The sequence below is a fragment of the Orbicella faveolata genome, unplaced genomic scaffold (genome assembly GCF_042242905.1).
Source record: "Orbicella faveolata isolate gen_17 unplaced genomic scaffold, um_ofav_v1 contig_13, whole genome shotgun sequence".
Classification (NCBI taxonomy): Eukaryota; Metazoa; Cnidaria; class Anthozoa; order Scleractinia; family Merulinidae; genus Orbicella; species Orbicella faveolata.
Window position 1 is genome coordinate 8,909,000 of NW_028301540.1, and position 71,580 is coordinate 8,980,579.

Genomic DNA, 71,580 nt, shown 5'->3' on the forward strand with positions numbered 1-71,580 from the left:
CTATGGATTGACGGAAGACGTCTCTGTAACCAACGCGTAGGCATTAATTCCTGAAAACTATCATTTAAGAATGCTTCCCTGCGCGAGTTATTTAAAACGCCCCCAGAATATAGAAAACTGAAAATGAAACACACCCGGATTTCTTACTGAAGTTATTGTTCAGTTATATGGCATAATTTATACCCACCCATGAGCAAGATTTCAGATTTTCTTCAAATAGCTTCTTGCTGTTCCTTCACCTGATAATCATCTAAATAAGAGAACAATTAAGAAATAAAATCAGCGCACTTTGGAGCCATATTGAACATTCAAGCACTGTATATTTTCAAGCGACGTAAATATTCCGCGACGCATACAAGTGTTAATTTTTAATTGAGAAGAAAGTGTAACCGGTTAGGCACCGCTGGATCTTCTTCATTGTTATAGGAAGGCCAAAATCCTGCTGTTAAATCATAAATACTACATATTTTGCACTTTTGAAACACGTCTCGTGTCTCGTCTTTCAAATTTTATAACCCAGATTCTGTTTGAAACCTTGCAAATATCTATCAAACTACGTTGCTCTGGAAAATTAACAGGGTCACTGAAAACGAGCGCCGTTAATTCACGCGTGAAATTATCACAGGGCTTTTAAGCAGCGTGGCGCCGAAAAATAACCCAGATTAAACTCCTGAAACGATGGGCGAAACTGTTGTCAAAATGAGTTTCAAGTAGCTATGTTCGGCGATTTTTTTAATCCACAACATTCAATGTAGAGCGTTTTCATAGGGTCCTGGGTGCTGTTCCGTAACAACAAGAAATGTTTACCACAAAGAAAGAACTCATTTCCCAAAGGAGAGAAACAATATGGCTGCCGTGCCATCGAAGAAGGCTCGACTCTTCAATTTTAATTCAACGGTGTTTTGAAATGACCATTGACATAAGTTTTGTAAAATGAGTTAACCAATGTCATTTAGATATCGTGGTATGAAATATTTCCATCATCGCACGGTTCACAGACAAGTTATATTACATATTGATGCGACTCACGATAACAATGTCGCCCGAATGCCGGAAGACCATTCCGGTGTTCGGCTATAAACCGGAGTATTGAAACCTTTTCCCACGCAGGAGTGTGTGCAAAAGCATGCAAAGCATTGTGTTATCACAACAGAATTACGTGTTACCTTGAAAGTCGAGAATATAGCAACAAGAAAGAGTTTTTTCGCAGATCTTTCGTGTCGGTCTGTACCAACGTTTCAGCTGCGTTCTGAGAATCGAGTCAAATTTCCGAGAAACTCCTTCGTCACGCTCTGTTACATCATTTGCCCATGGAAAATGTGCTTGGCAACGATATTCGATATGATTTAGCCCTGGCCTTTTAGCTCTTAAGCTTAAAAATTTATTTGTTCAACCAATAAATAGTAAAAGTGCTGTTTGAACCTTTTTTGATAGCATATATCTCACTTGTCGAGCATGACATGTCGTTGATCGCCGAAAGTCCTTTGAAGTTTGCCGGGCTTCATAAGTATTCCTTTCTAAACTATACATCATGCGAAATCTTAAAAGGCGAAGATCTAACTCTTTACAAAAATAACAATGTCGTACACGCATGTACGCTGCCTTTCTTGGAGTTTACAAGTTTACTTTTCTGTCAAACTACATGCAAAAGTTTCGCATGGGATATTGTAATTAGACAACACGTTTATGTCTGCTCCCCGTTTTGTTTGGAAGGTTTAAAAAATGTTTTTGTTACACTCTGTGACCCACTACGAAAGATCTCCTACCGTATTCCACTTTCAGATGCTCGTAACTATAGCTCCCGCTTTTTTGCAACTAGGAAAACGGCCCCTTCAACCTGCACGGGCCGTGTTTACATGGCTACGAAAATATCATCGAAGATTCTTGAAGTGTTTTATTATCCCTTTCCTAGAAAAAAAATTCATTTGCATGACAGCAGCAATTTGAATATGAAATGTGACAGTCGTATGAAATAACAAACCCTTAAACATCAGGCCCTTGCAGACACTGGAATTAATTTTACGATTCGTCATAACTATACTGACAAAATTCTCGAATCTGATTGGTTACCAGCACGCTCTAATTCAGGAGCGCGACCAGATGAGGAGTCCAATAACAAAGTATTCAATAACAAGCGCTGTTTATTTAGTTCCTCCCGGTGACTCAGTACTCCTCTATATTGAAAAAAAACGTTCAGATAAATCGTAAACAGTCTAAACAGTCTTTGCTTTGTCGGAATATTTCTCTTGATTTTGTTTGAAGTTGTGATCGATCAATTGTTAACAGGAATTCGTGTCGTCCAATTCTGTCTGTAATCCTACTTGTGATTATTAAAACAAATCAGACTGTCTCCCGCTTTTTGTTAGTCACTCGTATGATTACAGTCCGAATTGGACTTCACTCCGGTTCATATCACCATAACGAACTGTTTCCACTTCTCGATAAAGAGATTTCAGTTTCTGAATTTCATTGTTTGAGATATAAGGCATCTATCATTCTGACCAACATTTAACTGAGTAATATTTATCTCTTCCATTATACGCTCGAGATTTCTACGAAGTAATAGTTCAGTGATGAGATGGATTTGGTAGAATTTAAGAAAGTGCCTTCCAAGTAATCATTTTTAATTCTTCCTCGGAATCGGTATTGTTAAACATCACCCTTTAGCAGAAACGCTTGCTTATAGCAAGTGGCTTGAATTGAGAATCTTTTGTAATGTTGATCTGATCCAAGATTCTACTGCTGCTATAAACTCACAAGGGCAAAAATCACCTTCAAAAATACAACTGCAGTAAACAATAATTACTTTTGCCATTGAGAATTTACTGAGTAAACAGTATTTCGCAGTTTCTCGATCACCGCCGCGTTCGAAGACTTAACAGGCTTATACACAATCAAAATGAAGGTTTAAAGCTGACGACATCTTTTCTCCACTACTCCGGCCGTATTTCATTTGAATTGCTTCTTAATGAAGGGTATATTAAGACAGAATGTGAAGCTTGCAAAAAATGTCAGTAAGGGAAGCTTGTTCTAGTAGATATATCCTGTATTTTGAATTGAGTTTATTCCTAAAGGTTGACTTTATTCCTTCGTTAAATTAGATATTTTGAAATGTTCATATAGTCACGAACTACATTTCAATGTAGAAGACTTCAGGTCACCTGGCGAAGACATTTCTACCTTTTACATACAAAACGTATTTGTAAGATGGCCCGCATTTAGAACGTGGCAAATAACAGTAAGGTATAAAACTTTTTGAATTCCTTTGTTTCACCATTCACCAGTTTGCATTGTAATTTTAAGACTCGGTTAATACGTCGAGGCTTATAAATTGTACTGTAAAACTGTTCGCTAATTTCTCGGAGTGAAAATTGTATTCACCTCGTCCTAAACAGAATTCACTACACTCTTTTATTCAATGGCACACTGAGCTGTAGCTAGTAGTTCAATACTTGGTGTTTCTTGACCATTAAAACAGAACACGAATTCTAACTTTTCAAAGACAAATCATCTTAACAAATCATTACCTGGCAAAAAATATGACCGCGGTATTTCAAATTATTACATGTCATTTCTTTAGTTCTATAGTTTTTTCAAAAGAAGAAAATACTAGGCTTCTGGCAAAATGGTAGTTTTCTTTAACTTTCGAGGTCAGAGAAACAGCGAGACCCTTAGAGCTGTCTCAGCAGCAAAACACTGATTTATAATTTCTCTTTTGGCTGTTTGTGCTTGTCTTGCCTTGAAAGTTCGAAGGGTACATAAAATTCTAGCCGGGAATAAAAATGAGGCTCGGCGTGATCACTCAAGAGCGTTTCAGAAAACATTTTAGCGATCATTCACCGCCACTAAAAGCTGTGCTTTTTAGTCGATCTTTAGCAATGGCTCCCTCCCTTTGAAACTTTCACCAACTCTTTGAACTAAGAGCTTGCTAAATATGACTGCGATCGGCCGATCGAGCTACTTGTTCAAATGCACTTCTTTGGTTAAAAAGTTATAGTTTCTTAGGCTCAGTTACTGAATGGCTGGTATACAGAAATATTTTCCTGTCTTCAATTGACTCTGCCACGTTCGTCCATGGCAAATTAGGAGAAGATAACTGCGTCCATTTTGCAGAACTTGTCGTTGTTACAGTCTATCAATCGTTTCGATCACTGTCGAACGTGTATAAATTTATAACGAGTACCATGACTGTTCTTGTAAAACTGTTATTCGGTATGAGGAAGCTGAGAAGGGTGAGGGAATGACTTGATGAATGAATTGTGAATGGCTTCATAAATTGACCTAAGTAACGCATTATTTTAAAGGCTTGTTTATCTACAGTTTTAATATATCGTGTACCTACTCGGTCGTGCCAAACCCTAATCATTATAAGACGTAACTGCATGATACTAAATGACTCTGAAACTAGTGTCATCCTTCGGCGATATCATGTTTAAATTTCATTCGGAATACTGTTAATTTTAGACGCTTTATCACGGTGCCAACGAAAATTCCTGTTTAAAATAATATTACGACTCAATTCAAATAATTTAGCTAAGAAAGCGTTTAATAGGGATTAGATGATCGAATAAAACTAATTAGTGACCGTCAGATTACCCGGCTTGGCAATAGGAGGGTTGTGATATTATAGTTCGCACTTTGTGATCGAATTTAATTTGCTCTCGCGTTCAGAGTAAATCGTTACACCGACACTGAGAACTGAGCGAATGCCAATATTGAAAAGCTACTTTGCTTTTTCCCTTGCTGAAACAATCATACAAACCGATAGAACATAACAATATAACATTCTGAAGATTTTCTTACCTTGTACTCAGTTTCAAACCGCTTCTGAGTAAGTATTCTCTTTTCACCAAACAGTGCGAAGTGACAGCACAAATAGGAATCAGCAGATCCCTTTCCAAGAATTGCCAATGATTCAAGGAATTGCTTTTGTAGTTTCCAAAAATATCTTTCCGAGAAAACAAGATTCTTATCACATGATAACGATGCGTGACGTAAGTATTTGTTTTTGTCTTTTTGACCATATCCCGTATCTACGATGGCGAGTAGAGCCGCTTATCATCCGGGATAAAGTGGCGCGTCGTTTAAAAAAAAGCGGCTGCGGTCTCACGAATTGAAGATAATTTTGCTTGTGTATTTGGTTTGGCGGGGGCGGAGGGGTAATAGGTTTGTACAGCGGATTTGGGCAAAAAGGTTTTCATGACAACTAATTTTACTATTAGTCATAACCATACTGACAAAATTCTCGAATCTGAATGGTTACCAGAACGCTCTATTTTCAACAAAATTCAGGAGCTTGACCAGATAAGGAGTCCAATAACAAGGTATCCAATAACAAGCGCTGTTTATTTAGTTCCTCCCGGTGACGCAGTACTCCTATTTATTGAAAAAAACCGTTCAGATAAATCGTAAACAGTTTAAACAGCTTTCGCTCTGTCGGAATATTTCTCTTGATTTTGTTTGAAGTTGTGATTGATGAATTGATAACAGGAATTCGTGTCGTCCAATTCTGTCTGTAATCCTACTTGTGATTAAACAAATCAGACTTCCGCTTTTTGTTAATCATTCGTATGATTATAGTTTACAGTCCGAATTGGAGTTCACTCCGATTCATATCACCATACGAAATTGTTTCCACTTCGCAATAAAGAGATTTCTGAACTTCATTGTTTGATAAAGGCTTTTGTTCTTGGGCCAGCGTAGTTTAACGAGGAATAAAACACAAATAGCGGTGATAAACATATTAAACTTACGCATTTTAATAACTTGACGTTTCGTATGCTACGCAACATACATTTTCAAAAGTGGAATAAAGACCGTTACAATTTTTGAAAACTATATATGAAATGTAAATAAGGGGTCTGGAAACGAGATTAAGAAACATCTGTTTCTTAACAGTAAAACAATAAAAGCCTCAGCGTACTGTTGCGTACTGATACGAAACGTCAAGTTATTAAAATGCGTAAGTTTAATATGTTTATCACCGCTATTTGTGTTTTATTCATTGTTTGAGTTACAAGAAATCTATCATTCTGAACAACATCCAACTGAGTAATATTTATTTCTTTCAGTATTCGCTCGAGATTTCTACGAAGTAATAGTTCAGTGATGAGATGGTTTTAGTAGAATTTAAGAAAGTGTCTTTCAAGTAATCATTTTTTATTCTTCCTCTACATTTCGGTATTGTTAAACATCACCCTTTAGCAGAAACGCTTGCTCATAGCAAGTGGCTTGAATTGGGATTCTTTTCTAATGTTGATCTGATCCAAGATTCTACTGCTGTTATAAACTGCCAAGGGCAAAATCACCTTCAAAAATACAATTACAGTAAACGATACTTACTTTTGCCTTTGAGCATTTACTGAGTAAACAGTATTTCGAAGTTTCTCGATCACCGCCGTGTTCGAAGACATAACATGCTTATACACAATGAAAATGAAGGTTCAAAGCTGAAGACATCTTTTCTCCACAACTTCGGCCGTTTTTCATTTGGAAAACTTCTTAACGAAGGGTATATTTAAGACATAATGTGAAACTTGCCGGAAAATGTTAGTAAGGGAAGCTTTTTCTAGTAGCTATATCCTCTATTGTGTAAAAAGTTTATTCCTAAAGGCTGATTTTATTCCTTCGTTAAATTCGATATTTCGAAATTAATGTTCATATAATCACGAATTACATTTCAATGCAGAAGACTCCAGGTCACCTGGCGAAGAAGAACTACTTCGAGACATTTCTACCTTTTACATACAAAACATATTTGTAAGATGACCTACATTTAGAACATGGCAAATGGCAGTGAAGTATACCGAAAACTTTTCGAATTCCATTGTTTTACCATTCACCTCTTTGCTAGTTCGTTTCCAGCGCGTTCGGTTAATAGTTTGACGCTTATAAATTGGAATGTAAAGCTGTTCGCTAATTTCTCGGAGTGAAAATTGTATTCACCTCGTCCTAAACAGAATTCACTGCACTCTTTTATTCAATGGCACACTGAGCTGTAGCTAGTAGTTCAATACTTGGTGTTTCTTAACCATTAAAACAGAACACGAATTCTAACTTTTCAAAGACAAATCAACGAATGATAACCTGGCAAAAAATATGACCGCGGTATTTCAAATTATTACATGTCATTTCTTTAGTTCTATAATTTTTTCAAAAGGAGAAAATACTAGGCTTCTGGCAAAATGGTAATTTTCTTTAACTTTCGAGGTCAGAGAAACAGCGAGACCCTTAGAGCTGTCTCAGCAAAACACTGATTTATAATTTCTCTTTTGGCTGTTTGTGCTTGTCTTGCCTTGAAAGTTCGAAGGGTACATAAAATTCTAGCCGGGAATAAAAGTGAGGCTCGGCGTGATCACTCAAGAGCGTTTCAGAAAACATTTTAGCGATCATTCACCGCCACTAAAAGCTGTGCTTTTTAGTCGATCTTTAGCAATGGCTCCCTCCCTTTGAAACTTTCACCAACCCTTTGAACTAAGAGCTTGCTGAAACTGACTGCGATCGGCCGATCGAGCTACTTGTTCAAATGCACTTCTTCGGTTAAAAAGTTATAGTTTCTTAGGCTCAGTTACTGAATGGTTGGTATACAGAAATATTTCCTGCCATCAGTTGACTCTGCCACGTTCGTCCATGGCAAATTAGGAGAAGATAACTACGTCCACTTTGCAGAACTTGTCGTTGTTACAGTCTATCAGTCGTTCCGATCACTAGCTAACATACATAAATTTATCACGAGCACCATGACTGTTCTTGTAAAACTGTTATTCGGTGAGAAGAAGCCGAGAAGGGTGAGCGAATGACTTGATGAATGACTTTGTAAACGGCTTCATAAATTGACCTAACTAAGGCATTATTTTAAAGGCTTGTTTATCTACAGTTTTAATATATCGTGTACCTACTCGGTCGTGCCAAACCCTAATCATTATAAGACCTATCTGCATGATACTAAATGACTCTGAAACTAGTGTCATCCTTCGGCGATATCATGTTTAAATTTCATTCGGAATACTATTAATTTTACACGCTTTATCACGGTGCCAACGAAAATTCCTGTTCTCGCGTTCTGGGTAAATCGTTACACAGACACTGAGAACTGAGCGAATGCCGATATTAAAAAAGCTACTTTGCTTTTTCCCTTGCCCAAACAATCATAAAATCGATAGAACATAATAATATAACATTCTGAAGATTTTCTTACCTTGTACTCAGTTTCAAACCGCTTCTGAGTAAGTATTCTCTTTTCACCAAACAGTGCGAAGTGACAGCACAAATAGGAATCAACAGATCCCTTTCCAAGAATTGCCAATGATTCAAGGAATTGCTTTTGTAGTTTCCAAAAATATCTTTCCGAGAAAACAAGATTCTTATCACATGATAACGATGCGTGACGTAAATATTTGTTTTTCCTTGTTTTGACCATATCCCGTATGTTACGCCACAAAATGTAATAACTGACACAAAATGTAATAGTAACGCAAAATGTAATAACTTTTGTCACAAAATGTAATAGTAACGCAAAATGTAATAACTTTCGACGCAAAATGTAATAACGTCGGTAACGCAAAATGTAACAACTTTTGACGCAAAATGTAATACATAAAAGTAACGCAAAATGTAATAGCACAAAATGTAATAATGTTTTGGTTGGTATATGTTTGTTGGAAATATTCATTTATTTATTTTTTAATTATTATTTTTTATTTATTAAGATCGTAATAGGCACCCATCAGAGACTTGCTCTAGGCAAGAGTTTCAATATCAAGGCACAATTGATAGCAAAATCTTCCCACTTAAAATGATTGAATTCCCATGCACATCTTTAAATTAAGCTGTACACTAAGATCTTAAAAAGCCTGATTTTATACATAAATGATAACTCGGAAAATAATTGGAAGTAAGGGATGGCTTGTGCAAGAATATAAAAGAATATGCCATTTTATCAATGTAGGGTAAGGGATATAAATATATCTAAAATATATCTGCTTAAGACAATGTTAGAGCAACATTGCCATTTTGTTAATGTTAATTGTTTTTTGTGGCAGGAAACGCAACTTTCCATCCATGTATGACAAACTTGGCAAAAATATATTTTTTTCACGAAAAGTTTGTAGAGGTCAGTAAGGGGTCAGTTGACCGACCGCAGGCCACTGTTTATCAGTAGTAATCTGAAACCAAAGTAACACATTCCTCTGTCGTTTCGATAAGACTTAGTATACCAATGCTGGTCACGTCTTCGTTCTAGTCGACCATGAACACCATATTGTGGTATTGGTTTTTATTCATAACCATTGCCAGTAACGTGCAACAAATTTCCGCAATTTCATCACTCGACGATGAGACGTATGAGACATTTCTCGAGTTGCTCAAAGGAAAATTTAACGTCCCATTGAAGCAAAGAACCACCAAGCAGAAATCCGCTCTTGTATGGTTTTGGTGAAATCGCGACCATGTATCTCTGAAAGGGGGTAAGGTATGCTACGATGGTAAGCCAATAATGAAAAAATCAGCTGTATCGAGCATTGTAGCGAAAGCATTCAAGGCAACAAAAGGTGCGGGTGTGAGGAAAATCTATCACCATCTAAAAGATGTCTGTAGTGGCGTGGGAGAAAGAGACGTCAGAAGTGTGCTTGGAAAGTCGCGCCTACATCAACGACTGAATGTTCGATTCCAAAACAAAGCTGCTTTAAAGCCAGTACGCGCTAAAGCTGTACAAATCCGCCATCAGGTGGACTTAGTAAGCATGGAAAGTATACCAGTCAAGTGAAAAGGAAAAGTATTCAAGTATGTCTTGTCCGATTTAGATGTATTTAGCCGGTACCATTGGCTTTTTCCACTGGAGGGGAAGAAAAGCAGCTCGATCGCGGCGGCGCTTTCAAACGTTTACAAAGAGCATGGGCCTCCTCGCGTCATACAGCACGACCAGGGGCGAGAATTCGACGGTGCTGTCAATAGACTGTGCAAGAAGCTTGGTATTAAAGTAATTAAAGGGCGTCCATACCACCCGCAGTCACAGGGAAAAGTAGAACGGGCCCACAGAACATTTAAGAAAAAGATTATGTACGATTTATTGACTATGCGGAAAACAGGAGTGAACTGGGCAAAATGTTTACCAGAATACGCAAGAGCATTAAATCAAGAAGTTAAGGAGGAGCTATCTTGGAAGCATGACGACCCGCGAGCCCTAGATACTTGACGCTCGGTCATTTCAAGTGACCGAACTTTGATCCCGACAAAAGATAAGACAATAGAAGCTGGTGACAGATCTCACAGTAAGAATCGGGTAAATGCTCTGCTGAATGAACGCGTAATATCACTCACACGTCAACGCTTTGCGAATCTATGAAACCCGAACTCGGCGATTAAACCCAGCGATTTGTGCAATGTAAATCACACGTCAACTTAAAAGAACTCCCAACCCAAAGGAAGGGCGATTTCCGAGACAAAATTCCTAGAAAATGTCTTTGTACGGTCGGACTTTCACTAAACCTGGTTAGTCCTGTTCTTAAAGAGTTTACTTTCCCAATTAGCCTTTGTTCTATCTTTTTGTTTTTCATCTCTTTTGGTTGGCGGCTGGTACGCGTTAGATCGAGTAATTTTCTACCAGGCTAGTGTGGTTTACACATCTCCTTTGATTGTTCTGCTCGATATTACGAGTGGAACTTGTAGCAGAGTTAAAATGTCGAGGATGTTAATCATTTAAACAGACTGTCATGAAAGACTGACAGTACTCTTCCCAGTGTAGGAGGCCATAATGTCCAGCCTGATTTTGGTAGAAAATGGTATTGGAAATACAGCATTTCCGGTCACTTAATGCTGACGTAATCGGCTAAACGAAACCCGCGGAAATATATGAAACAGCTGGTATATCAGGGTTTCAAGGCTACTCGCTTTTCACAATGTCCGTTTACACGGTGGATTGCTCGTCCTGTAAAAAAGTGTTCAAGACGCTCTACTCGTTGACTAAACACGCGAGGGAACGCCATGAAAACGAAAATGAATTGTTACCCGTGTTTAAAGACCAGGAAGGAAAAATGGCGAGCGTTCCGAAACCACGAGACCGACTGCCCCCGCAAATGTTGCAAGGATACAAGATATGGATTGCCGGCCTAGTGGAAAGGATAAACTCCACATTTCATCCTCGTCTTCCAGGTAAATATTTTACATACTGTAATTACCTTGTACATGAAAACTAGTGCCAATATCTTGCATGAATTGCTGCATTGTTTTGATGAAAAAAGAATAGGTCATTTTTCTAATACTAGACTTCAACAGCAGACTATTCCTTCTGTGAGGGGAACCGAAATGTGGGTTTTCGACCGGCTTGCGTAAAACAGCAGATTTGCGATTTGTCAAGCGTCCTTCAGGTTTTGGTAGCGCAAGATTGTTGGGAATTGCGGAAACCGCCTCCAGCTTTTTATTACCTACAACTCGTGTGATGAAGTTTTAAATAGTTCAGAAACTACCGCCCCCCCTCCCCCACCCCTTACCCCCCAAACCGTGAAAACGAGTCAGCATAGTCCAAAAAGACAAAACTTTATTTCAAATGGTGGAGTCATTTTCGAGGATGTTATCCAGTGGTGCACTGATGGCTTGTCTGAGACACGGTTGCAAACACAGTAGCTCCCATAAGACTTGTTTATGGACACGGCATTGTCTTCTTATGTACATGGCATGGTACTACTATGGAAAGAACAAAATAATTGATAGTCCGTGTGAGAGGGGTGAGAGGGTAGGGATTTGACATATTCAATGAAATTCTTTGTCATATGCACTACTAAATTGCCAACCGCGAGTTAAGAAACCAAAACAATTAACCCTATCTGGGAACAGCGAGATCACAAGTACCAAGACAACCACTGACTGCTAAACCCCCCCATCCATGGGCAGTTATGCCAACCTCCCTCTTATTTCCTATCATTAAAGACTTTTTCCTGTTTTCTAGGGAGATGGATTAAAATTGACTGCCATCAAGTACCAAAGGCATACTTTGAGTACCTTATTGGGAGGATAAATGTTCAATTGAACTCTGTGCGAGAGGTGTGTCACAAAGCACAGCCCTGTTATCAAGCCTCTACAATGAAGCTTTCGTATAAAATCTGGTATCTGGAAAAATTTTTAGATGCAATAGAGGAACAAGACTTGGCATCCCTAAACACAGAAGTGCTATTCTCAGGAAATGAGATGTGCGAAGAAGAAGAAGAAGAAGAAGAAGAAGGCCTGTCTGCAGAGGAAGAAATTAAGAGGGCAAAACAAAGGGTTTATGTTCCCGGACAAAAAAGGAAAAGGCCCTCATCAAAGTCTTCATTAATTGTTGGGTATGGAGAGAAAAGAGCCACAAGAGAAGTTGAACTTATATGGTGGCCACACTTGTACAATCTAACTGAGCATGGCCAAATGGTCCTGAGACTATATATAGAAAAATGCAATTTTTAATAACATTATGAAATGTGCAGTTCCCAAAAATATCTATACCCACATGAAGGAAGGTCATTGAAAATTCTGAGAGGGAGAGGGTGGGGAGGGGGTTTAAAAGGTAAAAATTGTAACTGAATGTACCAAGCTCAACTCAAAATTTCTGGAGGGTGTGGGCTCAAACCAAAAAACCTTCTGCGTGGATATTATGGATATTTTCTGGAATCACACAATGATATAAATATAATTTAGGTACACCCAATACACTGACCTCTACTTTTTCCATTGAACAATAAGAGCCATTAAATCTTTCCTCAGACTGGCCATGTTCTTAAATGTCCACTGAAATGACGGAAGGCAGTTTCTGCTTTTTATGATATCTCTCACCAAGAAAATCACACCAACACCACAGCTCGCAGATCCCTCTCCGGTTTTAGTTTGATGCGGCATGTTGAGGCGTGGTAAAGGGAGATCCAATTTGGGTTTGTTCCAATTTTCCTCTTGAAAACAGTCATTGTGGGAGAGAAGCTGAAAGCCAGTTAGCATGTTCTTAACAACTACTAGAATGTCTCTTGGTTGGTCAATCTTGAGTCCGTCATCAAAATGGACAGTTCTGCTTGCTACATCGAAGCACAGCAATCCCCAGTGTTGTGGTGAATCAAAATGAAAAGGTGACAAAATGTATGTGGCATCTTGCACAGCACAGTGGCCAAAGAAGGGCATCACCATTTGGCTGAAGTACCGTGGTCCTTGTTTTGCCCAGGTTTGGCTGTACGATGAGAGGTACACTAGATTAGTGGGCTTGCTGTCCTCAAGAAATTTCAAACATACTGTGTCTATAGCGAAACCATTAACATAATGTTCACAAGCTAGAGTGCTAAAGTCATTAGCATCCATAATGTATGTGCCTTGCCTAATAATCTGCTCATTAGGCCTAGAGTTACACAGTACATCTCTGACTTTGTTAAGGTCTGATACAGGGCTGCTGTTGTTTGCAAGCCACCTTTCTTCTTCTCTGAAACTGACAGCTTCTGAAGCTAGAGTACACATAGTCTGATATAAGCCAACTGATTCTTTAGTGAAAGTTCCTAGTCTGCCCATAGTCACTGTAGCTTTGTCATCTTCATCCCCATCATCAGATCTGTCAACATTAATAGTCCCCACAGTTCTAGTACCTGACAGTTCTTTCAAAAGCTGTACGGCATGTGTCACTGCACTTTCTGCTGGACGAAGATTGACTAGCAGTGGGTTACTGACCTCATTTGGACTCTGAACAAGCTGAATGTCTTGCTTTGAAATGAAGGCAACTTCAGGAAGTTTCAAAGATGCTCTTTCACCACGAGTAAGAACACTGAGATTTTCCAAAATCTCTTTACTGTGCCAGGCTACATTATCAGGTTTTACTTGGTCTGAGGGGCAGCTGTTGTTACTGTTTTGCAGAGTTGATGCTGCCATTGCTGTGGCTGTGTGCTTGCTGCTGCCTTGCTGCTGTGTTGTTGCCTCTGCTACAGGTACTGGTGCCACTAGGGCAGTGTTGCTGCCATGCTGCTGTGTTGTTAACGCTGCTGCTTCTTTTGGCATGTCTCTGCCTGTGCTGCTGTCATCCTGTTGTGGTGATGTTGTCTCTGGTGCTGGTGCCACTCCGAGAGTGTTGCTGCTTTGGGGTTTTGGTTCTGTGGCTGGTTTGCTGGCTGGTTTTCTTTCCCACTCTTCATGGTTGTTATCAATGAGTGGAAATTGGCCTGGTACCACCACACAGTGTTTTGTCATCTCTGTGTACTCGTATTCACAATAGTCTGGACCAAACAGATTAGTAAATAGCTCATCCATTTTTCCAATCCATTCTCTGTCTTCTTCACTCCAAACCATTCTTTTAGCTTTCCAGCCACACCCTCTGTAGTAGAACAGCTTCTCTCCTGAAAGAAGAAAGTTAAAGAAGTAAAGAATTTGCCTACTTTTAATTGCACTATGTTGATGTAAAGAAAAAAAAGGAATTTTCTGGAATCAGGTCTTAGAGTTGACATTTTCATCAAGGTTTTTTTTATCATCAGTGCATGTTTGGAGGTGTGACTGACTCCTTGGGAGCCCTCCTGTAATACAAGCCTATCTGTAGACAATCATGTATATTACCAGATGTAATGGACTGTCTAGCCTCTCTGAATGCTCGCCTCATATCAAGTAGCATCTCTGTATAAATATGGGTGAGGATTTGGTCCACTATAGCATAAGAAAAAAGCACAAGTACCTGTTAATAGTAAGAATTAATCCTGCTACTTCCACATCATTTGTGTGAACATTTAGACTGGAATCTCAACTTACCTGAGGAAGTACTGCTTGATGAGTCGTGAGAGGTTGCTCTTAAGTAGAGCAGCCTTTGGAGCTTGTGTCCAGCCTCATAACCCTGGTTGGACAAGTGGTGTAATGAGCGATGCATCCGAAAAAGCATTGGTATGTGCTCCACAGTGAGGTGGCCATAATCACCTGTTCCAAGGCTTGTCCCAAACATCTCTAACAGAAGGAACCCCCACTCTTTACACTGAAAAAATTGAACATTACAGTCAACAACAAAGTGTGTGGGCATCAGTTGTTTAACTAAGGAGGAGAGATACAATGTCTTACAAAGTTTTCGTGTCACATGCAGTATAGGAGAATCTTTGTTTACAATATGGAGTTTCTGATGGAGCTACAGAAACTTTACTTATGAATATTGAAAGGGTATAACACACTTAACTGTCCCAAGGAATTTGCACCCGATGTATGGAATACTTTTGGTGCAACGCGGGTTTAAAAACTCAAAATTTTACAAAGAATGTACGAGCTCATTAGCACTTTTGCCACCCAGAAATTTTGCAACTGTTGAAAGCCAATTTCTCATCGCATATTACACCCAAAGAGCCAAAACTTTCACCAATTACTAAATTTCACAAGCTCTTGAAATGTTTGTAGTCAATTTGTATCTAGCATGATGCCTTGTATGTGCAAAGTCGTATGTTAATGAGGAAAAATGTAATCAATGACATAAGCAAAGATTCACCTACATGTAATCCAGTTTGAGCATATAGATATAGATATATATAAATGAATTTTGTTTATCTATATACATATACATATATCAAGAAGTTTCTTTTAAAGTGAGCAGTCTTCAATCAAAAGAATAGGTATCACAAACCTTTACATCAAAAATATCGATAAGATGTTCCTCATCTTCCTTGAACTCTCTGTCCCTCGTAACATATGCAATTTCTTTCCACAGTGAACACACCTGCAATTAGTATATTATTAGGGTTCAAAGTTAAAAGTCAGGCTCTGCTATTAGTCTGAAGTGAAAAAGCCTGCATTGAGTTGAGATTAACATATCATTTTTGTGCTAAGGATCTGGAAATATTATATTAAAATAATTATAAATTAAATACTACATAATTATTTAACTACTCTTTTTTTGTATGCTGTGATTTGCAGTATATTCGAAAATTAATCAGTGAACAGAAATTAAATGCAATAAGTCTAACCTTGATTAAAAATTCCTTTGTCAATTTGCCTGCATAGTAACTTAGTTGTTTGTTGGTGTGATCCACTTTCTTTGACTTCTTCCCCTTAATGTTTTGGCCTTTGTTTGACTGCATAGGCCTGTAGAGATGTTTGAATTGACTTTCAATATCTTGTTGTTTCTCTTTCCAGAATTTCATCTGTAATTCAAGCTCCTTGCTGACTCCTGTATATATAATAGGAAAGAAATATCATGTCAAATAGGTCATATTTAAACACACCCAACTGCAATATCCAGCATTCTATTGCACCATGTAACTGAATTCAAACAGGTGAATACATTAGTTTACATATATTACTAAAATTATGGCCTCTGGGAATAGGAATAATGGTTCATAAAAAAGTGTGACATGTGAAAGGGAATTAATAAAAAAACGTATAACCCATTGTAATACCTGAATTTGTCAAGTTAATTTCTTCAAGTCTGGTGCCAAAGTCACGGACAAAAATCCCACTTTCCATCATTTCCTGATAGTACTACAAGACAAAAGATGAAAAAAGCTTCAGCCAAATACTAAAATTCAAGTAAAAAGTGTATAATTTAAAACTCGACCAAGCCATTTAGAGATTAAAACAAGCATATCACGAGTAACAATACCTAGATATATGATTATGATTGTTGTTCTACCATTTCACGTTGATTTTGTTTGGTTAAAGAATTAATGTACACAAGATCAAAACAGAACAAACAGGACATAATGGCACCTTTTGTCGTGTCTCACAAAATGCTATTTTGTTAAGGATGCAAAGTTTGGCTGCCTCAGGGTCTTGGAAATGGTCAGCTAGTTTTTTATTAGGCAGAGACTCTTCCACAATGTCTTCAATGGATGCCAATAGCTGCCGTTCAGTGTTTCCTGAAAACACAGTTACAAGATTGTTTTTACTTGTACTTGTAATGTTTACAAAAGAGCCCTGTTTACAGGACAGTTCATTAATTTACAAATAACCTACCTTTTGCCCTAGGGAAACACTTAAAATACACTTTATTATGAGACAATGCTCCAATGACACCACCGCCTTAATGGGGCCAACAACCACACAGTGAAATTGAAATGTTTATATTCATGTCATGGAACAGCTAATTCCTTTGTAACTTGAGTACTAAAATACAATTTTATCTACAAATTGCACAAAGCAACCATGAAAGTTGACTCTCCCCTGAAAATAAGGCCATTTGTTCATACCACCAAATTTGTAGAAATATATAATTAATACAATAATAATACATAAATATTTATATAGCGCCTATCCATGCCTGCTCTAGGCGCTGTACGATTCGCCAAAATGATCTGTACTAATCTTAATAATTAAAAATGTGCATAATTATTTTGCTCTTGTTTCTTATTCTTCCAACTGTTGTTTCATTTTTGTGTGTTACCTTACAGTATCTTACCCTGTCCTATTCCATATCCTGTACAAGTATTACATCGAACTGTATGAGGCGTGTCACCCGCCAGTTCTGATGGACAAAACATTAACCTGTGTGTTTATTTCTTTTGTGTTACATCGAACTGTATGAGGCGTGTCACCCGCCAGTTCTGATGGACAAAATATTTTATTAGTATTGCTAATAGACCTAATAGATTAATTATTTCATGGTCATGTTACATTGAACCGTATGAGGCGTGTCACCCGCCAGTTCTGATGGACAAAATATCTTATTAGTATTGCTAATAGACCTAATAGATTAATTATTTCATGGTCATGTTACATCGAACTGTGTGAGGCGTGTCACCCGCCAGTTCTGATGGACAAAATATTTTATTAGTATTGCTAATAGACCTAATAGATTAATTATTTCATGGTCATGTTACATTGAACTGTATGAGGCGTGTCACCCACAAGTTCTGATGGACAAAATATTTTATTAGTATTGCTAATAGACCTAATAGATTAATTATTTCATGGTCATGTTACATCGAACTGTATGAGGCGTGTCACCCGCCAGTTCTGATGGACAAAATATTTCATTAGTATTGCTAATAGACCTAATAGATTAATTATTTCATGGTCATGTTACATCGAACTGTGTGAGGCGTGTCACCCGCCAGTTCTGATGGACAAAATATTTTATTAGTATTGCTAATAGACCTAATAGATTAATTATTTCATGGTCATGTTACATTGAACTGTATGAGGCGTGTCACCCACAAGTTCTGATGGACAAAATATTTTATTAGTATTGCTAATAGACCTAATAGATTAATTATTTCATGGTCATGTTACATCGAACTGTATGAGGCGTGTCACCCGCCAGTTCTGATGGACAAAATATTTCATTAGTATTGCTAATAGACCTAATAGATTAATTATTTCATGGTCATGTTACATCGAACTGTGTGAGGCGTGTCACCCGCCAGTTCTGATGGACAAAATATTTTATTAGTATTGCTAATAGACCTAATAGATTAATTATTTCATGGTCATGTTACATTGAACTGTATGAGGCGTGTCACCCACAAGTTCTGATGGACAAAATATTTTATTAGTATTGCTAATAGACCTAATAGATTAATTATTTCATGGTCATGTTACATCGAACTGTATGAGGCGTGTCACCCGCCAGTTCTGATGGACAAAATATTTCATTAGTATTGCTAATAGACCTAATAGATTAATTATTTCATGGTCATGTTACATCGAACTGTGTGAGGCGTGTCACCCGCCAGTTCTGATGGACAAAATATTTTATTAGTATTGCTAATAGACCTAATAGATTAATTATTTCATGGTCATGTTACATTGAACTGTATGAGGCGTGTCACCCACAAGTTCTGATGGACAAAATATTTTATTAGTATTGCTAATAGACCTAATAGATTAATTATTTCATGGTCATGTTACATTGAACTGTATGAGGCGTGTCACCCGCCAGTTCTGATGGACAAAATATTTTATTAGTTCCGTTACTTGATTAACTATTTCATATTACATCAAACTGTAGGATGCGTGTCACCCGCCAGTTGTGATGGACCAAATATTTTGTTAGTATTGCTAATTATAATGACTTTTGAGACAAATTTAGTTTTAAAACCATTTTGCCATAGTGATACAGTCTCTTTTGATTCAGTTTTTGACATTGAAAACAGTTGAAATAAAAGTGCTTGGCACAAAGGTGAAGAAATCTAGTGCTGTTTGGCAAGATTGAAATCTTTTGTAACCTAATAGACAAATTAAAATAGTAGAAATTATGATTTTAGAGTAACCTGAACAGGAGGCAAAAGACACATTATTTCGTCCAGGAGCTGTTTCTTGTCCAGGTCTCAACTTAACAGTGATCCTATCTGCCTTGAAGTTGGATGGACCGTAATCAGAAAGTTTGGCATTGCATTCTGGAAGTGAGCCAATCTGATAGGCCAGCAATCCAACACTTTTCAGCACCTGCTCAGTGTTTCGCATCTCGCAGTGCAAAGCACAAAGACTCATGGTAGAAAGATCCTCGTCAAGGAGGCATGTTAAGTCATCTTGCAGCCCTTTAAAGCTTAAAAAAAGTACATTACATTATAAGGATTAATTAAATAAAGGTACTTACGGTGGTGCACTTCAGCTAAAAAAAAATGACAAGCAGAAATACCCAGCCATATAACACATTATTTCTACTGAATAAATTGTTTATTTACGACCATTTCCTAACCATATATTATATATCATTAATAACACGTTTAATTACTTCTTCATAGTTTGACTACAATAGTTGAAAATAAGAAATAAAATGAAATCAGCAGGACCGTCCGAATACATCCTGTGATTTAGTTACCACAAATTTTCTATATATATATTACCCGCCAATGTTTGCCTTTGTTTGACTGAAGTGTTCCAGACAGACTTCGTGCATCCCTAAATCACAATCACATGCCTATTATAGTGGAATAAGAATAGATACAATCTATTAGAATTATTTCAAAAATTCAATAAATGAGGAGACCAGTCAAACTGAAACAGCCACTGGAGAAGGACCAACAAAAAATATTGTGGAAAATGTTGTGTTTATACTAGCTGGACATTACACCTGCTTACAACACCATGGCTCAATTCTGCTTTTAAGTGAGCCCTACTACCCTTTAAAGTATGACCATTGAAACATTACCTGGTAAAATTATCACAGTTTCAAAAGAGTTCTACCAGCACATTCTTATATTTGGACATTTCAAAATGTACTGTACATTCAAAAAACTTACTCTCCATGCCAAGCAGAAAATGCAGAATTCTAGAGCAAGGCCTTGTCCACCAAGCTGAAAATCTTCATCATTGATCTTTGCCATCAGCAACACCAAACCTTTGTAATCAAGAGTAACTGTATACAAAGCAAATTGACGAAGTATAAGTTTAATAACTGAGCAGTTTTCAATGGAGTTTAAATACAGCAATTTGCTTTGGTTTTGCATTACTATTAATGGAGCTCCGTGCAGATTGGTTACAAATACTTTAAATTTTACAGATCACTTGCTTTGCTAGCTTTGGCATCATGTTACATGAAAGTCTCTTAGACAGCTAATGCCATTCAGTATACCTCTATGTATGCATCATCTTGAGTTGCTATTTTTTTAATGTTCATAAATAGGCGTCCCCAGTTATTTAATTAATTAATATTGATTAATAAATGGATTTTAAAATCATCTAGCTTTTGGATCCAGTACCTTTAAAGCGTATACGATAGTGTTTGCCATCCACTTTAATCCCCATCTTTTTAAGCTTGTCCTTCTGTTTGTTTAAATTTAAGAACAGCTTCCTGAGATCTTCCCTTGAAAATGCAAGATAGGCAAATAATCGTAGTCACATACATGTACATGTAGATTCATACTCGTTAATAACCTGTCCACCTTATATTGTCTTAATTAAAGATAGTTACTTATTAATAAGACTTGAAACTCTCCCAAATACTATTCACCAACTGTCAGCAGCTTTATGTACACAAACATTCTAACGACCCAGATCACTCATAATAAATTATTGGTTGCATACCCTTTATTGAAATTTCAGTTTTTATTGTCTGCTTTCCACATCATTGTAACTGTGGCAAGTAACATAACAAGATTACAAGATTTGAAACAGATAAAAGTCCTCTATCCTCACTGCCAATAAGGGTCAGGTACTAAGACCGCACAAAATACCGTCAAAATATTATTACTACATTTTTTAAAGAATTATACAAAGTGAGATAATAAAATAGCTTAAATATGGTTCTGGCCTGCAGTGGAAAAGTATAAATTACCTCTTTTCCTTACAGTTGGCTATAGCCAGGGGATAAACTGACTTTGCACTCTGAGAGGACCGATGTTTGGCATCAAGGGGAACAATCCCAACTGCAACTTGATCTTTGCCTGTAATATAATAGAGTTTTATGTAAGATGATGATCCATGCAGTCATTAACAGTTTTAGAAAGATTGACATGTTCTTTTTAATTAAAGCAAAATTATAAATGATAGCCATTCAATTACCAAAGAAAGGGCGTCCATCAACTTTAAGATTGAAAACAATATCATCAGGAAGTGAGCCGTGTAGACGCATCTCTCTGATGATCCAGACAGCAACATTTTCTAGGTTCACCTCATAACCTGGAACTTCATTGGGCAGACTTGCCACATCCATCAACATTCTTGTGACATCGAAAAGACCCTTTCGCAGTGCAGCAATGTTGTTTTTAATCGGGATGATCGGTTCGTCTGATTTTTTCTACAAAAATTAATATTTTTGTCTTAGAAACCCATGCCAAAATTTAATTATGTTTAAAAATATATCTGATTTCCAACAGAAATATTAAAATATACAGTGAAAGGACAAGCTCTGGCTGTCCTCCTTAGAAAGGCGTTTGCATGTCATTTAAAATAATGCAAGTGAAATTAAACCAGGCCTGCTAACCAAATTGACTACATTGTCCAGGTGTCTCACATCATCACCCAATAGGTGTGTTCCATTAACTGTAAATTTGGTACGAGCCCATTTGCAATGTCAGGTTTCAACCAATCATATGCAAGCAAAAAAAATTCACTAACAGGAATCAAATAGTCAAAGGCAATCAATATGGGAAATGCGGAAAAGCGTTTACTACAATAATTAATCCTTGAGTTTTAATAACCTTACATCATGAAAACACTTTGCTCGACCATACTTACCCCAGTCCTCCCAAGTTGAGTCAGATTTGTCAACTCTTGCCAACCACTGTCAGACAGTCGTGACTTGAGCTTGAACAGCAGGTAAATCCAGTCAGGGACCCTCATACACTCAACTCTTTTTTCCCAAACTTCTTCTGACAAAAGTTTACTGAAAGACTTTTGGACGCCCTTTTCTTTGACCATCACATCAAATACGGCCCTGACTGTCTCCTGGGCATCGCTACCATCTTTTCCTGTCATGAGACAGCATTCTCCGAGCACGGCACCCAGCGTGTCCCCGCTTTCTTCGCACACTTGGCTGATGCTTTTCATGACTGCGGTTGCAGCTTCTCTCACTTTTCTCCTTTTGCTGGCTGGGGAGAGGTCATGGTCAACTTTTAGCTGCTCGATAGATCTTTTCTTCTTCCGAGCTGGTTTGGCCAAATCGTCCGGACTTTGCGCTGTTGGCGGGCTTTCCCTATTTGGCGGGCTTTCACGATTTGGCGGGCTTCTTCCTTCGGACAGTCTTGGCGTGCTTGGTGGTGTCGGAATATCAATATCTTCGTGCTTTCTGGGCTGGGAATCTAGCACTCCTTCCTGGCTTTGCATTTGGGCCAATTTTCCGCTCTCGTCCCCAAGTGAATTGCAGTGTAAGCCACGGGAATTGATCGAAGATACGACCGCTTTGAAGTAATCAGACTTCATGAAATGGCAACTCGACCAAGATTTCAATCGAAGAATTCCGAGCAGAAGGCCAAAGGCTGACGCTACATGAACTTTTTCGCTGCTTCGATGCGAGCAAAACCAGCGGAAAGACGCGACGGTTCCATCTTTGCCGCGCAAATTCCTTAGGGCTACTTGCTTGTATTCTTCGGGAAATGCTTTTGCAGACACAGTAGAACAAAAAACGGATGGTTTTCCACAACACAAATCGGAATTCAAAGCGTACCAGTTCTTCTCTGGGTCTAACTGAGGGGAAAACACTTGATGTAACAACAGTGAGCTTGCAGTCGCGTCTTTGCTCGCCATTACAAGCTGGCCATTCGCTGCAGTGTTCACGGGCCGAATATCTGTTGCGACATCGAGCTAACTTTGTATATGGTTTTGAAAAGGGCGCCATGGGCCAAAATAATTCCATATAAAGCTTAATCCAATTATTGTCCTTTGTGTTCAAGCTTGTATTTTAACTAGTGAAAGTGTTTAATCGACTTAGCCGATCCATGGTCAGCGGTCACTCGTTTCCACTGACCACAACAAACACCAGTTTCCAAGTTGTAAACGGGGAAATGCGCAATCTGTTTCAAGTAATAATTGCTTTGACAACGAATTGCGAAGTGTGCGCGTGTGACGGCACGGGTCGCGGGTGGCGGACAATTACACGTTGGTACGTTCATGCATGATTGTGACCAAAAATACGCGAATTGAATTTGTAATTAATGTGTTGATGTCAGAATCCTTTCTATGGACTTATTAAAAATATATTATTATAGCAAGAAATGGTAAGTAGTTCCAAATTGCACAATAATCTATTGTCACTCGCCCTCTGTCACACACATCTTCTCACGTCACGGGGGAAAACTTGGATAAAGCAGTGGTTCTGGACTTCCCAGTCTAGCCTGTTGCAGGCGCTTGGCGTACTTGGGGAAGAGCGAGAGGAAAAACTAGGGGGGAATTACGCCCCCTCAAAGGAGGCAGAGGAGAGAGAGCCTGGGGACGAGGTCAGACTCTTTGGAGCCGCAGAACACCGCGATAGCTGTCATTGAAGTTATCAGCGGTTTGACATACAAACAAGGCGAAAGGGTCAATTTTGCTTTGCATTGACCCGTTCGCCTCGTTTGTATACCTTTTTGAACAAAGGAATGTTTGACCACAGGCTCAACTGCAATAAGAACTATTCAGCCCACTTATAGTAATGGAAACTCTGGTTCTGGGTTATTGATAGGGTTGTAATGAAGTCTCCCAGGTTTTTTGGACTTGAGCACAGAACCCACGTGGCAATTTATTTGGCACAAACAATTTTCAGGCGCGAAGGCCTTTGGGATATTATTTATTATTATATATTGCTTGTGCGTGAGCGGTAGACGGACAACTCTTCGTTAATCAAGCCAAAATACTTCAAAAAACGGTAAACGACACGAACTTCTTTTAAAAACACAACAACTGCTAGCCCTAAACTGTCAAAGCTACCCGCGATAATGGTAAATTAAAAATGTTTCTGAGCGCGCGCGCTATTTACGCGTCAGGCCACTTCTGTAGCTGTAACTGTTTTCTCAACAGTGCTTTTACAATTCTGTGTTTAGAAAATAATAGCTATATAAGGAGTAGACTGTAATGCAAATCACAGGTGGATATCAGCAAGTCTAGTAAGTAATTGGTCCAGTTCAGCTCTATCGGAAGGAGCTTCCATTGTTGCAGATTTTACTACGACGCGTACACTGTGGTAAAATCCCATGATTTTGGACACAGCCTTTAGCATTCGTCCCAAGGAGTACACATCACTGGATGTGCTGTACTGTCGGTATTTTAATACTTCCGGGGCCAAATAGCTTTTCCCGTGTTCATGCGCTCTCTTTTTGTTAGCGGAAGCCGGTGGAAAATTGACAGAAGCTTTGCTACTCTTTCCGAAATCGATGAGGATAGGAGTGCATCTATCGGAATCTGCTCTATTTTCGAGGACGACATTATTAGCCTTGATATCGTTGTGGAGGAAACCTTTTGAATGGACATGCTTTAATGCAGAGCAAATCTCAACAAAGATATCAAGGCATTCTGGAGATGTGATAATATTCGAGATCGCCGCATGATGAAGAGTGCCACTTGTGCCATTTATACCATGGAACTGTGTGACGAGACAAAGTGGCTCTTGTGTAGTGACGACACCTACAATCATAGGTAGTCTTTCATGGTCACCAAGTGCAGTAATCACCTCTGCCTCGTGCATTAAATCCCTTTTCGCCCTCAGTTTGTCCTCTGCAGTATCGCTGTAAATCATCTTCTTCACGACTACGTCAATTCCCCTGTAACGGGCATGATAGCACTGACCGTAGCTTCCACTGCCAATACTTTCTTGATTCAGATAATTGATATGTCCAGGATTAAGTTCTTTTAGTTCTAATTTCATCTCCTTCACAACAAGCCGTTTCTTGACTTTAGGTATTGAGGGCCTTGACAGACCAGGCAATAGTTGTTGTGTTTGAACGTGACTGCAGACCGGCTCAGATACGCCCTTGTCAGCCTTGTGTGGACTGTGTTGAGTTTCGGGTCGTTTGAATTGAGAGATACTCTGCACCGATTTTTTCTGGGACTTTCCTTGAGCCAGGCGCAACATCAACGCGCTTCTCGAGTGCCAGGATTCCGTTTTTGCTGGAACTTTTTTCGCATTATTCAGTTCCGTGTTGACCATGGGTGAAATGCTTCGATTCGGTACAATTCGAGAGGATGAAGTTGCCTTCGGCTGAGCGACCACAGGCGTTTCCTCGTTGTCATTTGGAATCACATGATCTCCTTGAGTCGAAGGTGATTTAACCTTTGCCTTTTTGGCCTCGCGCTTTCTCTTTTTCCACTCCCTTCGGTTTTTTCGTTTCTCTTCTGTCGTATGCTCGCGCGATTTAACTATTCGTTTTTCCCGTTGACCAGTGTCTGCAGTGTCCATCGCTAAACAACTGCTAGCTACTGGTGAGTAATTTTCACGGCATGCTAACTTGAAACCTGTGACACCTTGAGATATGGTATGCATAAGTAATTCGTCAGTCACGTTTCTAAACAAATACATATTTTCACAGGATGTTCATTGTGTAGAATGTCTATTGTTCTCGCGCCATTTACTTGCGGGGGATTACAGATCTAGAGATCAGAACATATGAGTGTTTATTGTTGCTGCTCCGAGATACGCGCTAAAATATCTAAAGTAACCCTGTCTTTTGCTAAGGCGCCTTAAATGATAACAGAGTTGTTCATCGTTGCTGCGAGATACACGCCAAAAAACGTTTTGCAATCTCACGCAAATGATAAGAGAGCTGTTAATTGTTGCTGCGAAACTTTTGCGAGCACGCGGGAAATAAAAAGACAGTTACTTGGTGTTACCGCCAAATACATGCACTGTGTGTTTTGTTGCTTGTCACTTCGTTACTGGGAGTAGCAGAACGAGTCCGAGGCGATCAACAAAAACGATCAACAAAAACAGGATCATTTTTTAAAATAAAACGAGAGGACTTTACGCTTTGGACTGCCTTTAGACCGTCAACACATGTTGCACACGGCGGGAGCCGGAAACGTACATGCATATTTAGTTAATTACCTTTCACACATTTGTAAATTAATAAAAGAATATTAGTAAAGCGTCTGTAGCAACCAAGGCTTCCAACAGCGTCCAAAAAAACCCTCTATGAGGCTCCTCATGCTGCCTTTGAAGTTTATTATGGGCGCAAACCTTTCAGGAAAGATGAACTGTCAGAGGCCACTACTGCACAAGAATGAAATGTCGAGAACGAAGCTTACGAGGAGATGATATCTTCGCGACCAAAAGATTACGAATCCCATGATATACAAGTTAATCGAATATGGAAAGCTGCTTCCGTGGCAAGTAAAAGATGCGAAAACCGCATGATCCAGAAGGGACTGAGGAACAATCCACCTTCAGTTTATGATATTGGTGAAAAGGTGCTCATTCGCTACCCTGCGGCGAAAAAAATTGGTAGCAAGAGGTCTATCTTAACAGCAAGAATACTTAAGAGAAATTTAAAAACTTGTAAATACAAAGTTCTATTTACATTTCCAGCTGGCTCTTCCAAGATTCTGACTAAATGGATTTCCGTTAATGACATGACAAGTACAACACTTGACAAAGAAAAGAGGAAGAGAAAGCTCGCATGCCAGAGTAGCAAGAAAATGCACAAAAAGAAGTATTTGATACCTTTCTCAAATCATAGGGAGAAATTCACTGACATGCAGTCTGAGATGAACTTTTTAATCAGCTATGACCCGCCCAAAGATGCAACTGCCAATTTTCTGCACTTTTTCATGAGCTTGTGAACATTGGCGTCTTCCGGTCTGCAGAAACATTAAGAAAAGAGATTGTGTCATTTCTGGAGTCGCATCCAAACTCTCCAGACGGGACTCCTTTGGAATTATTCGCTGGCGCACCTTGGAGCCAATATCTGCGATTAATGGCACGCAATGGAACACATGGTGATCACTTAACGCTCCAAGCAGCAGCTGATATATTTAATAAACAAATTGTTGTATATTCCACTCTCGGTGCAACGGCTACGCAGACAATTTCCCCTACGAATGGCTGTCCCATTGCGACATTTTATCTAGGTCACTTCGCTGAGGGAGCTGGAGAGCATTATGTGTGCTTGGCAGAAGAAACAATTTCTGATCGCTCCGACACAGAGTACAATTGTCTTTCCCCGTCCAAGATGAACAGTCCGATTTAGGTAGCACATCAGGTTTAAATGAACCAGGGGATCAGTCCCAGAGCGATGCAGATCAATACGCTCCTGACATCAATACAACCCATGGTAACCGAACCCGATTACATGAAAATGAAGAGCAAGATACGAATAACCAGTGTGGATATGAACAGCAGGGAAATGATCGTGCAAGTCAGTTTAACGAGTGTAATACAGATTATGGTGCTTACATTAATCCTGATGTTTTGGAGGACGTTACAGAAACAACAGGGGGAAGTCATCTAGAAATGCGAAGTTCTGAGCCGCCCGACACAGAGTATAATTGTGTCCCCCCCGTCCAAGATCAACAGTCTGAATTGGATGGGGCATATCAGTCCCATACCAAAACAGATCGACACGCTCCAGACGTCAACACAGCCCATGGTGACCGAACCGGATTGCATGAAAATGAAGAGCAAGATAGCAATAACGAATGTGGATATGAACAGCAGGAAAATGATCATGCAAGTCAGTCAAACGGGTGTAATAGAGACTATGGTTCTTTCCTTAATCCAGATGTTTTGGAGAACATTATAGAAACAAGAGTGGGGAGATATCCACAGATGCGGCAGACCCTGAGAGCTGTTTCGCGGTTTTTCAAACGGATCGTCGACAACGTACCTCTTCCACAAATTTACCTTCCAGAGCTAGCAGATGTTGCCGACATACACCAGCTAAGCATACGAAAAATAATAAACATAAAGGGAAAGAACAGTGGAGCAGTAATCGCTCTAAAACACATAATTAATGCTAAGAACTGGACAAACGCCTGGGTTCGCTTAGTAGCTTACAGCTATGGGTGGTACGGTGTCTCCAAGATTTACTGGAGAACCCGCAATTAAAAGAGCCCTGAAATAGTTTAAAGTTTAAGTTTGAGTTTACATTTTCAAGTTTCATTTTTCCTTCCTCAGAGTTGCAGTTAGATTTCGTTTGAAATAAGATTTTCATCAATTTAAAATATATATATATGCATAATTCTTTTACTAATTTTTATTTTAAAAAAAGGAGCTGATTCGCTTCTAGCGTGATATTGCAAGACGTTAAATTGGACAAAGTCGCTTGTTTGTTAGTACGTTAATTAGTGTGACAATATAACGGATAAAGAATTGAATGATATTTCATTGTTGCTATATAAAGTTAGCATATATACCATTACAAATCGTAGTTTTTGTACCTTAATTTCAAAATAAAGAAAGGCATGTGTTATTTGGAGGGCTTTTTTGTATGAAAAAATACTTTTCTACAGGAATTTCACGAGAGTTCACCTATTCACCCCTTTTCCCCTGGAAAAATCAAAGTAGCCTTTTGGAAAGACTCGTGGCGTCCGCCAGTTTTAAAAAAAGACAGATGTTCTGTCCCTTACCCACATATAATTCCTTATATTTCGAACAAATATATACCAACCAAAACATTATTACATTTTGTGCTATTACATTTTGCGTTACTTTTATGTATTACATTTTGCGTCAAAAGTTGTTACATTTTGCATTACCGACGTTATTACATTTTGCGTCGAAAGTTATTACATTTTGCGTTACTATTACATTTTGTGACAAAAGTTATTACATTTTGCGTTACTATTACATTTTGTGTCAGTTATTACATTTTGTGGCGTAACACCGTATGTAAGATGTCGAGTAGAGCCGCCTGTTATCCGGGATAAAGTGGCGCGTCGTTTAAAAAAAGTGGCAGCGGTCTCATGACATGACAATAATTTTGCTTGTGTATTTAGTTTGGCGGAGGCGGAGGGGGAGGATAGGTTTGTGCAGCGGAGTTGGGCGACAACGTTTTCATGACCACGTATTTAACCGATATTATTCTGCATTTGCTTTTCTTTGTTTTTGTTTTGTTTTGTTTGTTTGTTTTTGCAAACTAACGTATGCTAGGTATATTGATATGTTTGGAGCACTTTGGATAAGTAAGTATTATCGAGGGTTAACACATAATAGTGAACGTTCCATAAAAAACATGTACAATCTAAAAATACAATATATATATATATATATATATATATATATATATATATATATATATATATATATATATATATATATATATTTCGTAATGCTAATAGATCAAAACTCTCGTTATGTTGTTGGGAGGGGGGATCGGAGGTTTTAAAACCTTCCCGTGAACTCCATATATATAAAAAAACTTTTGAGTTCAGATTTTAATCAAAAATAATTGAGATTGTCGCATTTTACTGGCCTAGAAATTGTACCTCATTTTTGTAGGCCACCCCCCACCCACCCCTTCCCAAAATCCCCAAAGACAATTACCTGGCGTTTTTTTTTTTTTTTTTTTTTTTTTTCACGACCGCCTAAGACCGAGACTCGGTAACAAGTGCTGGGTGGGACCCCTGAGAGATTCGAGTTACACTGGAAGGTGAGAGAGCTCTAGAGCTTCTTGTAGGCTCAAACATTTGTATCGGGAACAAATGGATCAAATTTGGCATTTTTGCTCCATCTAGGCCTTTCTTCTACCTGCCACCCACCCCATCACGTGTAGCAAACTGCTTTTTAGAAATCAAGCAAGAATGTCAAATAAGCACAAATTAGTTTTATTTTTTGCTTGTTTCTCTAACAAACGGGCCTTGCATATGGCCTATTTGACTGTGTGCTACAGAGATTTTAACTACATTTATTTCAATATATTTGCCTCTGGCATCGTTAAATTCCATTGAATGTTTATAATTCAGATTTATTCAACAACAGAAACACAACCATTTTAGACCAGGCGTCTCCAGGGGAAATAAATTAAGCTATCAAAGTTGTGTGCTTTGTATTGCTGCCTAAACAAGTTCATTGTTTCAAAAATAGCCTACATCGAGCTTATTAGCTTAAAAATAAAAACATGAAAACCACCGAAAAACGTTTTGGCACTGTGTTTTAACGAAACCGCTGTAAAAAGATTACAACACCATTGAAAAAACAACAACAACAACAACAACAACAAAGAGACGGTACAAGTCTCCAAAAATTTACTAGTATAAAACTATTGTCTACTTGGAAATTGCTATTGGAAATTAGAACATATTTGTTTATTTATACCCTCAACTGAAAGGTGTACCTCTCTCTACCTTGTAACTATCTGTACTGATTCCTCTGTTTGACAGACATGTATTCAACCTTATTTTGAGCAATTATAGCGTTTCTATATTCTTGCATTTACTTTTTAATTGATTTATTCTGAATTACTTATTATATTCTACTGAAAACTACGTAGCAAACAGTATCTATCTATAACGAGTAAATAGGAATTAGGTTCGTGCTTGAAAATAGGAAGAACTTTGGTAGCTGTGAAATGACGCGCCTACGTTTATTCCTGACTCACAAATTAAGAATATAATCGAGCTATTGGGTCAAGAATCCTAAAGGCTCATGTTTTACATAGTCTGTGATTCAAAGGCGCCTGCAATGAATTGATTGGCTAATTGTAATTTCCTCTAAGTTAATATTTTATTCCATAAACATAGTGTTACTTTATTTTGATTTTTTGATTCTTTGATTCTTTGATTTTCGGAGATACTAGCCTATTTTTAGCTACTCAAACTCTGACATAAAATAAAGTTTTATGTATATGTAGGTATGTGAAGGCAAGCCTAGGACACGTTCAAAACTTTGTCTTCGATCTTACTGGTCAACAAGTTTAACTCTGCTAAAAAAGGTAAATACGAAATGCAACGGCTAACAAACAGTGGTATTTTATGTTGTCGGCCACTGTCAACATCAAAGTACCGGCCTATTTGACTGCATTGACGCAACTTCTGTTAGAGGCAGATTTTCCTAGCCTTCTTGAACGGTATAAAATAACTCAAACTAAGCTAATATCGTCTCTTTGTGAAAAAACAAACAAAAAAGCAAGCTGTATGTTCACCAAATAACAATCAAATATTGTAATGCTCACTATAGTCATGCTTTTGCACTTACGCCTAAATGTTTGAATACCTAGAGCGAAGATTTCTACGGACTTAAGAAGTAAAAAAAAAAAAATGCACTTACTGGAACGATAAACTCCACGCTAGAGAACATGTACGGGTTTGAAATATTTTCCCATCAGAACATGGATCACTTTACATGTATTACTTGACTTTTTAAAACTGAATTGTTCGATTAAGTTAACATCCACTGATTAACACATGCGTAGGAACATCGGCAGGAACTCCTGAAATGTATCCTTGAATATTCTCAGGTAGTCCAAACACTTGCCACACCCTGTCGATCAATTCAGTTAACACCATACATTAGTTTGTATTTTTACCTTTACACGTTATTATATGATCCATTGCCTAATACGAATTTTCACGACTACCCATTCCAATGGTCCAAATTTAACCTCGTGACCATGTAGCGATCCATATACTATTGTGACATTGTTTGTCAGAGTGGGAAATTCAGCTCCTTTCTATTTAACAACTGAGTTGCGAGGAAAAATGAAGGTAAAATGGAGGAGATATCAGAAAACCTGAATGTGCAATGAAAACGCAAATTTCTAAAACTGGGTTATCTAGCTCGCTTTCGGCATCTTTTTCTTTTCTTTTCTTTTCTTTTTTTTTATCTCGCTTTGGGGATAATAACCGATCACAATTTAGTTTTGGCCATGTCACGTGACGTTTAACGTGTAACGCCTGATATTGAAAGAAATAGTCTACCGGGTTAATGAAAGGTTTTCTTTCTTTTAGGAAAATGTCACTTATCTAGTCATTAATTCAATTTAGCATCTACCTTAGGGTATCCTGTCTTTGACTCGCATTAAAATATTCTTTGAAAGCTGTAAGGCCTCCTGAGCCATCTCTGCCGAGTAAACTTCGTTTGGGATCTTGGGAAAGGACACCTGATCTGGATAACGCATGCGCGCCGAACGAACAACAAGTCTCTGCAGATCCCTTGCTAAGTCGGTTAACTGGGAGTCATGTAAACTATCGCAATTCTCAACCAAGTCGTGGACACTAGTCTTGTCAGCATCTATTGTGTACTGAGCCGCCTTTAGTGCCTTCTCGGCTGCCTGTAGGAGAACAGACCCATGCAAAGTATTTAACAGAGGCACTGGTTACCAATTCTTTTCACGATGTTAGCTGCACTTGAACATACAATAAACAATGCTTTGTATAAGCGCTTGAAGAGAGAACACTTTCGCACATTCACTCTTTTTTTTTCTAACACAATAACTGCCTGGCTAATACTTCAACTAAGAATTGGTTCGCTTTTTCGCGGTCTTTTATTCTCGATCCAACTCGTTGCCTTTCAGTAATATATTTCTTTTGTACATAAAAGTAACAACGATTGATCAAATGACAGGCAAAGTACATATAAATTCTTAAAAAAGAAAACCTTAAGAGTGAGAAATTCCGAAGTAGAGTTTTATTGCCTTATGAATATCACTGCAGGGGCCCGTTTCTCGAAAGTCCCGGAAACTTATCGGGCCCGTAAAGCCATTTTCTGTTCATCTGTATCTAAAAACGGAGAAGTGTATACGCCAGAAAGTTCTTGTATGAAGGCAACGTCTCTTCATATTAAGAATATGTGAATAAAACAGCTCTGTAATTGTAAGTTTCGAGATTTTGCTATGGCTTTACGGGCCCGAAAAGTTTCCGGGGCTCTAGAGAAACGGGCCCCTGGTCAGTTGAGTAAGTGTACCGACAAATTAAGCAAACGAAGCCCTTTTTACCTGATGGCATTTAAAGCATGCCCACTCGAACGAAGGCCTCCTGGAATCAACTTCATTTGCACCGGCTGCAAGATCAGCTTCCGCCTGTCTAAACCAACGCTTAGCCTCTTCAGGCTGAGGATTTTTAATGCAGAACCTTGGAGGAATGTGACATGATGACGATTCCCAGGACCCGTCCGAATTAGCGAGTATTTCTCTGTACTCCTCACGTCGCGTTTCATGCTCTATTGCACGTCTTACCCAGGCATCAATATGTTCGTCGTAAGAGCCGCCCAGTTCATTCTTGATGTGTCCAAACGCCTCTGAGCAGAATTCTTCATCTCCCAAATTCTTCCTTGGGTGCCAACGTAGAATTAGCCGCTTCACGATTTGTCGTCTCTGTTCTTCTGGTAGTCTCCATGCATCCTCCAGCTGCCTTGAAATCTCTCCAAAAATCACTTCTCTATTTCTGTTTCTGGGGCGTTCTCTTTCCTGTTCAGATATCTCCTGTATGCGGTGGAATTTGTGCAAGACGGCAGCATTGACCTCTAGTGATTCGTCGTTTCCAATATCGATTAGGTACATCTTTGTCAGAGGAACTGCATCTTCATCAATCACGTCAATTTCGTCAATAATCACCGCGTAGATGTACGTGGCGGCCCCTTCCTCGAGTTGAAGACTCGGGTCGTGTAACTGATAACCTACATATTCTCCAGGTTCAAATTCTAAAAAGGCGTCATTCAGCAGATGATGTTCCTCGATTGGAATAAAGCCACCTGGTTCTGCATAGATACCTATTTCTGTTCCATCGCAGGTGTCATCTTGTCGAATATCTGCTCTATCAAGCATGGGCCATATGTCAACAGGGGGACAAAGCAACATTTCAGGAATTAAGACTGCTTTCGTTCCCAGAAACTCACCATAAATCTCTACAATTGCCTGTGCTATCAAGGATGTGACCGAAACTGCGTCGCCCATTCCTGTTACAGATTTCAAATACACCCTCACTTTCTCCTCGCCAGACACCATTACTTTCTCTTGAAAGTAAGGTACATCTTTTTCGCTTCCAGGAATGAGTTCATTGTTGTGATTGTGAAAGAGTGAGGTTTTAAGGCTTTCTACAGCACAGAGCTCTATGTTTCGAAGACCACTTTCGACATTTGCAATTGTTCCTTCATCAAAATCTTCCCTCTGAGCGTTAACATGTCGAATAATTCTGACAATTCCACGAACAAACTGTACAGACGAAATTCGCGTCTTCAATGCGTTCACAGCTCCAGTTGTCACTACTGTGCCATCAGTTAAGACTTCTTTTACTAGAGTGGACAACATCACTGGTTGTATGGGTGTAGGCAATTTCATCATTAGCTCTCTGTAGTTGATCAAGGCAGATTTAGGTCTGACGTACATCCTGTTGAGCTCAAGTACAAAACGTATGTTGAGCCCCGCGATCCTTGATCTATAGGCAGGAACATCATTGAAAACCAGCTCCGTGGACTTTTGTAAGGTCACACGGATTTGTTTTGGACGCTTATCAGAGGAGGGAATCTCCGGAAATATTGCTGGTAAGTACAGATTAGAGATCGTAGATGCGTCATCAGGATCATCTTCAAGCTTTGCAAAGAAACCTCTCACCGCCTTGGAACACTTTCTGACTTCATCTGGGTGCAATTTAGCATTTGGGCAACTTTCCTCCATCTTCTCCAAAACCATAGCATAATGAGTAGCTCTGACAGTCTTGGAACAACCCAGGTACTCAAAGAATCCATGTAACTTGCCAAACTCTGGGGGAATTCGGTAAAGATATGGCTTTATTTCATTACCCTCGTACAACTCAAGGACGGCTTGACTGGGCGGAATGAACTTACTTCCTTGTTCAACTAAAATGCAGCGAGTAGTTTCAAGGAGCCTCTTCACTTCGTTGTCGGCGGTTGCGTTTTCTTGAAGAAATGCGTAAATACTTTCCATGACCCTTATTAACGCGGAACACTGTTCAGCTGGAGTATTTCTCATGTTGTACTTCCGCTCATAATGGAGACAGATGGTTTGGCAATGACTAACAACGAGATTTACCGATGGCTTCTCCGCAATTTGCAGCTTGGCGAGAAAGGAATTACAGTACTTCTCAATATCGACCCCATCCGGACAATCAAATTCATTTTTACGAGACCTTGGATTTGCCCACACTGGAAGCAAGTGTGCTTTTGTCCATACAATGTCTTCGTAGTCCTTGAAAACTGCTCCTTTGAACGCAATGAAGGGAACTTCACCCTCGACTGCTCCTCCTAACGGTGGATAGACTGTTAGTAGTAGGTCTGTCACAGAGTCGGCAGGTACGAAGGGAATTTCACAGACCATTTCTAAAATGCCTTCATCCACTACATTTGGTCGAGAGATTAGGTGGTCCACCAGAACTGAAGACTTTGTGTATGTCTTCTCATTTCGCATTGTGGCAGCTTCGTGTGCAACTTCTGTAGCAAATCTCTCAAAATCATCTCCAGAAACATTCTGCACCAGTCCTATCGTTTCCAAAAAGGACAACCATTCTTCTGAAGCGAAAGCGTCTGGTGGAAACTCGTCCTCTGTTAGCATGGACTTGAAAACAAGATTTCGAGGATCATAGAAACTTGACGCAGTCATCAACATGCCGTCATTGTTTGGAATGAACTCGACTGTTTTCAAATAATCCAAAAGCCTTTGCTTTCCGATTTCTCTCTCATCTTTCTGTTTTGCACTTCCTAAATAATTGAATTGGGAAATATATCTAATATGAGCCAACTTTCCTTCTTCACTGAAATACGGAAAGCATTTGAAGACAAACTTGAGATACGCTTCAACAGGAGAGACACTTTCAACATCCAAGAATTCATAAAGATCTGAGAGGCTTGAGTTGGATTTCAAAAACAAGCAGCCAGGTTCTGATTCCACAACATCCATCTCTTCTTCGGGTAATTCATCAGGTATGATACACGGCTCACTATCCTCGAGTTGTGCAAGACCACTTCTTGCCGTGGGGTAAAATGGCAGCTTCCTCAAGATTTTTTTGTCAACATCTGTGAGACTTTCCACGTTCCGGTTAAAGTACTGTAGAACAACTGTTGCATCTGGGGGCTGTAATTTCCCTTCAAGGGAAAGAGGATCCGTTTCTAGAGCCTGTTTGAGTGCTGTAAGAAGGGACTTTGGCGTCTTGAGAGAGGCTACGAGATTACGTACGAAATGGTACGAATCTAGTTTGGTGTAAGGTGTAGTAAGCAAGTGTATTGTTGTAATTGCTGCTGAATTGACCTCTGGTAAGCCCAAAGATCTTACAATAGTAGCCAGATTACGATCTGAAATACCACAGTCATGAAAATCAAGAACAGTTTCAGCCATACAAAGTGGCACCAAGAAATGATCTGTCAATGTTTGTTTGTTTACAACAGTCTTTGAAGAACAAGATGTGGAGGCTCTTTCCACCTGGATCGTTTTAGTTGCTGGGAGAAGGCACCATTTAGATAGTGGCGAGAGCAGCGTACGAATGAATTTTTCTTTGCAGTCTTCATTTATCTCTGCTTTCGTCATTGCATCCTTGGCAAACTCTAGCAAGAACCTCCAAACCCTATAGATCCACTGGTTATTAGGCAAGGTGGCAGATGGGTCATCTGGGCACCATTTCACATAGTGATCTTCGCTAATGTAGCTGTACGGTAGGGTTTCGTGTAACAACGAGGCGAACATTTGTACATCCAAAGGTCGAAAAACGGGGGACTTTACGCATTCAGGGCTGCTAAAAATGTCGCTACGGACTTCTCTGTGAACAAAAATGGACGGGGAACAGGGAAAAATATTTTGGTAGCGACTCAGACATCGGGGATTACTTTCGCTAAAGGCATTCAAGTTGTTGTCCTCAGTAAGAAGCAGTGGAAGTCCAGAGAGATTCTTCAAAAAATGGTCATCGTCTTTGCAGTACTTGAGGACACGGATCACTCCTTGCTCGTTTTTGAATGGCGTCTTGTTCACAGGGCATGGAATCTTTCCAACATTGCAAAGCGGATCAGGATCACTAAAAGATTTGTAGAAATCCATAACTGCAGTAGGTGAAACACAAACCACTTCCACTTCTGCCTTCTTGAGTGACTCGAAAGTGGTCATTGAAAATGCGACAAGTTTTAAATCAGTCTCGAGCAAGGTTTCTTCAAATTTGGACTTCCGCTTGATTCTTCCCTCTTCTCTTCTTTTTCTTTCTTCTTTCTCTTCTTTGCTTTCGAGGGCAAATTTTGGGGGTTTCGCAGCAAAACAGCCTTTTATTTCGAGATTGTTGAAGTAGATTTTATCTTTACCAGTACCTGACAATGGAAACCACTCTACCTGTACTCTCTCAGAACCGTAGGATTCCTCACGGCGGCGGCTAGAATTCTCCTCCGCTTTCCTCACTAGTGGGATCAAGCGCATCCCCTTTTTGCTCATCACTTGGTAGACTGCCTCAACCAATGTCTTCCAATACGTATCTTCTATGGGTAACCTTGGAAAGAGCTCCTCATATGTACTTAACTTTCGTAAAGTCGTACTTCTGCAATTACTGCGAGATTCAGAACGAGATTCAGCACGATCCTGTACGATAGGCAAATGGAGGAAAGCGCGAACTTCGTCTAAAAGGGTCAGATAGCACGACGCAATGACGTCGCGCAACAAGGCATTATTCCAATCAGTCCTATAGTCGCCGGTTACATCTCTCCATAAATTTCTCCTTGCCTCGTGGTCCAAAGCAAAGTGCCCATTAATGTGAACTGGCAAATCAGTTTCAAGTGGAAGTGGAAGAAAGCAGTACGCTTTCTTCTTCCTTGCTCGCTGCTCCCTTGAGTTTGTACTCTCCAGAAGGCACGCAACACCACCTCGAGGAAGCATCCCCAGCTTTTGTTTCCTAAAAGCATCGACAACACTCTTGTCCACCGCTTCCTTAAAGCCAACCTGTTGGACAATCAACCATGTTTCCTCTCTGCCGAATGAATCTCTCAACTTCATAGTATACAGACACTTTTGGACATTTACGCTTGTGGGTAGGGAATTTTTGCTCTCTTTCGCACGATTCCCGATCCCTTTGATACAATCAGCGAATGCTTTCCTCTTCTTGTCATCGTCTTCGGACAGAAGCACTTCAACAGAGTATCTGTCCGTCAGCTTCCCTGATGATTCATCTATTCCACAAAGACTAATCTTCTTCACATTGGTAACAAAAAGGAGAATGTCGAACAGCTCCTCCTTCAGGTCTTCCATCATCTCGTCTAATTTCTTCACTGTTACCGCAGCTGACGATATTTCAGAAATTTGTGCCATTTCCTTCGTTCTTAAGGGAAGCCTGAACATTGTTGAGTTCTGGATGGAAAAAAGATCCTCGAGATAACAAGGGAAGACATCTGGGAACTTTCTTCGCATCTTTTCAATGTCTTTATACATTCTGCCAGGTTCTTTATCGGTTGCATTCGGGACATACTTGCAATGTGGGTCGAATACACACAACACATCTCCAATTTCTTTACCCCTTGACATGAATGAGGGTACATCAGTCACGTGGTAGACAGCATTGAATCCGACACCATATTGGCCAGTCTTGTGTGGATCATCGCCCTTACTACCCTCGCCAAGGGTCTGTATTCCTTTGATATCTGCATTAGTGAAAGGTTTGTTGTTGTATACACACAATGCCGGACCTTGCAGTGGTTTCCAGCTTTCTTTCAACACTCTTTCATCAGGATGGTATCTTGGGTCCTTTATGAAACAAATTTCGGTTGCTCGCGCATCATCTGCATTTTGAAGAAGTTCTTTCAAGATGTCCTTCTCACATGGGTAACCTGTAAGAATCCGTTTCAGACGAGTTGTGAGTTTCTCTCGTTGTCCACAGGGAAGCCCAAAGTCATGATGTTGTAGGGCTTCGTCTCTTCGTGTTTTAACACCCAAGTGAGAACATGTTGGCCACGGAATTTTCTCACTGACAAATTGAATACTTTCGTCGTCATCATCATCGGATATCCAAGGGCAGTCCTTCATACAAAGTTGAGATACTGGTCGCATTACTCTCCTACAGGAAGGAAGATAAATAGATCCCCATTTATCAGGTATTTTTGAACAATCGCCAGTTGACCGTTCGAGTATCTCCCCTAGTTGAATCGCCATGTGGACTGTCACTTCTAGAGTTTCCTCATCAAGTTGCCTGTCATGGAAATGTCGCTCTACCCGTTGAAGACTTGAGATGAAATCTTTCTCCTCAAACTTCTCTTTCACGCCAGCAAGTTTCATGATATCGGAACAGGAATCGGCAAGATGTTCTGGAAGCTTATAAAGGTACGGAGAGCAGTCTGCGTTAATTTCCAGGGCCACCTGGCCTGCAGGGAGAAATTTCTTCCCTGCAAGAATGAACTTCTTGTCAACTAAAAATTGCATGATCTCAGGGCTGTGACTGCTCATCATTCCCTGCAGAAAGGAATACGCCTCAGTGCAAACACGGTTGACTTCGTCATAACCTTCGCGATCCAATGAATCGATTTCAGTGCATATTGCTTCTTCAAGCTGGCTCATTATATGCTGGATGCTGACTTCTTTGTTTCTCAACTTCAACAATTCTGTCACCTTTTTGGGGATTTCCAGGTCAACAAGGGGCTCCGTGCAACATACAAGATACTTCTTTTCCTTCAGGAATACATCTTTTGGTGCGACCAGAAGCTTTCTTCTGCTTTGAAATTCGTCTCCTTTCCAGGGAAGGGGAAAGTGCTCTGGTTTTCGAAGAACTGGGAGAAATTTAGCCTCTACAAGGCGTGTCATAATGGGTTCTGTAGGACCTTTACCCTTGCCTTTCATTTTCTTTTGAATAAATGAGAGCAACACCTTTACACGCTTGACTGCCGCTTTGCTGTCAACTGCATTTATCCTGTCGATACTCTCTGCTCTCTCTGCAATCTCCTTCCAAGGAAGAACATCTGACACCATTCCAAGCTGTTCAAGTTTGGTTAGTCGTTGACGGTTAAGAAAGGTTTCGTCAGTTCCACAAGGAAATTTGCCATCGTCAGGGCAGAATAGAGTGGATACTTCTGTGTTTGGATTTACAAGTTGGCTAGGACACTTCAGACTTTTGCCACGGGGTGATGCTGGAATACTGGCATGCGTCTTTATCAGTTCATCTAGATCTCTAATGTTGTTATCCAAAACATGCAGCACCAATACATCTCTCAGGTCTGAACGAACTTTCAGAATGTTTGGAAAGAAAATCTGATGGAAAAAACGTCTCTTGTCGTACGTTCTAGTCTGAATTATTTCCCACAGACCACAATCGTGAAAAGACTGGAACACGTCTGCTGGCAAATCAATTACCACTTCGTCTTCTTTAGCCAACGTCTGAAGCACGGCAAATGAAGTGTCACCTATTTGAGGCTCCAAGCGAAACCTTGGATCGAGAAACACTACATGACGTATGTCAACCCATTTACGTCCATCTGCGGAGAATAGGGCATGATCTCCAACGGCAAGTTGTTCATAGAAGGACTGCAGGACAGGCCAACAGTCTCTATGTACTTCATCAGCCTTTGGCCATAATGAATGGCACTTATAAGAGCCGTCATCTGGAACAATTGACTTGATGTCTTCAAGAAGAGAAAAATAGGCAGACAAAATGGAGTCTTGCATAAGTACTTTGTTCCAGTCGAAGCCATGGCATCTCTTGTCGTCTTCAACTTTCGACTGTAAGTGACGTCTGTTAGCAGCTACTGCGAAAGCTCCATTAATGTGCAATGGTAGGCCACTATGGATTGGAAGCGGAAGATAGCAGAAAATAACACCATTATGCGTTGGTTCATCCCCATCAACTTTAGCAGGCAATGGCAAAAATGTATTATTTCCAGTTGGTACCAAACGAACAGCTGCTCCACCTGATGGAAGGAGACTTTCGTCGGTTTCCACAAACTGCATTGCTTGCCCATTGCCCATTGCAGACACCACGAGCCACGTGAAACGTTCATGACCAAGATACCCGTGACCGTTGAAGAACTCCAAGCCCAGTTTAGTAAAACGACAGTCGATATCAACTACTATGGAACATTCAGGGAATTTACTTGGATGGACAGTGTGGTATCTTGCCTCCCTCGCTACCTTCGATGACGCTTGAAGAAAGCAACATTGCCTCAGGAAACGCTGCTCTCCAGCATCCAGTTTCTTTGCAGTAACTGGTAATGTCACCGGGAAAGACAATTCTCGAAGAATTCCTTCCTGGGACATTGATTTGGAGACCTGAAACATCAAAGCAGGCAGAGACTCTTGACTTGTTTTTCTTGGCAAACTGTAGATTTCCACACGCAGAACGTTTTGTGTAAAAAGAAGCAAAGACCTCGACCTATGAATGAGCATTTGTAGCAACTCTCGTATTTCGCGGTCGTCGTAGTTCAGCTTCTTTATCTCACTTCCCAGGGCTTGCTCTCGAGTCCTCAACGGAAATCGAAAAAGCGTTCCATTAAATGAGTTGTCTTCCTTGCTCAAATGCAAATCGCAGCCAAAGATGCCGTTAAATGGTTTGAATTGATTTGCGAATTTGCAAAGCCTCTTCACATCCTTGTTGAGATTGATCTTCATCCCTGGCTTCCTTTTGTTCCTGATGGCCTTCCCGAGGTATGACGTGTGAGGATCAAAAATGACAAAATAGTTCCTACTTAAGATCATGGGCACGTCTGTCAAATTGTACACCGCATTGAAGCCAAGCCCAAACCTACCAATCTTTTCGGTATCGTGCTCTTTTGTTGCTTCATTGAGTTTTGCAATGTTCTCAAAATCTTTATCTCTGAATTCAGCGTCGTTATAGACCCACAAAGCAGGACCTTGACAACCTTTCAGGCCTTCGTCAATCAAGCAAGTCATGGCATCCTCGTTCATTCTTTCATCATAGAGAAATCTGACTTCAGTGGCACCGGCATCGTCTGCGTTTTACACAAGCTCTTTTAGAACTGAAAATCCATCCGTGTACTCCTCCAGAAGTCGGTTCAGTCGAGTAGTAAGCCTCTCTTCCTGTCCAAACTCTTCTCCTATGTACAGCTCATCCGCGTCCAGAATTCTATTGGTGAGGCTTCGAACACCAAGGCGTTCGGCTGTACTGTTAGGGACATTGGGGTGTACATAAAAATAGTCCATGTCTTCATCGTCACCTTCTCTCTTCAACCAATCGTGGTCGCAGTACATACAGCACTCCACTGGCTCAAGCCTTACATGTGAGTTGTCGTCAGTGTGTGTTGGTAGAACAATTTGCCTTTTTAGCTCTTCTGTCAACTGCCGACTTGCCAACTCATTCACAATGTTGACGGATAACTGAAGATCTTGCTTTACTTCCAAAGCGCTGGACAGGACAATTCCATCATCATACTTCTCTTTAATCATGTGAAGGACCTCTACCAGAACAGCTGGATTACTGCTTTCCCTCATGCCAAAACGGTAAAACAGCTCAGCGTACTTAGCCATGTCGCTAGGAAGAGAATGTGTGTAGGGTGTAAGATCAATGTGTGGCTTGCTGAAAAGCACATGGCTAGGTGAGGAAAAGCCATCTCCATTCCACACCCAATCAAATTCTTCCAAACAGTCAAATGCCCGATCCTTATCAACGTCCTTTGCTGGCACCCGACTTAGCAGCAAGTAAATTTCGTTTACCACAACCATAAAGAGCGGTTTTTCTTCTTTTGAATACGATCTGATCACATTCTGCAAATGCTGAATGACCTGGAAGACACCGGGTGGGTACTGCCAGCCAAAATACTTGGAAACTTGACCGGATGGCTGTACTTCCACAAGAGGCATAACCGTTCCAATAAGGTTCGCAAGGGACTGACTTCTCACTTCAGTTGGCTTGAAAAAGTGTTTGCCATTTTCTTCGCCCTCTTCAAACCATGCCAGTCCCGGAGGATAGTTAGGGGGCCTTTTTCGCAATCTTGAAACCCAGGGAATGTCCTTCAGTAAGGCTCCTAACGGTTGTCCATTGAGTGACTCCAACAAGTTTTGAGGATTTTCACTGAGGAACTGCAAAATTGCCCTCGATTTCCGTTCTGCAGTTGGAAGGTGAGTAAGCCCACTTACCAATTTGGCACTTTGGTACAAATCGTATCCAGTGATGCTGTCCTCGTTTTTCATTCCAAGTTCCTCTAACATGGCGAGTACAGAACGTTCGGCGTACTTGACTGTGGGGAAGACATCTTCGTCGACAAATATTTTCTTGAGGACCATGTTTCTGGGATCAAAGAGGTCTGATGCTCTTCCGCGCCCCCGACGTTTGGAGACAAAGGGCAAGGCTTGTAATTTCTGTTTGAAAGAGCCATTTTTGCGAATTTCATAAGTGTGGTTTTCCAGTACATAAGTCATGAGTTGGTCAATCTGCTCTCCAGTGTACTTTCCTCGCTGTATGTCTGGAAACACCATTTGGCAGAGTAACTCAGTTGGCGTTAGAATCTTGACGTCTAAAAGAACTGCTAAAGTCTTGGAATCGTGCTCGGTAATGTCAATCAGCTCTCGCAGAGGTGGAACCGGAAGAGAATCAGCAACCGTTGCACAAAGAACCTCCTCCTTTGATACGAACTTCTTGGACAGCGTCTGGAAAATGGGAAGCGAACACAGAAGATTGTACTCCGCTTGTCCCACAGATGACCGTCTCACACGGGCCAGAAATGACCTGAGGAGGTGCTTGTCGTTGGTAGATAACATCGTGCACACGATTTCTGAAAACCTTCCAGCTGCTGCCATCTGGCTAGAGGAACACGCCATTGCTTGCAAAACGCCTTGTACAGAAGGTGAATGTACAAACGTCCCCAAGACAGCGGGATGGTGTCTTAAATAGACGGGAAAATCATTCATGATGATTAAACCAAGCTTCCTTAAAACATTCGTCAGTGAATCGTCTAGGCAATCATAACTTAGGGATTTGACAACAACTTTTGAAGGGCTGCAAAGTCGAACCAAGGTTACAGACGTTTGTGTCATATCTAGTGGAATCAGAGGTAGTTTTCCAAGTCTCTGAATATCTTCCTCTGTGGTGAAATGTTCTTGAAGATATCTCCAGACAACCTTGATCCAGTCTCTTGGAGGATGGTTGTGATTACTGTCATCGGGGTACCACGGAACGGTATTACCCCTACTCCACTCAGGCGGTAGGGCCTCGCAAAGAAGAGATGGTACATCTTCCTCGCATAATAGCCGTAATTGCGTATCTTCTGTCAAACAAACATAACAACATAGTGACGGTCTCCGTCGTAAAACACTTAATATTAGGACGTTTTTCACCATAATGTTGTTATGCCAACGGAAAAGAATTAAACGATAAATACCGACATGCTTCAATTGTCTTTGTTACAATTTTGGTAAGCTTATTCGTTGTAAGACCGTTCTGCTTTCCACTGTGCCATACGACTTATGAAAGGAATGCCATTAACTACTTTAGATAGTAAAATAAAGAATAACCAATTGCTGGGTAAGATATAACCATACTCGTATCCAAAAAAACATTATACCTTGGTCAGCTGCATCTTCCAGCTTCCTAATGACGTCCCCATCGACTGTGTCATCAATGAAACGGTGTCCTAGACCAGGAAAAAGTTCTCGGGGATGATCAGGCGAGCAAATATAAATTTTCTCTCCCCGATATGAAAATGTTGTGAAGGCGCCATTGGAGAGGGGCAACAACTTCAAGCCGCAGAGTTCGTCAAATTTGCGGTCTTTAAGACAAAACTGAAGAAGTAGTAGTTTCTCTCGTCTATTAAGGTTCTGGTAACAAGAAGGGACTTGCTTCAGTGCTGCTCTTGTGCCACTGGGTGTGATATTCTTTACAGAAGCCCCTGCATAGCACAAAATGGCGTCTGCGACATGACTCGGCACTGAGACGACAGGCACATCAGCTGCTAGTAACACTCGCTGAAGCAGCTCTTTAGGTTCATCTCTAGACAGCAGGTCAAAGACGACTTTCTGTACTGTCAGCCACTGGCCAAGATGTGCTGGGGTATAAACAACTTTTTTCTGCAGTAGCAGGGTAAACAATGGTTCTTTTATCTTCTCCCACTTTGGGTCAATGGAGCTGATATCTGGCCATGCCCTGCAAGAAACAAATAAGCGTAACACTTCATCAGATTCCTGGTTTCGATACCAGTATAGCAAGCAATGCTCTTTCCAATATATACTACAGCCTTGTAGACATTTTTGAAAATACATCATTTCTAAGCGCAATTTCCGCCGCTCTCTCAGCTCTCGTGGGTTCAGAGAACAGCGCCTGCAAATCAAGCCTAATTAAATTGTGAAAAAGAGAACTTCGATGCACTACATACTCCGTGTTTGAATAAAATAACGTTTTTCAACAAGTCTGGATTACTGCCACACGTCAAATAGTTCCACAAACTACGCTTCGTGGAAAGAACATGGGTACAAAAATACTTAAGACATGTCACGTGCTTTCAACCAGGGATGACTTCTGAGCATAGAATTAACAATCTATAACTCACGTGAAAGCACGTTTCAGGACCAGCAACAACAAATATTTCATTGTTGGAGATATATTTATCCAAGCGCAAGACAGTTATTAACCGAGTCACTGCCCTGAAAAAATGACACTTACTTGAAGATGGCTGTCTTTGGTACGAAAAATGATTTCTCGTTAATGGCTTCCAAAATCATCGTGGTATACGCTCTGGGTATGGCCTCCCCGAGAAGATACCTGTTCCATAGTAACGACTTGTCCGTCAGCTGTCGACCACAGGTCTCCCGATCCTCTTGATCCGCATTTGGAGATTTGATATAACGCCTGTTCTGACTCAAAGCAAAGAAGCCGTTAACGTGCACTGGCAAACCTGTCAAGCTCCTCTTTTGCACCGGCAGAGGCAAGAAGCAAAACACGTGGCCTTTGATGTCGGGCATTTGCAGTTTCGGACCTGTTGGCAGTGCCATGGCGACACCTACCATAGGTAGATAGTTAAGCTCTTTATCTGTCATCAGCCTCTTAAACCCCATAGAAACCTCCCCTCCACAAAAGTAATTGGTAACTAGGAAAGAATGCTGCTTCACGTGCGAGCCTAACTTTACTGTCTCTATCGTGACAGGGTAGGTTACAGTGACAGATTCCATCATCACTTTTCCAGGTTTGAACTTTGAGAGAAACTCCTTTCTCTTCCCTCGAACTATTTGGAGACTTTGATCGGCGATTCTCACTTGAAAGGTCCTTTCAGGATCAGACTCTGATTCTTCTCTAACATACAGCTCGATCGATTCCAGGTGTTGAAGAAACAGGAGAACCAAGTGAGCGTCAGCCTCAAAACTTTCAAACAGTGTATCCATCTTCTCAGCAGAGTAGAGTGTTTCTGACAACTCGGATGGTCTGGTCCTGAAAGGGAAACGGAACAAGGTGCCATCGTAAAATCCCTGGGAAAAAACATCTTCCGTACAGTCAAAGATTCCCTTGTAAGGAAGGAACTGGTCTGGTATTTCGTCCATCTCTGCGCGATCTTCATTGAGTCGCCAGTGCTTTCCTGTTCTTCTGTGGCGCTTGTCAGAAAAGTGAACACCATGAGGGTCAATGAAGCCAATTTGGGAATCACTGAGTAAACTTGGTAAATCTGAGATAGAAGAGCAACACAAACATAACCAAGAGGACCACTATGGTGTGAAGGACTTTCTTTTAAGTAACGGAATATTGAATTCAATCTTGAAACAATTGTTTCACTTTTCTAAACAAAATAGGCCAATTTAATTAACTAAAAAAAGACAAGAATTGTAAAGGTTATTTTGCAGCTGTGTTGGAAATTCACCAGGTTCAACAAAAAAATGTGAGTCTTTAAGCAGGCTCTCAGCTTCAGTTATGATTAAGAGGGCGCATACGTGTAGACCTAGTTGTTACTCTGTGAACCTTAGATTCTCTGTGATTTCATATCACTGGATGATTTTTAGTATGGCGTTCAAAAAATTTGGTCGTAGATCTCTGAAAAATTTTTTGCGTTAAGTAGGTTTGAAATGTAAATCTTTTAGTCCCGGTCCAAAACGCCGTCCCACTCATGTGCCGAACCAAACTTGATTAAGTTTTGCTTTAGAGCGACTTTGGAGCGACGGCTGGTTCAGACGGCGTACTTGCGTCGAACTTAATTCGGGAAGCCATTGGTGAGAATTTTCGACGAGAGAATATGCGTTCTGAATTCAAGAACTCTATCCAAATAGAAAAATTGTCACTAACATTTCGCTGTTATAGCAGTATTTAGGGAAGCAAATTCAAACTCTAGGTTCAGTATTTAGGCAGGTTTTCTCCTGGTTAATTCGACTTGTTAAAGGGAAATCTCATAAGCTGGGCTATTATCACGAAGAAAAACCAAAAAATGAATTTGCGCTAAAGAAACTCGCTTAATATTGTACTGGAGATGCATGTACCTGTCATGTGAAATTCAGACTTGAATCCAAGACCAAAACGGCCGACTTTCATTGGATCTTCCACTTTGATGCTATCACAGACCAGTCGAATACCCCTCCAGTCTTCTCTTGTAAACCGTGCGTTGTTGTAAGCGTAAAGCGCTGGGCCCTGTTTGAACATTTCAATAAAATATATATTAGGAAGGCTTCTGTGGAACTAGGAAGAGATTTGTATCTTTTTGTAGCGTCCCCAAACGCCACTTGTTGAGTCATGTCAACTATAACAGTATGCCGTACATATTTGCAGATTTTCCCCTTACCTTATCAAACAACATCAGAGAAAATTTAGGCTTTTAAGCGTTATATATGTCTACGTATCTATAGTTTCTCCAAAATAAAATTGGACGGATGCACATTTTTCTGGTTAAAGATCTGTTTGTCAGACATAAACGGAAACCATATTCTTCCGTTCAGGAAAGTGCCAAGGACACGTTCCTGTGCATGACATTGAAAACCCAAAAACCCAAAGGCTTTGACCATTAAATTAGAAGAAACCCTAAGTATTATGCCCTAGCTTTGTCAAAAATTACCGTGAAACTAAATTGAGCTGTCATTGTGAGTTATCCATTTATAGGGATTTTGGATTTTACCACAATAATCACTCTGTCTTGAACAATTCAGTGAGTTTCTTCTACGTGGTGTTAGCTGCGCATTTTAAATTTTGCGAATTTGCAACGTTACTAAGTCATAATTTTTGTTCGTTTCGATCAGAAATGAGACAAAACCATGTGTTCACCTGAAATTGTGCGAGGTCCTCATCAAAAAGATGTTCTGTGTCATGGCTGTGTTTGTCGTGCAAGAACTTCACTCGACTGGCATTTGCATCCTCAGCATTTTGAATCAGTTCCTAGACACGAGAGGCGTGAGAGATAAACAATCGCAAAAATACATATACTAACACAGGAAAATCTTTAACATCTAACGCCCAAGTGTATAAATTTCTGATATACAGACTGTTAGAAAAATAAACGAAGAGTTCTCGTACAGAGCCTCGCTGGTTTTTATTACCGATGAATGTGAAGTTGACGTTGTAATTCAGTTCTTAATTGATCCACGGTAGTCCAGTTCGCTATGTGTTGTACTGTTAGCTACTGTTTGGCAGAAGGATTATATCGTGATATTTGCAAACCTTACTATAGCAGGCAGAAGGAAGGAAATTTTGCTTCCCTGCAATCTGGGCGATTTTTGCACAAAAGTAATGTGCTTTACCTTCAGTATCTGTCCATCATCAGGATACTGATCTAGGATGGACCTTAACTGTTGGATCAGTGATGGCTGAATCAAGTCAAACCCATCGTCATCATTGTTCGCTGAGCAACAAATTAAAGAAACAAACATTAGAGGTAAGTTTCAAATAAGCCAAACACAAAGAGCTGGCCTAAGAAATATCGGAACTACTATAATTTCCCTCCCGATGGATTGAGGCTTTAAGTTACTTGCAGACAAGAATGTCACTTCAGTTTACATTTCTGATTATCTGATAATTCTGGTACATTAGGACTTAAACATGCACCACATGGACTATGGATTGACGAAAGACGTCTCTATAACCTACGCGTAGGCACTAATTCTTGAAAGCTATCATTTAAGAATGCTTCCTTACGCGAGTTATTGAAAACGGTCCCAAAATATGGAAAACTAAAAATGAAAGACCCCAACGTTTCTTACTGAAGTCGTTGTTCATTTACATGGCATGAGTTATACCTACCCATGAGCAAGATTTCAGATTTTCTTCAAATGGCTTCTTGCTGTTCCTTCACCTGATAATCACCTAAATGAGAGAACAATTAAGAATTAAAATCAGCGCGCTTTGGAGGGATGTTACTAAAACGGGAACTGGGAACCGGGAACGGGAGTCTGGGAACGAGTGTACAGCAGTAACCCGCCTGAGAATTTAAAATGGCGGACAAAGGAAAAGAAAAGGGAATAATTTGGGTGTGATACGGTTGTAAACGTGATTTTCTACCGGCTGTGCCTTAGATCATGTGACCAGTACCTTCTTGTTAGAGCAGAGTCCGACCGATATTGGGATAAACAATATCGTAAATATTCTTTTTCTTTGACCATCGCAGCTTTATAAGAAGTAAATGGCGTCTGGGGAGAAAATCGAATTGGTATTATCACCGATGATCAAAGCATGAAATGGCGCCTGGGAAGAAAATCGAATGGATTTTATCACATGCTACTCCAATCGGTCAGACTAAAGTCGTTCTTAAGTAGAATTTCAAGCCTTCACAGTGTTGTCATATCTTCTCACTCTGTGCGCGAACTGTCATATCAATGTTTAAAAATAGCAACACGCAACATGACTGATCGCGGACAAGTGACATAACACAAGACCATCTTTGAACGTGCGTCGTCTGCTCTCTTCGCATTCGGCAGCATAGCGGTCCTTCGGAGATCGGCGATTCAGCTGGCAAATCAGGTAAGCAGCAGATAAATAACCTGTAGCCTGGCCGGTTTGTTTAAGACAAAATGTACGAAGAAACAAGCATGGAATATTCCACAATAATGCTAATCAGTTGGTGAAAGATGACCGCGGAAGAGTGGAAAAGTATGTTTTTAGACGACATTTTGTCACGTATCAGACGAGAAACAGTCTTTATTCTCAGTCTGCGGTTTGTACCTAGACTGCAGTCCGCAGTTTACATTTTGTACCTAATCTGCATTTTGTTCCCGGTCTGCAGACTGCAGTCTGCATTTTGTACTGACCGATTGGGGTAGCATGTGATAATACCGATTCCATTTTCTCCCAAGGCCCCATTTCATGCTTTGTTTATCCAGTACCAATCGGACTCTGCTCTAACAAGAACGTACTGGTCAACTGAGGGCATAGCCGGTAGAAACTCACATTTCATGTTTAAATGTTTAGGCTGGCCTTGTCCAACCGCATTTATTCTTTTGCTTTTCGAGACACCAATCTTGACACTTTGTCTCCTTGCGACCCGAAACACGTGATGTGGCAACGCGTGTTTCGGGGCGCAAGTGAGCTCAAAGTACGGAACTTGATATAGTGAACGGGTCATTTTGCAATTTATGTGCGTTGGCTGTTAGGCTGGCGTTACATATCTTCGCTACACAGTGCTGACGAGCCCCAAGAAGGGCGAAACAGCTTTCCACTGTTGCGATCCTACTTTATCGGTTCTTGTCACGTTGGTGTCTCGAAACGTTTTTCACGTAGTATCAGCCTTGCAGTCTACTGCTTTTATTCCACGAGCGCGCCTTGAATACAAGATGACATATACCCAACAAGGGTGTGTAGCGCCAAGTTGGCGCTGACCATCCTAAAGCCAACAAGCGCGAGTTACTAAAAAACGCCCCCAAAATATACAAAACTAAAAATGAAAGATCCAGATTTCTTACTGAAGTCAGTGCTCAGTTATATTGTATAATTTATACCTACCCATGAATAAGATTTCAGATTTTCTTCAAATAGCTACTTGCTCTTTCTTCATCTTGCAATCATCTAAACAAGACGACAAGAAATGGGTGATTACCATTGAATAGGAAATGCAAGAACGGCATTTGCAAAATTAGCGCGCTTTGGAGCCATATTATATATCCAAGCACTGCATATTTAAAAGCTGCGTAAACAGGGTGTTACTAAACAGAGGAAGAATAATTTAAGATCTAATTGACAATTTCTGCTATTACCCAGTCTCCTTCAGATGGTCGTCCACATCGCAAGAGAACAGAAACGCCGACCCAACTGGGAAGAGCTCGAACACATGATTAAACGTAATTTCAGTGGTTTGCTGGAAGATGATTTCGACCCTGTTAGGATCACCATGAGGCATGTTGGATTCCCATCTGAATATTACTAGGTAAAGATATTTGAAAATATTTGTGGGAAAAAAAAAAACGAGCACTAGAACACTAAGATAACTGTGAGTTCTTAGTGTTGTTAGTTCAGTCCCGAAGCGGCTGAATTGTGACATACTTTACAACTCGATACCAAGCTGAAGGAAGGAAACGTATAGTGTATCATTTTTTTTTTCTTTCTTACGTCGAAGTTTTCAAAATTATACGCAAAGCGGCTAAAGTATAAAACTTTAAAATTTAAAAGAGGCCAATGTCCCAGACTATTGCGGTGTCACCGTGGAAAGTTTTCGCAGCCTGAAATCTGATGCTATACATGACATCTTCGTCAGTTCGTGGAAAGGAAATCTATCACCTGTCAGTCGTAATGTTCGAATAACTTAATTTTGTCTTCAGAGCAGACGTCAACTTACGATAATAACGAGAAAAGTGAAGAAAGAAGTCTTTTCGGCTGTTTCCAGCGTTATGATTTTGGGAATTAAGGTTACTGTATACCTTCAAAGGTGTCTCGCGTCCAAGTTATGAAGCGCGTCCGGTTTAAACTGTAGATACCCAAACCCCTATATCAAATTAAAGCTTATGGGGCTGGCTATCAAATGTACCGAGCATTTTGAAACAAAATAAATTGTCGAATTTTGCATAACCACTGAAAGCGAGCGCCCGAATCACCTTTTGAAAGCTACAAGTCAAAGTGAATTTTGTTTTCCGCCAATCTAATTCTTTTCTTGGTTACAATACACCACGCGATAAAAAAACACGTCCGCGTTTTGCCATATTCAATTGCAGTAAAAAAAATTACAGAACATTTTCGAAATAGAATTCAGACACAATTTCTTTGGTTCCTATGTTTAACTAACAACTGTCCAGATTTGTGTGAAATCAAACGAATTCCTGTGTACCAAATTCGTGACATCCGTATAGGTAATTCCCGCGAAAGTAGTCTCGGTTTTAATTGCATACACACCATAGGGCTGTCATTCTGGAGTGAAACTTCTACCTTCGGCGAAATTAAAACATAACACCGCCGTTTCTCCGCCAATATTTCGTCTTTTTCAATCTTTTTTTTTTTTTCTCAGAAATTAGAGATTTCTCTTCCACAGTTACTTTGACCCATAAATCCAATAAATCTGAAGGTATATGGGCTTAATCCGTACGTGAAATTTTAAAATACGCCGCTTAAGAGCGTGGTATTGATGAAATTATAATACAGATTTCACGATGGGCTGAACTACAATCAAAACGAGTTTCAAGTAGCTATGCTCGTTCTTTCGTTTAGTTCAAAACATTAAGTATAGAGCGTTTTCATGGCGCCCTGGTTGCTATTCTGAAACAATGGGAAATGTTTGTATGAGAAACTAACGCCATGCAACATGCTAAATATGGCTGCCGTGACACCAGGTTCAACTCCGCAATTTTAATTCAGCGCTGTCATAGTTAGTAGTTACTGACTATGGCGCTGTTTTCAACTCGCCATTGATAACATGAATTAGTTAAATGAATCCACCAACGTCATTTAGCAATCGAATGAAATAATTCCACCCATTGCATGGTTCTTGAACAAATGATATTAAAATATTGATTCGACTCATGGCAGGAAATGCCGGAAGACCGTTCCGGCGATAAGCAATGAACCGGAACGCCGAAACCTTTTCCCAAACAGGAGAGCGTACAAAAGCATACAAAGCAAAGTATTGTCACAACAGAATTTCGTTTTACCTTGAAAGTCGAGAATGTAGCAACAAGAAAGGGTTTTTAGCAGAACTTCCGTGTCAGTCTGTACCAACAATTCAGTTGCTTTCATGCGAACCGAGTATTCCTTCACTCGTCACGCTTTGTTACGTCATTTGCACGTGAAAAAGGTGCCTGGCCAGCATCGATATTCAATGTGATTTATGCTTGGCCATTTAGCCTCGTGTTTATCCAATAAATAGTAAAAGTGGTCTTTGAACCCTTTTTGATAGCATATGGTAAACTACAGACACCTGCGTGACTTAATTAACTGAACATGACATGCCCTTGATCGTCCAAAGTCCACTGAAGTTTGCCGGACCACTATGCATGCTAAAACTCAGAACACAAAGATCGAATTCTGAACATATACAAAAATGCCATACAGGCTTGTAACCTGTCTAGCATTGCTTGAAGTTTACAACTTACTTTTCTGTCGAACTGCATGCAAAAGTTTCGCATGGGTATTGTAATTATTTAACACGTCTGTGTCTCTTTAATACATGCGTCTTATATTTTTCGGCAGGTGTAAATAATGTTTTTGTTACACTCTGTGACCCACTCCCGAAGATCTCCTACTTTATTCCACTTTCAGATACTCCTAATTGTAGTATCTGCTTTTTAAAAAAATCTTAGGAAAACGGCTCCTGGCACCCTCATGTGCCGTGTGAAAATGGCTTCAAAGATATCATCGAAGATTCTTGAATTTTTTTATCATGTTTCTCTTTCCCAGAAAACAAATTCATTTGCATGACAACAGCAATTTGAATGTGAAATGTGACAGTCGTGTGACACAACAAACCCTTAAACATCAGGCCCTTGCAGACACTGAAATTATACACAAAATTCTGGAATCTGATTGGTTACCAGAACTCCCTATTTTTAACCAAATGCAGGAGCGTGATCATGACCAGATAAGGAGTTCAATAATAGCAAAGTGTCAAATAACAAGCGCTTTACATAGTAGTTCCTCCCTTGCACTGAGAACTCATGATCAGGGTCTCTACATTCAATAAACCGTTTAGAAATGGCTTTCTCCAGGTGAATTTTTTCATCGAGATTATAAATCGTAAACAGGCTTCGCTTTGTCGTGACAGCGTTTCTGTCGAATTTGTATGAAGTTATGATTAGTTAATTGATGCAAACAGGACGTCGTGTCGTCCAATTCTGTCTGTAATTATATTTGTGATGGAAAAAAATTGTTTATCACTCGTATGATTACAGTCCGAATTGGACTTCCCTCGGTCCTATTAACATTACGTACTGTTCCCGCTTCGCAAAAAGTTGAATGACTGACGGATTTCTGAACTTCGTTGTTTCAGTTACAAGTCATACATACATCTACAAGTCATACATACATCTTACAAGTCATACATACATCTAATTTAGTACTAGTAATAATTATATCTATCACTTTCTTTAAGTGCTCGAGGTTTCTACGAAGTACAAGTCGATGAACGTTCAGTTGCATTCAAACGAAACTTCTTTCAAACGACAATTTTCAACTATTCCCGCTACATCTCGGTATTATTACGCTTCACCGTTGAATTAATTACAGCTGTAGCTAGCTGTGTAACCAACCTCAGTTCATTCAACAATTTTTGAGCTTTTCAGCTGTCGTAAATGTGAATGCCCCTGTTTTTCTCTTCTCCGGAGTTGAAACATCTAGTAACATTTGTAAAAATTTGTGAAACGTCGGAGAAACAAGAAAAATGTTGCCGTTTTGTTGACCACCTCAAGCCAGTCTGTATACTTATGGATTGCAGACTGTAACATATGCAGTTAGTATACCAGTAAAACAGCTTTTACCGACACAAATATCCACACCTGAATATACATTTACTTCATAGCGAGTGGATTAAATCAAGAACTGATCTTTCCTTATGTTGATCTGATCCAAGATTTTACTGCAGCTCACTCACAAGTGCAAAAATCACCTTCAAAAATACTACTGCAGTAAAAAAAAATACTTCCTTCAGTTGTGTCCTTGACATTTACTGCATGAGAAAACATGCTTTGGTAGTTTTTCACCGCGTTCGAAGACTTAGCGTGCTTCTGACCAAATGAAAATGAAGGTTCAAAGCTTAAGAGACATCTTATCTCAACCATACCGGCCGTAATTCATCCGAACTACTTCTTATAAACAACTACTTCTACATGTAAGAGTACATAGCCTTAAATTATATAATTAAAGCAAAAGATCAAGCTTGCAAAACATTTATGTTGGGGAGGCTTTCCTACATGTAGTTGCTATATCTTGTACAGTTTACTCAGTTGATTCATAAAGACTTCCTTTATTCCCCTCGTTAAATTGTATATTTCAAAATGTTCATGTAATCTCGGTTACACTTTGATGTATATCAAGATTGGAGGTCTCCAGCTTAACTGGCGAAATTAAAAGAGAAAAACTTCAAGACATTGCTACTATTTGAAACATATATGCAAGACGGCCAGTTAGTAGCATTTAGGACAAAAAAGAAAAATAGTATTTAAGTATAAGAGTTTTCAACAAATTCTTTGTTTGAGTATTTACCTGTGTGTGTTAAAATGAGACTATTTAAGTCGAGTAGCTCGTTCGTTTACTGCATGATCAGCTATTCAAAACAAGCAAATTGAGATACGACAATGGACGTCATTTTATTTCTCTGAGACACAATTTTATTCGTTCCATCCTAACAGACATTCATCAGCTATTCAATGGCCCAGTGGCACATCTGCAGTTCGATAGCAAACATTTTCTCACCATTTAATTAGACCATGATGTCATACTATAATTCAAAAAGAATGATAAATAGCTGGCAAATAAGATAGGGTTCAGTTACGGATTTCAATATTATATTAAGAGTTCTATAGTTTTCCAAGTACGACCGCAGTACTCGACTGCTGGTAAATAACGGTAGTTCTCTCTAACTTTTGATCGAAGTCAGAAGACCCGTCTCATCAAAACACTGATTTGTAATAACTATCTTCCGTTTGATAGCCGTTTGTCCTTGCGTTCTTCGAAGCAAAATACCTTCTAGCAAGAAATACCAAACAAGCTCGGTGTCACGATTCTGAGAAAACGTTTTAGCGATCATTCAGTCTAGAAGCTGAAGTTGTTTAGGTTATTGTTTTGTTTATCAGTCTTCAGTAAAGAAAAAATACTAAGCGCTCGCTGAAATTGACTGCGATCGCTAAGCTACTTGTTCAAATCCACTCCTTAGAATTTCATACCCGGCGGAATACGACCCCGTTCCTGTAATCATTTCCCGCTGTCACGGCGTTCGCCCATTGGAAAAAAAGAGACTGTAACCGCAAATATCACGGTCCATTTTGTGCGACTTGTCCATATTTTATAACTCATTTCGACGACTGTCGATAGGAAGTAAATTTATCGTAACACCTTTGGACTGTTCATGTACAATTTTTGATAAGAGAAAGCTGGGAATTGCGGATGAATGACTTGAGAGAATACTCCATAACTGACCCGAGTATGGCGTCAGATTAGGGAGTGTTTTACGTACAGTTTTAATATATCGTGTACCTACTCAGTCGTACCAAATCCTAAGAAAACGTGCTTTCGTGGCACTAGATGACTCTAAAGTTGTTGTTTTCACACGCCTGGATAACTAGTCACTAATTTCTTTCGATCTTCTTATCCTTTAACGAGTTCCAAACGAAATCATGATATTAAAATGAGGTGTGACATTATTTTGGACCGTAATTTTCTTCGCAGCCCGATAGAGCGTCTAAAATTGATAGTGTTCCGGATGGGGTTAATACGTTTAAATATTGCTGAAGGAGATGGAAACTCATTTATATTGCAAAACATGTTGTGATTTTGCAGTTCAGTCTCGACTCCCAAAAGAGATCGTACCAATTTCCGAGCAGTTTCCCATATTAAATGTTTTCCCTTCCTACAAAAAATCAAATAAACCGATTTACGGCTAACTAGGATTTTACAATATGAGATTCTGAAAGATTTTCTCACCTCTTTCTTAGTTTCAAACCGACGCTTTTGTAGAAGTATTCGCTTCACCAAACTGCGAAGGGACAGCAGAAATAAGAATTAACAGATCCTTTTCCAAGAATCGACGACGATTCTAGGTTTCCAAAATTATCTTTCCGGGAAAATAAGGTAATTGTCACATGTTAACGATGCGTGACATAAGTGATTTTTACCAGGTCCCGTATGTGAGTTCCTAATGCAGGTTCACTCTCGTTCCCAGAGCCTCCTGTCCCTCTGATCCTGTGTAGCCTTGGCACGAGGAAAAGGAGCCACTTTTCCTAGTACCAAGGCCCTGGCGGCTACAAGAGACTGGCCGCTTTAATTTGGAAACGAGAATGGTATCGGTCATGCTATTGCTACGTAACAACTAATATAAAAACTTGCTAAAGTGAACGAACTTATACCATAAAACGCCGAAAATAAGCAAACCTTTGTCTCCAAGGTAAGAGAGGAGGACCTGGGAGACAAGTTTTTACAGTGATTGACTGGGGTTGCTTGCAGTTTGAAAATTCCCGAGAAAGCATCATCGAGACGAGCAATTCTTTCCAAGGAGTAGTTAAGCATAGTCTCCGGAAATTTTGCTTTGAGTTTTTCACTCAAATTTTTGAGCATTTTCGTGCATATTTCAGGCTCCATTGACCCGATCATTCTGATTTGGTATCATTAGAAAGATCTTTTCCTCCTGCAATAGCCTGTGTACGTCCGCCCCCTAGCTCTCCTCAAAAAAAGCGCAAAGAGACAAGTCTATGTGGGAGAGTAGTTAATCGTGTTCCGCACCTCGGGTGGTGTTCCTGGAATGTTTGGAACGTACGCTGATTGGTTGTTATACTAGTCTGCATTACGTAAGGCATTTCCCGTTTTTTTAATTGGTTAACGTTAATCGATCATTTCCGCCGCGCGGGTTAGAGAAACCAGGCATTTTCGATCCGCCTCAAAGGTACACACCACGAGAAGTTTGTGACAAGCCGCCCTAATGTCTAACATTCTCACATATGTTCGAGTTTCGCCAGCAACTACAGACGTACAGAAATTTAAATACCGGCAACTGATGAGATCTACATGGAGGATCGACACCATGGTCTTGCCTGAACAAAGCCAATGTCATATACAGCACGCAAAACAGTCAACATTTGATTTATGTGGTGTCAGAGCGAACAATTTTAAAAAGGATGGCGGTATAAACCTAAACATCGAGCTCAAGAGACAAAAGCTCGATCAAATTGATGCAAGAAAAATGAGAACGTCTCTAAACAAACGTATAACTTTCCAAATAAAGTTACAGCAATCTCTGCTTTGGCCGGACGAAGATAAATGTGATATCCGCGATAAAAAGCAAAATACTGTACTTCCAAGCAGTTCTTATTAAAGAACCGGGCCCAGCGTCACAACACCTAATGTAAGTAGGCGCAATATTAGTTAATAATAATAGTTAACGAATATTTCAAACTATGTTTCCTCCCCCCCCCCCCCCCCAGAGAGCTTTTAAGCATTTTTTTATATTTTAAAAAACACATCTTGCAATAGAATTGAGCTTATTTAAAATAAACAAAGTATACTGGCACATGACAAACTACAGAGGTGTCTCGAGGTGTCAGACTCTGCGAAGCGGCATGTCAGATAACAGCGGAAGTCATGCAGACCTGTGGAAAAAAAAACACATTTATGCCGGCTTTTCTTCCTTCTGTGATTTTTTTCTTTTTTACCAAAAATAAGGGGGCTTGGGGAGCGGGCCCCTCCCCTAGATCCGCCACCGAAGACCTGCCTTTGGACCTATCTCAGCGGCAAAACACTGATTTGTAATTTCTCTTTCCTGTGATCATTTTCTGCTTGCCTTCTTCGTAGTTGGAAGAGTATATACCTTACATTCTAGCTGGGAATAAGGCTGATACTTGGCGACAATTCATGAGCGTTTCAGAAAACGTTTTAGCGATCGTTCACTACTAACAGCTCAGTTTTTTTTTACTATTGATCTTTAATTTAGGAGTGTGTCCCTCCCCTTTAAACTTCCGCAACTCCAGATATATGAACTAAGCGCGAGCGCTTGCTAAAACTGACTGCGATCGCCGAACTACTTGTTCAAATGCACTCCTCAGAATTTCATACTGGGTAAATTTATTTGTCAGGCTTTCACTGAATCAATGGTATATGTATATGTAATTATTTGCTGTAAGTAATTGACGCAGTCGCGTTCACCCATGGAAAAGTGGGAGAAGATAACTCCATCCATTTTGTAGAACTTGTTGTTGTTGCAGTTTAGAATCGTTTCGAGCACCGAACAAACATAGACTGTAACACTATTAGTGACAAAAAGCTGAGAAATTAATGTGAGCGAAATTGGATAGGTTTCCGCAGCGGATTTGGGCAAAAACGTTTTCATAACCACATATTTCTAAAAATAATTTGAGAGGATCGTATCGCTTTTCCCGCAAATTTAACGTAGTTTAGGTATATTAATATATTCGGGCTACTTTGGGTTTTGCTCGTCATATTGTTGGGAGGGAGAAGTTTTAAAACCTTTCCGTGATCTCCATAGAAAAAACTTCTGAATTCGGATTTTTAACCAGATACTTGAGATTGACGGATTTTCCGGCCTAGACATTGAACCTGATTTTCTTAGGCCACCCACCTACCCGCCCCCGACTTCCCTAAGGCAATTACGTAGCGTTTTCGTTTTAATTGCCACGTAAGACCGAAACTCGATAACAAGCGCTGGGTGGGACCCCAGGGAGATTTAAGTCACTCTGACTCGAGAGAGTCTCTGAGAAACTCTGTCGAGTCTCTGAGAGAAAGAGAGAGCCCTGGAGCTTCCTCTCGGTTTAAAATTTGTATCAGAAACAAATGGATCAAAGGCATAATCCCTTCCACCTCCCTTCTAGCAAATTTTTTTTAGAAATCAAGCAAGAATGTCAACTACACGCGTTTTTTTATTATCATTTTTTGCTTCGTTTCTCTTACAAACGAGCCTTGCAGGTGGACTAGTTGACTGTCTGCTACAGAGATTTTAACTAAACCTATTTCAATATACTTGTGTCTGGCATCGTTAAATTCTACTGATTTTTAATTCAGACTTCACCATTCAGACCAGGCTTCTCGAGGGAAAAATTATTTAAGCTATCACACTTCTGTGCTTTGTATTACAGCCTAAACAAGTTCATTGTTTTAAAAATAGCCTAAATCGAGCTTCTTAGTTTGAAAGCATCAAAACCATCGAAAACGTTTTGCCGCTGTGTTTTAACAAAGCCGATGTAAAAGATTACATCACCACTAGAGAAACGACAAAGAGACGGTACACGTCTCCAAAACATTCTCTAGTATAAAACTATTTTCTACTTGAAAATTGGTATTGAAAATTAGAACATATTTGTTTATTTATAGCATCAACTGAATGGGGTGACTCTCTTTACCTTGTAACTATCAGTAATGTTTCCTCTGTTTGGCAGACATGTCTTCAACCTTATTTTGAGCAATTACAGCATTTCTATCAGTTCTTGCATCTACATTTTACTTCATGTATTCTGAAGTACGAATTACTTCATATATTCGACTGAAAACTACTTCTTAACCAACTACATCTATAACTATATCTATATTAAATCGGAAAATATTCGTGTTTTAAACTAGGAAGAACTTTGGTAAGTGTGGAATGACGCACCTACATTAACATTTAATTTATTCCTGACTCAAGAATATAATTGAGTTACCAAGAATACTAAAGGCTCACATTTTTGCTTAGTCTGTGATTGAAAAGGCAAACCAAGGACACGTTCAAAACTGTGCCTCCTTACCGATGACCAAGCTCTCCTTACAAAAGAAAAATGGAACAACAGCTAACAAACAGTGGTATTTTCATGTTACCACTGTAAAATATGCACGCGTTTCTTATCTGCTTGCGTAAACACTACTACTGTTAAAAGATGAGTTTGCTTTGTTCCCTTTAACGTTGAGAAATAACTACACCATAATCATCTGTGCGAAAAAAAAAGAAGTTGTATATCACTACATGAGGATACTTAAATATTTTACAGAATTGACCAGAGTCATACTTTGACACTAGCCTCGGCTGAATATTAGAATACCTAAAGCTAAGGCTTTTACGGTTCAAAAAGTAAGCAAACGTAACGTGCACCAGATGTATTGGAACCATGAACTCCACGCCAAAGAAAATACACGGGTTTGAATTTTTCAATTCCGAATCAGAACTTCGCGATACATCGATCACTCTACATGTTCTACTTAGTTTTTTAAAAATAAATTGTTCGTCATGTTTTTCGTCGAATCCACTGATGTACAAATGCGTAGGAACATTGGCCATTAATGCTTGAAATGAGTCCTCGCTGGAGTATTTTCCGTCCAAGCACCATCCACACCCTGTCAATGCAGTTAATAGCATACATAAGTTTATACTATTATCTTAACACGTTATATTTTACGATTCGTTGTCTCATACGAATTTTGCAGCTACCCAGTGCAAACGCATTATTGTCTCGTTGCGACCGGACCGTGCAGCGATCCATATACTTTACTCCCATTGTGATATCCCTGTAACCGCCAGGTACCTTAAGCTTTCTACGGCGGCGTATTTTGGAATTTGTTCCTACAGTGGCCGTTATACTCACACAAATACCCGTAAGAAGCTTGAAACCAGAGTTACACCGTTATACTTCTTTTGCAATTCATTCAACAGTCGACAGTTTAGTTAGGAGGCAAACTGAATGTCGAATGTAGATGCAAATGTCTACACTTAGGTAGCTCGCTTATTCACCTTTGTCTGCGTCACTTGAGGTGTTCATGCCAATTTCGGGTGCAAAAAAATGATTTTAACGTATAATAGTAAAAGCAATTTTTATATGGGTTTTGTTTGTGACCGATATTAAGCGCGCTCTGATTGGCTAATTCTAGGGCATTATTCTCCCGTAAAGCATTCCCCGGGCCAATTTTGGGCCTGCAAAAACAAAGCAAAAGCCATATAATAAACAACTTATAAACCTCAAACGCTCGGTCTTTTCGGAAAAATCTCAAACCTAGGCAACGCCTGGGTTTGAGATTTTCCCGTTAAGACCTCAGTCACTTTGGTTAATAAGTAGTTAGTACTGTACTTATGGTTCGGTGCTTATCCCCGGTTTCCGTAGCATGAAGTGGCCAGGAGTATTGCTGCTCCCCCTGAATGGGATGTTAATCTATCGCGGGGTTACTCTAGCATTCTGTGAGATTCTCCCCTCCCACCCCTCCAGCCCCCAACAATTTGCCCGCACCCATTTATACTCCTGGGTGGAGAGAGGCACTGCAAGATTAAAGTGTTCTGCCCAAGAATGTATCGGGCCTAAAAATGGGTTCTTTTAGTAAAATGCCCCTTATTTCGTCATTAGTACTTTAATTTAGCATCTACCTTAGGGTATCCTGTCTTTGACTCGCATCACGATACTCTCCGAAAGCTGTAAGGCCTGCTGAGCCATCTGAGCGGTGTAAACTTCGTTAGGGATCTTGGGTGCTTCGAACACCTGGTCTGGATATCGCATGCGCGCCGAGCAACCAACAAGTCTCTCCAGATCTCTTGCTAAGTTGGTTAACATGGAGTCATTCAAATCAATACAATTCCTAACCAAGTTGTGGTCCCTAGTATTGTTAGCATCTATTGTGTACTGAGTCGCCTTTAGTGCCTTCTCTGCTGCCTATATGAAAACAAAATTATGCAAAGTATTGCAACAGGCCAGGCAGACTGGTTACCAATAATGACAACTTAGAACGGTGACAGTTCAAACAAGGAAAGAGCGGAACAACAAAGAAGGACTTCACAGAGATTCCAAGTGTTCTAAAGTATATTATGAATATTATTTTGTAAACTCAGTTGTATAACGAAATATTTAATCGTTAACAGTGCGAGATCTCAAAAGTTTTTTTTTTAACAAGCTAAACAATATCGCTGCCAGGCAATTAATGATCTTTACGGTGGCGTAAAACTATGTTTACCTGATGGCACTTAAAGCAAGCCCACTCATAGGAAGGTCTGCTGCAATCAATATCGTTTGCAACGGCCGTAAGGTCAGCTTCAGCCTGTTTGAGCCAACGTCTGGCCTCTCCCGGCTGAGGGTTTCTTTTGCTGAAGCTTGGAGGAATATTATGCCATAGCCTGCGACCTGATGAAGACTCCCAAGGCCCGTACTCTTGGAGGAACCTTTCTATGTATTTATCATGCTGCAAACGATGCTCTCTTGCACGCGTTACCCAGGCCTCAATGTATTGGTCGTATGAACCGCCCAGTCGAAAGATTTCGTTCTTGATGTACTCAAATGCCTTTTCACAGAATTCTTCCAATTCATCTCCAAAATTTTTCTCTGGGTGCCAACGTAGAACTAGCCGCTTCACGATTTGTCGTGTGTGTTCTTCTCGTATTGTCCATGCATCCTCCAGTATCTTTGAGATCTCACCAAAAACCTCTTCTCTATTACTGTATCTGGGGAGTTTAGTTGCCTGATGAGATATCTCTTGTATGCGGTGTAATTTGTACAAAAAGGCAGAATTGACCTCTACTGGTTCTTTGTCGTTTCCGATGTTGATTAAGTACATCTTCGTCAGGTAAATGAAATCTTGATCGATCACGTCAAGCTCCTCAATAATCTCAGCGTAGATGTACGTCGCAACGCCTTCCTCAAGTTGTAGGCTGGGGTCGTGTAGCTGATAACCTACAAGTTCCCCTGGTGTAAATTCTGCAAAGGCGTCATTTAGTAGATGGTGCTCGTCGATTGGAATAAAGGTTCCCGGCTCTAAATAGATATCCATTTCTGTTATCTTGTAGCTGTCATCTTGTCGGATACCTGTTTTATCTAACAATGACCATATATTACTGAGCGGACAACGCAACATCTCAGGAATTAGCCATGCATTCTTTCCAAGAAGGTCACCATAAATGTCTGCAATGACGTTGGCGATCAAGAATTTAGCCAAATCATCATCGTCAATTCCATGGCCTACATTGATATACACCCTGTATTTCTCTTGGCCATCCACCTCACGTTTCTCTTTGAAGGAAGACACTTCTCGTTTGCTTCCTGGAATAAAGTGATCATTGTAAAAAAGGGCGGTTTGAAGACTTTCCACAGCACAGAGATCGATGCTTTGAAGATCTTTTTCGATATTTGCTATCACATTTTCGTCAAAATCTTTCCTGTGAGAGTTGATGTCTCGCATGATTCTGGCAATTCCATGACCAAACTGAGGACGCGTTAGCCGATGCATCAATCCGTTCACAGCTCCGCTTGTCACCTTTATACCATCAGTGAGTTTTTCTTTGACTACCGAGGATAGCATGACTGGTTGCACAGAAGCAGGCAGTCTCATCATTAGCTCCTTGTAGTTGGTCATAACAGACTTAAATTGAACGTCCATCATGCTGAGATCAAGTACAAAACGAAGGTCAAGGCTCAGAAAGCGATGGCCAAAGGCAGGCGTATCATCGAATACCAAGTCTGTAGACTTGTGCAAAGTGACAGGGACTTTGTTAAGAGACTTATCCAAGCAGCGACGTCCTGAACTCATTGCAGGTAGGTACAATATAGGTGGGATAGCCAAATCCTGAATATCCTCCTGCAGGCTTTCAAACAATCCTTTAACTGCCTTGGAGCACATGCTAACCTCATCTGGGTGTAGTTTGGTATTCTGGCAATTGTCATGCAGCATCTCCAAAACCATAGCATAGTGTGTAGGTTTCACAGACTTAGAACAGCCAAGGTACTCAAACAATCGCTGAAACTTGCCAAATTCTGGAGGTACTCTGTAGAGAAGCGGCTTGATCTCATAATCTTCATAAAGCTCGAGGACCGCTTGACTGGGCATGATGAGCTTCCTTCCTTGCTCAACCAAAATACAGGGTATAGCTTTAAGGATGTTCTTTGCTTCACTGCTTACCATTGCATTATCTTGAAGAAATCTGTAAATACGTTCCATTACCATCACCACCGTAGGACAATGTGCGGGTGAATCGATTTCCAACGGGCGAGTGCTCTCAAGGTGTAAGCAGACAGCTTTGCAGTGACGGGCAACAAGATCTACCGTTGGTTTCGTCACCACCTGTAGCTGTGCAAGGAACGTTTTGCAGTATTGGTCAATACTGCAAGGAGGAGGACAGTTAAGCTCGTATCGACGAGACCTTGGATCCGCCCACTTTGGAAGTAAGTACGCCTTAGTCCAAGCTATGTCCTCATAATCAGATAAAACTGCTCCTTTGAATGAAATGAAAGGAAGCTCCTCCTCCTCCTCCTCCTCCTCCTCCTCCTCCTCCTCCAGCATTATCACCACCTCATCCTCCATCACCACCACCACCACCTCCTCCTTCGGTCCTGAAAATGGTGGACACAGTGCTTGCAGTGGTTGCCTAACACAGTGCGGGGCCACAAAGGCAATATCCCGAACAGCTTGTAACCAACCCTCTCTCACCACGTCATGTCTACAAATGAGATGTCGGATTAGAACTTCAGACTTGTCATATGTGTTATTGGTACGTGCTGTGGCTGCTTCAATGGCCAGTTCGGTAGCAAATCTCTTAAAATGATCGAGAGAAACTTCATGAACCAGACCAATTTTTCGCAAAAACGTTATCCAATCTGACGAATCAAATGGTTCCGATGGGAAATCGTTGTCGGAGAGCATGCTTCCGAAAACATCGATACCAGGGTCGTAAAAGCAAGACGCGGTTTGTAGAGTGCCATCTTCTGTGGGAAGGAGAGGAGTATTTCTTAAGCAGTCCAATACCCTTTGCTGTTCGCCATCCTCTGTGACGAAATCTGACAAAATGGATTTACGGATGTATTCCAGGTGACTCTTTCTTGCGTCCTCGCTTAGAATGGAGAAATTTTTCAGAATGAAGGTACAATACACGTCCACAGCGGAGACACATTCGAGCGCCAGAAAATCGAACAACCCGGAGAGACTCTGCCAGGATTCCACAAATACAACTCTAAGCTCACGCTCCAACACGTCTATTTCCTTTCGTGGTATGCCAGTGGGAAGGACACACACTCTAGCGTCATCGAGACTTACAAAGCCTCCATGTGTTGCTAAGTAAAAAGGAAGCTTCCTGAGAGTGCTCCGATCTGTATCTTGCAAGCATCCCGCACTTCTGCTGAAGTACTCTAAGATTGTTCTACAATCTGACTGCTCCAATCTTTGAGTAACTGAGTTAAAGTCTGAAGACATCTTATGGTCAAGAGATGTAAGAAGTGAAGCGGGATCTTTTAGGGACGATACCACCATTCCGGCTAAAGTAACTGAGTTTGACCGCGAGTACACAGATGTACCTGAGCTCGAGGCCGAAAGTACAGCACAATTAAGTTCAGGCAGACCAAGTTTACGCAACACATCCACGAGTTTCAGACTTGCGGAATCTGGATTCTTAAAATCAAGGACAGACGCTGCATGTTTCAAGGGCGCAAGAAGATGCTCAGAGTTTGGGACTGATCTCCAGGAGGAAAGCCAGTGGGTATTTTTTTCTTGCCTGCTCCTTGTCACGGTAACAGGGAGAATACTCCAGTTAAAGAGAGGTCCAAGAGCAGCTTTTATCTGAAGGACTTTACAACCCTCATCTAGGTTTGCTTCGCTGAGAACATCTCTTACAAGGTCGTAAAGGAAATTCCACAATCTGAATATCCATTGTTGATTGGGTATTGCTTTCTGATCTGGAGCCCACTTAACAAACACGGCCTGTCCGTACATTTTGCGTGATAATGTTCGAGGCAAGTTGGCGGCGAAAACGTGCGCATCCAAGGGCTTCAAGACGGACGAGGTCAAGGTTGTAACACCAGAGAAAATATTCCTGTCGACTACCTCATGAAGAAAAATGTGGGGAGAAAAAGGCAAAAGATCGTGATATCGAGAAAGGATCTTAGGCTGTCTGCTTGAGAACAGTTGAAGACGTTTGTCTTGTGTAAGAAGCAATGGGAGATCCGGTAGCTTGTCGAGAAAATTTTCCGCCTCTTTGCAGTACAGCAGCACAACTGTTACTCCAAAAGCACTTTCGAAAACTGTGTTATTGACTTCACAGGGAACCGGTCCGATCGTACATAAGGGGTCTTGAGATTTGAACGTTCTGTAAAAATCGACCACAGAACTAGGAGAAACGCAGAAAGTGGCAACATTAGATCGTTGAAATGATTCATGTACTGCCAGGGAAAAGGCCACAAGGTTGAAACCACTTTCAAGAAGTATCACCTCAAACCGCTTTCTAAGTGTCTTTCCCTTGTCATCTGTTTCCTGGAGAGATGACGTGCTAAAGGGTCCCTTTTCTGCAAGGTTGTTGAAGAATGCTTGGTGTCTTCCAGTGCCAGTTGGCGGAAGCCACGTCACACTGACCACGGTAGCACCTTTCTGGGTCTTCTTAGTTACATCCACTGTTCTGATTCTAACTACTGGTAGAATTTGTAATTCTTTCCTATTTAATTCTTGAAAAACAGAATCGACCAGGGTCTTCCAATACTCCTCTGTGGTAGGTTGTAGTGGGAAAATGGTTTCATACGCATTAATCTTATGGCAAATCTCATTTTCGGTATAAGCGGTTTCACCTGTAGTCACGGGAAGTTTAAGAAACGTCCGCACTTCATCCAGCAGCCTAACGTAGCACGATGCTACGACATCCTGGAGTAAAGCATTGTTCCAGTCACTCCGATATCCGCCATGGCCACCTTCATCTCTCCATAAATTTCTCCTTGCCTCATGGTCCAGCGCAAAGTGTCCGTTAATGTGAACTGGCAGGTTGGTTTTGAATGGTAGTGGCAGAAAGCAGTAAACTTTCTTTCTTCTTTGCGCAAGATCTCTTGAATTTCTCGTTTCCAAAAGGCAGGCCACACCACCACGTGGAAGCATCCCAAGCTGATGTGCCTTAAAGGCATCAACGATACTCTTTTTTACAGACTTCTCAAAGCCGATTTGTTGGACAATTAGCCATTTTTCCTGGTTACCAAGATTGTCAGCAATGTTCAAGACATAGGAAACTTTTTTCACCGACACCTGACTAGTAAGAACCTCCCTCCTTTCATTTGCCATTTGACCAATCTTCTTGACGTAAGCGGAAAATTCTTGTCTCTTAGAGTCATCCTCCTTGGACATGGTTGCTTCAGCTGTGTAAACGTTCACCAACTTCTCGCCTGTTCCATCGACTTCACAGAGTTTTATCTTCTTTACATTGTTTACAAAGAGAAGGACTTCAAATAACTCCTCCTTCAGCTCTTCCATCATTTCATCTAGTTTTCCCAGAGACACAGAACCTGATGATATCTTGGATTCCCGAGCCATTTCCTCTGTTCTTAAGGGGAACCTAAACACGGTTGCGTTGTCTCTCGGAAAATGTTTTCCTAAATAGCAAGGGAAAACATCTGGGAAATCTCTCTGCAGGGTTGGGCTTACTATAAACTTCCTGCCAGGCTCTTGCGGACTTGCACCAGGAGCGTACTTGCAATTTGGGTCGAATACACACAAAACATCCCCAATGTCATCTCCTTTCGAAACGAAAGACGGTGCATCTGTCAAGTGGTAGACGGCATTGAAACCAACGCCATACTGGCCAGTCTTGTTCGGATCATCTCCCTTACTTCCTTCTCCAAGGTTCTGTATTCCGTCGATATCTGCCTTTGTGAATGGTTTGTTGTTGTACACACACAACGCAGGACCCTGTAGCTGCTTCCAGCTGTCTTCAAACACTCTTTCTCGGGGATGTTGCCTTGGATCTTTGACGAAGCAAATCTCAGTTGCTTGGGCATCATCTGCGTTTTGAAGAAGTTCTTTCAAAATTTCTTTCTCACATGGGTAACCTGTTAGAATACGATTCAGGCGATTCGTCAGTTTCTCCTTCTGTCCATAAGGAATCCCAACGGCATGACGATTCAATTCTTCTTCTCGCCGCGTTTTGACACCCACTTGGGAGCACGTTGCCCAAGGTATTTTGCCATTGACATACTGCACGCTGGCATCATCAGGCATCCAAGGACAGTTTTTAAAACAAAGATCAGGCAATGGTCGCATCACTCCTTCAGAGTCGGGAAGATAAACAGTTCCCCACCTTTCTTGTACCTCAGATGGATGAACTTCAGACACTTGAAGTGTTTGTCCAAGTTGAACTGCCAGCCGAATTGCGACTTGAAGATTATCCTCATCCAGGTCAGTCTCGCCAAACTGTTTCTTCACTTCTTGAAGGTTTGAGATGTAGTCCTTCTCGTCAAACATTTGCTTAACACCTGCTACTTTCATTAACTTAGGAAATCCGTTAGCCAGATGCTGTGGCAGCTTGAAAAGGAATGGCGAGCAGTCAGCCGTAAGCTTGAATGCCACGTGCTGTGCCGAAAGAAACCTCCTCCCGACAAGAATGAAATTCTTTCCCCTGAGATAGGTTTTGCATTTAGCACCACATTTTTCAGTAGTTTGCTCCAAGTATTCATACGCTGCGAGGCAAACTCTACTTAATTCCTCGTATTCTGCAGCATTTAGTGCCTCGACGTTCACGGACGTTGCTTTTTGAAGTTGCTGCATCACGTGGTCTAATGTGGCATGCTTCTTGTCCAGCTCCAAAAGCTCTTTGACTTTTCTCGGAATAAAAACCCCGACCAAGGGTTGAGTACAGCAAACTCGGTACTTTTCCTCCTCCAAGAACACTTCTTCGGGTGCGAGCAGTACCTGCAGCTGGGTACGTCTTTGAATACCATATCCTCTCCAGGGAAGAGGAAAGTTGTCTTGCTTGCTGAGAACGGGAAGAAATTTGGCCTTTACAAGACGCCGGCGATCGGTAGGTGAGATTGAGTGTCTTCGTTCTAGCTTCGTGTTCATGAAAGCTAACAACGCCTTCACTCGCTTTAATGCTCCATTACGGTCGACTGCATTTAACGTCTGAATGCTTCCAGCTCTTTCTGCAACTTCGGACCATGGAAGATCGTCGGATGCCATTCCCAGTTGTTCAAGTTTCGCAAGTCTTTGGGGATTAAGATACGATTCTTGACTGCCAGAAGGAAACCTTCCATCGCAAGGACTGAATAATGATGCTGCTTCTCTGACAGGATTTACGAGTTGGCTGGGGCACTTGAGCGTCTCACCAGATGGCGATACTGGAATGCAAGCATGCTGTTTTATCAAAGGATGGAAATTTCTACTGTTATCATCCAACGCATGCAAGGTAAGTATATCTCTCAGGGAAGCAGGAAGTCTTGCAATATTCTTGAAGAAGCATTTACGGAAGAAACAGTCCTTGCTGTAGCTTCTTTTACTAATTTCGTTCTTCAGACCACACTTTTCGAACGACTTGAATACTTCAGACGGTAAATCGATGATCACGTTGCTTTCTCCATAAAGCATTTGAAAAACTTTAAAAGAGGTTTCTCCAATTTGAGATTCTCTGCGGAACTTCGGATCAAGGAATAAAACCTTGTTGATGTCAACCCAGTCAACTCCATCGGAGAAAAGCGCAAGACCGCCTCTGGCGACTTGTTCATAGAAAGACATCATGAGAGGGGAGCAGTTGTGGTGAACATTTGAAATCGTTGGCCACAGCAAATGGAATTTATATGAGCTTCCAACGGGAACAACTGACGTCAGATCCTGAAGAAGACTCAGAAAGGCATAACAAACGGAGTCTTGCATGAGCACTTCGTTCCATTTAACTCTATAACACGATTTGTCATCTTCAAGTTTCTCCTGCAAATGGCGTCTGTTGGAAGCAACTGCAAATGCGCCATTTATATGCACAGGCAAACCACTGTGGATTGGAAGTGGTAGGTAGCAGAAAACAGTGCCATTGGCATCCACTCCATCGACATTCTTGATAACTGGCGATGGCAAAAATATGTTTGATTTTTGTGCTAACAACTGAACTGCTACTCCTGCTGATGGAACCAGACTTGGGTCATCATGCTTCTGGACAAACTGCATTGCCTGGCCACTGCCCATTGACGACACAATAAGCCATTTTACCTTCTCCTGTTGAAAACGCGAGTCAACATTGAAATAATCCAGACCGCTTTTTGTGAAATTGCAATCAATATCCACCGTGAGCGTCGATTTTGGAAACTGCCTTGGGTCAACATCGTGATCTCTTACGTGTCTCGTAAATTTCGATGCTACTTGAAGGAAGTTGCATTGTGTAAGGAAATTCTGTTTTTCCCTACTGAGCTTCTTTGCCGTGGCTGGTAGCGTGACATCGAAAGATAATGGCCTCTGTATCCCTGTTTTCGAAGCTGATTTGGTAACCTCGAACAACAGTAAAGGTCGTAGATTTTGAGGTGAAAACTGTGACAGATGGTAGATGCTAACGCGGAGTATATTCTGTGTAAAAAGAAGCAAATTGTTTGCTCCTTGAAGAAACATTTGCAACAGTTTCTGCATTTCGTTGTCGTCGTAAGACAACTGCTTAATCTCACTTCGTATCGCTTGCTCTCTTGTTCTCAGTGGAAACCGAAAAAGTGTTCCATCAAATGAGTTGACTTCCCCGTTCAGATG

General features: G+C 40.5%; 6 protein-coding genes and 1 pseudogene across 7 annotated transcripts in view; 1 reads left to right on the forward strand and 6 right to left on the reverse strand.

Annotated features, from left to right (window-relative positions):
• The window catches only part of LOC110053068 (sacsin-like), a 25,263-nt gene extending 25,013 nt beyond the window's left edge, over positions 1-250 (reverse strand). Inside the window, exon 1 of the mRNA XM_089284478.1 lies at positions 188-250. Within this exon, the coding sequence (XP_089140604.1) occupies positions 188-191 (4 nt within the window). The 5' untranslated portion in view covers positions 192-250. The remainder of the gene's footprint in view (positions 1-187) is intronic.
• The window catches only part of LOC110052930 (sacsin-like), an 80,591-nt gene extending 80,339 nt beyond the window's left edge, over positions 1-252 (reverse strand). The window contains exon 1 of the mRNA XM_089284477.1: positions 188-252. Coding sequence (XP_089140603.1) covers positions 188-191 — 4 coding nt within the window. The 5' untranslated portion in view covers positions 192-252. The remainder of the gene's footprint in view (positions 1-187) is intronic.
• Positions 253-9,133: 8,881 nt separating this feature from the next.
• LOC149114872 (uncharacterized) lies at positions 9,134-15,944 on the forward strand. The gene is made up of 2 exons (XM_089284472.1): positions 9,134-11,148; positions 11,942-15,944. Exons 1-2 carry the CDS (start codon positions 10,896-10,898, stop codon positions 12,430-12,432), a joined length of 744 nt encoding a protein of 247 aa, XP_089140598.1. The 5' UTR covers positions 9,134-10,895; the 3' UTR covers positions 12,433-15,944.
• LOC110059759 (uncharacterized) lies at positions 11,514-24,390 on the reverse strand. The gene is made up of 16 exons (XM_089284473.1): positions 22,072-24,390; positions 21,397-21,631; positions 21,170-21,278; positions 20,595-20,698; positions 20,136-20,251; positions 19,740-19,813; positions 19,164-19,438; positions 17,351-17,416; positions 16,663-16,811; positions 16,353-16,434; positions 15,921-16,123; positions 15,581-15,673; positions 14,731-14,947; positions 14,542-14,628; positions 12,683-14,327; positions 11,514-11,679 (listed from the first exon to the last, which is right to left on the reverse strand). Exons 1-15 carry the CDS (start codon positions 23,077-23,079, stop codon positions 12,685-12,687), a joined length of 4,461 nt encoding a protein of 1,486 aa, XP_089140599.1. The 5' UTR covers positions 23,080-24,390; the 3' UTR covers positions 11,514-11,679; positions 12,683-12,684.
• On the reverse strand, positions 24,389-26,443 carry LOC149114873 (serine/threonine-protein kinase 10-like). Its single transcript, XM_089284471.1, has 2 exons — positions 25,831-26,443; positions 24,389-25,758 (listed from the first exon to the last, which is right to left on the reverse strand). The coding sequence occupies exon 2, from the start codon at positions 25,700-25,702 to the stop codon at positions 24,389-24,391; it is 1,314 nt and encodes a 437-aa protein (XP_089140597.1). The 5' UTR covers positions 25,703-25,758; positions 25,831-26,443.
• A 3,599-nt stretch (positions 26,444-30,042) lies between these two features.
• Positions 30,043-51,045, reverse strand: LOC110053043 (sacsin-like; annotated as a pseudogene). Its single transcript, XR_016205926.1, has 10 exons — positions 50,983-51,045; positions 49,288-49,350; positions 48,789-48,889; positions 48,316-48,426; positions 47,541-47,688; positions 45,745-46,738; positions 44,651-45,228; positions 33,171-44,353; positions 32,228-32,507; positions 30,043-31,717 (listed from the first exon to the last, which is right to left on the reverse strand). The product of XR_016205926.1 is annotated as a sacsin-like (transcript).
• Positions 51,046-60,020: 8,975 nt separating this feature from the next.
• The window catches only part of LOC110052647 (sacsin-like), a 38,913-nt gene continuing 27,353 nt past the window's right edge, over positions 60,021-71,580 (reverse strand). Inside the window, exons 4-6 of the mRNA XM_089284479.1 lie at positions 63,082-71,580; positions 62,501-62,783; positions 60,021-61,482 (exon numbers count right to left, since the gene is read on the reverse strand). The exon at positions 63,082-71,580 is cut by the window's right edge and continues 654 nt beyond it. Coding sequence (XP_089140605.1) covers positions 62,502-62,783; positions 63,082-71,580 — 8,781 coding nt within the window. The 3' untranslated portion in view covers positions 60,021-61,482; position 62,501. The remainder of the gene's footprint in view (positions 61,483-62,500; positions 62,784-63,081) is intronic.

Bases quoted from the DNA above. Each gene is read 5' to 3' on its own strand.
- LOC149114872 (XM_089284472.1), top strand. From the start codon at position 10,896: ATGTCCGTTTACACGGTGGATTGCTCGTCCTGTAAAAAAGTGTTCAAG. The intron at 11,149-11,941 runs GTAAATATTTTA...CCTGTTTTCTAG, and splicing joins ATTTCATCCTCGTCTTCCAG to GGAGATGGATTAAAATTGAC.
- LOC149114873 (XM_089284471.1), bottom strand. From the start codon at position 25,702: ATGGACACTGCAGACACTGGTCAACGGGAAAAACGAATAGTTAAATCG.
- LOC110059759 (XM_089284473.1), bottom strand. From the start codon at position 23,079: ATGGCGAGCAAAGACGCGACTGCAAGCTCACTGTTGTTACATCAAGTG. The intron at 15,674-15,920 runs GTTAGACTTATT...TACTAATTGCAG, and splicing joins CAAAGGAATTTTTAATCAAG to GTGTGTTCACTGTGGAAAGA. The intron at 14,629-14,730 runs GTAAGTTGAGAT...CTTATGCTATAG, and splicing joins ATCAAGCAGTACTTCCTCAG to TGGACCAAATCCTCACCCAT.